The sequence below is a fragment of the Pan troglodytes genome, chromosome 20, assembly GCF_028858775.2.
Source record: "Pan troglodytes isolate AG18354 chromosome 20, NHGRI_mPanTro3-v2.0_pri, whole genome shotgun sequence".
Classification (NCBI taxonomy): Eukaryota; Metazoa; Chordata; class Mammalia; order Primates; family Hominidae; genus Pan; species Pan troglodytes.
The window spans coordinates 36,293,385-36,363,162 of NC_072418.2; the positions used below are offsets into that span (position 1 = coordinate 36,293,385).

Consider the following 69,778-nt stretch of genomic DNA (forward strand, 5'->3'; position numbering starts at 1 on the left):
ACAGCAACCTCTAGGGGGCACTAGACCATCATGAGACAAACGGGAAATGGGGTGTCAGTTATGGGCCGGGGTCTCAATATGGGCGGGGAGTAGGATAGGGCAGTGAGGCACTCACCTTGGGCACAGAATTGAAGGAAGTGCCAAAAAACTCAATAATGAAGATAAATCAACTTTAATGCAATTTTTTTTGTGTGTGTGCAATGGGGACAGTTGTTTCCAATCAGCCCAAGGTTCCTGGGTACCTTGGCCATTTCTTGCCTTATGGGTTTATGAGGGTTCACAATGGGATGTGCATAGATTGGGGAGCATGGATTTAGATATAGTCATATTGTGATTGTAGAGCTTTTCTTAGCCTTTCCACTTGGTTCAAAATATGGGAGGATATTTTGATAAGTGTGTCTAGGGGCTCCCATTTTTCTTTTGCTTCAGGCTCCAACATGATTCCCATATTGGTCATTGGTCTGGACCCTAGATTCCTTACATAAAGTGCAAAACATGCATTGAAGCAGGCAGCATCTTCACCAAAACCGCATATTTTGGCCAGGTGTGGTGGGTCCTGTCTGTAACTCCAGCACTTTGGGAGGTTGAGGCAAGAGGATCCCTTGAGTCCAGGAGTTTGAGGTTGCAGTGAGCCGTGATCACACCACTGCACTCCAGCCTGGGCAACAGAGCAAGACCTTGTCTCTACAAAAAAATGAAAAAATTAGCCTGACATGGTGGTGCACACCTGTCATCCCACCTACTTGGGAGGCTGAGGTGGGAGGATTGCTTGAGCCCAGGAGTTTGAGGGTACAGTGAGCTATGGTTGCAGCTCTGCACTCTAGCCTGGGTGAAAAAGTGAGACTCTGTCTCTAAAAAAACTAAGAAGCAGCAGCAGCAGCAGCAACAACAACAACAACAAACGAACAAACGGCAGATCCACCCAACCATTGCCCCTGCCTCTGTTGAGCATTTTTGCCATGCGTAAATAAATGCCTGCTCTTCCACAGTCAGCAGTCTGAGGAAACTCTGAAACCAAATTACACATAGGCTAGTGCTCTATGCCATCAATCTGTAATGTATCTTGTTATTTGATTTTTACGTCCTTTAATACATTTCCTAAGAAGTCTGCTTTGGAAAAATCACCAAAGGAATTAGAAGAGAGAGAATAAGAAAACCCAGAAAAACTAAAAGGATTTTTCTTCCCCCCATTTTTTATTAAAATCCAATCAACCTGCACAGTGCGAGTGAGTGAGTGACTGTCTACGCTTTCACTAACGGACCATCAGTTTCACTCAACCTTCTCTCCATAAACGGAGAATATCAAATGAGGGTCTGGGGGTGTTAGAAAAGAGTTGGGAGCCTCAGCTCAGGTTGGTGGGCCCGCTGTGCCATGGAGCCTTTGGGGACCTCTGATTTCACATCCGTCTTGGCCCTAAATGGCCTTCTCAAACCTTCCCCCTGTCTCTCCTGGTTCCTGCCTCATTGGACTCAACCTCTTGGTGGGCAGCTCTCCAGAGGGCACCCCCAGCCTAAGAAGCAGGCCTCCTCCCAAGTCCCCAGCCTCACGAGGATAGTGGGTAACAGGGTGGGCTCAGGGGGCCCTGGGAGATCTCCAGAGGCCTCTGGTGTGTTCACCAATGTCCCCTGACAGGTCTTGCTTGGCACAGGGGGTTCCTCTTAGAGACGTGACAGGGCACTTGGACTGTGGCAAATGAAAGAAGCGGAGGGGCAGGAACAGGGACCCTTGTGCCACTCCTATGAGGTCCCTAAGCAGCCCTCTCTCTCCCACCTTTTCCCAATCCTCGCTCCCCGGTCCTCCTCAGCACAGCCGGCTCCAGGAGGGATCAATTCGTGGGCCCGGGAGGAGGCCAGGCGAGCACCGGCTGCCTGGAGCACTGGGCTGGAGCGCGGGGAGCGCGGCGGGGGGCGCGGGCGGGGCGGGGCTGGTGCGCAGAGCTGTCCAGCACCCCGAGGCGGGGCGTGCGCCCCCGGCCCGCCCCAGCCGCCTCCGCCCGCCCAGCGAGCGCCACTGCGGCTCGGCTGGCGCGTCACGTGGCTGGCGCAGCGCGGCCTCCAGGCTCCGGGCGCGGGCGAGGGGCCGGGCGGGAGGACTGACAGACCCACGGACGCTCTACCGGCGGCACCCGGCCGGGCGGGCTGGGCGCAGCGCGGGGCGGCCCGGGGACGCCGGGGCCGGGCGGGCTGCGCGCCGCGGGGCATGGGCGCGCCGGGGGTCCCCGGGCCCAGGCCGGCCGCGGCGGGGCTCCCGGGGCGCGGGGGCAGCGGCGGGCGGGGGTCTTCCCTGGCGGCCGCCGCTGAGCCCCCGCAGGGCCCGTGACGCCGCGGCCGATGTGGCCCCGCGCGCCCTACGGGCCTGCACCGCCACCGCACAAAGACGCCTCGGGAGCCGCCGCCTGCACCCGGGCCGCAGCAGCCACGCCAGCCGGAGCCCGAGCCCTAGCCCGAGCCCGAGCCCGAGCCCGAGCCGCAGCCAGAGCCAGAGCCGGAGCCGGAGCCGCAGCCGGAACCGGAGCCGGAGCCGCGGGGCAGGAGGCGGCGCCCGCGGGCGGTCGGGCCCGGCATGGAGAAGCGCGCGGCCGCGGGGCTGGAGGGCGCGCCGGGCGCCCGGGCGCAGCTGGCCGTCGTCTGTCTGGGTGAGTGGGCCGCGCGGGCCGGGCAGGTCCGGGTCCCCCGCATGGCAGTCCGCGCCGCGCCCTGACCGACCCCCTCTCCGGCCGCGGCATCCCAAGCCCCCCACCGCGGTGGCTCCCGCGCGGAGACCCAGAGAGGGGCCAGCACCGCTTGCCCGCCTGGCCCCGGGCCTGGGAGGGCGACTCTGGTGGCGCAGCCCCGGCTCCCGCCCCGCTCGGAGTAGCGCCCGGAGCCCGGGCTGAGCGCTGGCAGGCGGCCCTTCATGCAGGCGGCAGCCTTCAACCCGGCCCGCCCGCGCTGAGCCTGGAGACGAGGGGGCCCCGGGAGCTGGGGACAAAGGCCAGGCCGGCTGTCCCCTGAAGAAGAAACTGTTTCCGGCCCGGAGTTGGGGTGGGGGCTGGTGTAAGCCGCAGATGGGGACTCGGGGTGCGAGGCAGGGCTGGAGGAGGGTGCCAGTGTGGAGGTGGCTTCCAGGGGACTCCTGTTTTCCCTTTGTGTCTCTCAGCCCCCAGGCAGGCCTGTTCAGTTTAGGAGGGTGCTTGGGTTGGGCCAGGGACCGGTCAAGGCCAGGCATGGGGTGGGAGGGGCTCCCGCCCTGTCCGGGAGTTTTTCTGTCCAGCTTTCCAGCGCTCTGTGTAGGCGAGAGGAGAAGGAGTTAAATCCCCAACCCACATGGCTCCTTTATTTACTGTGATGAAGGAGGGAGGCCATTATAAGAACTGGGGGTCATTAGGGGACACCCTGTGATGTCACCAGTGAGGGCTCTGTAACCTGACAGGTTTGCTGAAGCCACTGAAATGACAAAGTAATCACCCCCAGGCCTCAGGGAGCTCCGAGGCTCTGGCAGGCCCGTGCCCCAGCTGTGTGAGCCTGGCTCAGTGGGAATGTGCCATTGGGGAGCATTGAGGGTGTAACCCCAGCGCGCCCACCCCAACCTCGGTGCGGGGTCATGTGTGCTGGGCTCTGAGCTGCTGGGTGCTGGCATCCCTGCTGAGCAGAGCAGGGGGACAGGCGCTCCATGCTCAGGAGCTTTGGCCTGGCTCTGTCCAGGGGGCCTGGGTGTCCTGGGTGGGGGCAGCGGTTCCTGCTTCCTGGCCAGGCAGGATCTGACCCACATCCTGAACCCCGGGAAGTTGGGTTTCCCCCCACCCCCCGACTCTGGGCCCGTAACCCCCCGGGCCAGAGCAGAAGGTGAAAGTAAGGGCCAAACCCCATGGAGGTGGGTGCTTGAGGGGTGGCTGGGGAGTTCTGCTTTCCTCCTCAAGGTCAGCTTGGCACGGGGGAAGAGGATGGTTCCGTCACTAGCTGGGTGCCCTGTAAATGGGGATTATCAGAACTGCCTCCCCTCCTGCCTCTGCTGCTGCTGGGCGAGCAAAGCCCCTTGGTAGGGGGAAGCCCTTCAAAGTTGTAGGAGCAGGCCAGGGTGCGGTGGCAGGTGCCTGTAATCCCAGCACTTTGGGAGACCAAGGCAAGAGAATTGCTTGAGGCCAGGAGTTTAAGACCAGCCTGAGCAACACAGTGAGACCTCATCTCTACAAAAATAAAAAATAAAAAAATAACCAGGCATAGTGGTGCACACCTGTAGTTCCAGCTACTTGGGACGCTCAGGTGGGAGGATTGCTTGAGCCCAGGAGTTTGAAGCTGCAGTGAGCTATGCACTCCAGCCTGGATAACAGAACATGGAGGCAGGGAGGTGGGGGTGAGGTGGTAGGGGCCCTCTTGATGGGCAGTCTTGGGCTGCGCTCTGGGCCTTGCCCTGTAAGAGGAAGGGGACCAGCGGGCCAGCCTTGGGTTTAGCTGTGGTGTCCCTCATGGGCTGCTGCTGGTCCCCAGCAGGTATGTGGGACCCCTGACCCTTTCTTTGTATCTCCCACAGTGAACATCTTTCTCACCGGGAGACTGAGCAGTGCGGTTCCTGCCTTAGGTAAGTAAGCACTTTCTCTCCTTCCTCCACTCCTTCGGTCCCTTTTGGGTGAGTGGTCCCTGAGGACAGGCCTTCAGGGTCCTGGCACTACCCCGAGTTCCTGTGTGCATCTTTTCTACATCACAAAGGAGCTGTTTGGCTTTGGACAGGCTTCAACTTGTCTGAGCCCCAGTTTCCTCATCTGTAAAGTGGGTGAAATAACAAGGTCTACTCAAAACCTGGCTCTTAGTATTCCATGAGCCAGTGAGGCAAGCTCTTAGTGTGGTGCCTGGCACGTGGTGGCTTTATACCACCGGCAAGCTGCCGAGGGTCCTGTGGAATTGACATCTTGTGCCTCATGCAGGCCATGGGCTTCCTAGGATTTAATTTATAGGGGTATGACTGAGGGGTGACACAGAGAGGCCCATGCCAGGGAAAGAAGGCTTTATTAATTTTCTTGAAAGGAGGGGACATGCCACGCCATGCAGGGCCACCTGGGAATTACTAGATTTGGACAAGCAGGAGCAGGGGTGGAAGAAAGGTGTAAGTTAGAAGCTGCATCACAGCTTCCGTGGGAAAGTCTTGACATCCAGGTGCTGTGGCTCACGCCTGTGATCCCAGCATTTGGGAGGCTGAGGCAAGAGAATGCTTGAGCCCTGGAGTTTGAGACCAGCCTGAGCAACATAGTTGAAACTCCATCTCTACAAAAAAAATCTGAAAATTAGCTGGGCACGGTGGCATGTGCCTGTAGTCTTAGCTACTCGGGAGACTGAGGCAGGATGATTGCTTGAGCCCAGGAGTTTGAGATTGTAGTGGGCTATGACGGCTCCACTGTGCTCCAGCCTGGGTGACAGAGCGAGACCCTGTCTGTAAAACCAAAACCAAAACCTGAGGTCAAGGTGCAGCCTGGGAGAACAATGGGGGCCTCTGACTTGTTCGTTGCCTGCTGCTCTGCTCGGTGGGGCAGGAGGTGCCTGGGTTTCTAGTTCTGTGCAGGGCCCGGCTTGCTGGAGAAAGGACCCGGAGCTGTCAGGCAGCGGGACCCCTGCTGTGGTCGAGGGGGAGGCCCAGGGTGCACAGAAGCTGTGTTCACTGGCTCCTCTGGCAGGCTTGGGCCTCTTTCCCTCTCTCTCTGCCCTGAGCTGTGCTCTCAGGAGCCCGGCCTCCTGTGATGCTTCGGGCTGGCCCAGGGCCGGGCCTTGCTCAGCGCTGACCTAGCCCCAGCCCTGTCTGCTGTCCTGGTCCACACAACTGATGGAGGCCCAGTCTCCCATCCCAATTTCCAGGAAAAGGCTGACTGGCCCAGCCTGGGTCAGATGTCTGTGGCCATGGTAGAGTCAGGGGAAGGGGGAATGAGGGTGTCACAGCTTATGAATGTGAGCCCCAGGACACCCTCCTGCTGGTGGGTGTGTCACCCCAAATGTGCATATACTCCACTTTTAGAAAAGTGCTTCCCCGGGGACTAGGGCCACTCATGGAGCTTGGGCGAGGAGGACACTGTCCAGGTCCTTGCGTTTGGTTGTCCTTAGCTGTCAAGACCTCAGGCCTCAGCAGGGTCCACGTTGCCAAACTCCAGGGGCTGCTGTTCACCCCTGGTGCCCTCTGTGATGGGAGCTGCACGCCCAGCGTGCAAGGCCATGGGTGGTGGTCTGGGACCCTAGCTGTCCTAGAGTCCACTTCTGACACCTCCAGCATTACTGACCACCTGCAGGTGGCCCAAGGTACCCACCTCCCACCACAGCTCCATGACTCTGCATTTCCAGGGCTTTCCCTGGGATTCCTGCTCTGTGGGACCCTGGATTGGGAAACATTCCCCCAGCCCCTTCTCCACCCTCACTAGGCTCAGTTGCTCCAGAGGGTCTAGCAGGGCTACCTGGGGACCTCACAGGTTTTTACCCCTCAGCAAACCCCATCCTAAGCCCAGGTATGTTGGGCCCTGACTGGTCAGAACACCTCCTGCATCCCCCCGGCCTCTGGGCTCAGCCCTGAAGCTACTGTGGCTCCAACGGGGAGGGCCTGGGCAGGGGCTTCATGCAGTTTGCAGGCAGCTGGCAGCTTCCCCGGCACGTCTGGGGTGGGACTCCCAGCTCCCCGTTGTCAGATTACACCAGGCAGGTTGGCGGGGGTATTGATCAACTTTGGAAATTGGATCTGCAAATTGTGCTTTCTCAGGCCTTGCAGTGTCCTCTCAGGAATATTTGATGACTCTTTGGACCAGGAAAGGACACTGGCCCGAAAGTACCTGGTCATTCCTTCCCTACTTGTGTGGGCCACCATGGCTCCGAGGGTCCAGGCCATCTTCTGCCTGAGAGAAGGCAGGTCACCTCCAGCTGAAGCTCAGACAGACCTCTTGACAGCCCCCAACACCTCCGAACCCCTCCCTCTTCCCCATTATCCCGCAAATCATGCAGTCCTCCCATCTGCCCTCACTGCCTGCCAGCTGCTACACAGCCTGTCATGAACCTCACCTCCACGGGGCATTCCTGGAGATCCCCCTCCTCATTGGCAACCCCTGACCCTGTCCCCTACCACATGCACGTCTGCCTCAGGTCAAGCAGGGTTCTTGCCTAGGCTGGGCATGGTGGGGCACACCTGTAGTCTCAGCACTTTGGGAGGCTGAGGTGGGAGGATCACTTGAGCCTGGAAGTTGAGGCTGCAGTGAGCTGTGATCGCACCACTGCACTCCAGCCTGGGAGACAGAGCAAGATCTTGTCTCAGAAAAAAAAAAAAAAAAAAAAAGGAGTCCCTACCTAGAACTTGCAGCTCCCTGCACAGAACCCAGCCTCCCTCCTGCCTCCCATCCCCTCTGCATGAGGCTGGGCTGCTGCTGCACCCACCATGGTCTCTGCCAACCCGCTTTGGAGAAGAGCAAACAGTTTAACCAAGTTTCCCTGATGTGGAAATTTCCGGGGGGCCCCCAGGGGTGAGGCTGTTTGGAGGCACCCGTTGTCGGGGTTTTGCTGAGAGGCAGGGCAGCTGGCAGTTGTCCCTTCCTCTGCTCCTGATGTGGCTGGTGGCCTCCCAACCCCTGATGAAGGGGTCAGACATAGGTCTATGAGGGAGAAGGGTTCTGGCTGAAGTGAGTGGGAAGAGAGAAAGGTGGCAGGTGACACCTGGCTTTTCCCAGAAAGCGTGGGTGAGACACCTGGCCCCCAAGGGCCCCAAGGAGAGGGGCAGGTCTATGTCTGTCCCCTAGGGGAGGCCTCCGGGGCTGAGTAGGAATGGACAGCGCCTTGCCCTGCCCCTGGCCTTGTCCTCCAGGACAGGGGACCTCACAGGTTTTTACCCCTCAGCAAAAAGGTGAACATGGGAGGTTCCCAGCCACGCTGACTCAGAGGCTGACACTTCAGCTTAGCATGTGCTTTAGAGATGCAATGTGGGGGACCATACCACTTCAGCCTCACTGGGCCTTCCCTTCTGTGGAACCTCCTCCAATGGGAAAGATCTCTTCTTTTGGATTTCCTTCTTTTTTTTTAAATTTTTTTGGAGAAAAAGTCTTGCTGTGTCACCCAGGCTGGAGTGCAGTGGTGTGATCTTGGCTCACCGCAACATCTGCCTCCTGGGTTCAAGCGATTCTCCTGCCTCGGCCTCCTGAGTAGCTGGGATCACAGACGCCCAGTACCACGCCTGGCTAATTTTTATACTTTTAGTAGAGACGGGGTTTTGCCATGTTGGTCAGGCTGATCTCAAACTCCTGACCTCAAATGATCCCCCCCACCTTGGCCTCCCAAAGTGCTGAGACTATAGGTGTGAGCCACTGCACCTGGTCTCTTTTGGATTTCTTAACCCTACACCTCCCAAGGAATCCCAGTTCAGGACCTCAGGGCTCTGTGAGGTCCTCATGGCCAGTAGCCTCACCCGGCAAAGGGAACCAGGCTGGGGCCGGGGCCACTTTGCATGTTTGGGTGGCTGCACCCTGAGACTCCTTTCTGATAGTTTATCTCCTGCCCTTCCTGGCTGGGAGCAGGGTGTACAGTGCCCTATTTCTGGGGCAGGATCAGAGGCTCATTGTGGGGGCTGCCTCCCAGGGCCATGCATGAGTTCCAGATGGAGAGGTGCTGGCTTGCACCTCACTGACCTGGGACTGTCAAGGGTCTGATGGTGACGCAGTGGTGGCCAGCCTTGCTTTAGGACCAAGAGTTCTGTTCTTATCCTTGATGCTCTCACGAGCTGTCCATGGGGGTTACTGGCTCCCTATTTGTCACAGTCCCGACTCACCTGGGCCTTCATGGTCCTAGTAGGCCCCCAGGGGAAGGGGCTTCAGCTCTCAGCTCATGGCTCCAGCTGCCCAGCAGGTCCTCAGATGGACCCGTCCACTCAGGGACCCACATCTCTGGAGCACCTGCCATGCGTTAGGCACTGTGCAGGGCCCCGGGACATGGCACGGCCCTGCCTGCCTGTGTGACGTTCATCCATCAGTCCCAACAACGAAAGGGAAATGCTCTGTGGCCGAGGCTAGGGGGAGGGATGGAGGGTTGGAGCTCTGCGGGGGCTAGCCCGGAGGGCTTCCCTGGGAAGGGACCTTGGAGCTAGGGGTGGAAGCTGAGGAGTCCATGAACGGGATAAGAAGGTGGGGATAGCACCCACTAGGGACCACCAGGGCCTCCAGGGCAAAGTCCCCTCCAATGTGAGAGATCGGAGAGGTCCGGGGGGCTAGGGGTTATGGGAGGGATGAGGCAGAGTGTGGGGCAGGGAGGGGGCTGGCGCTGCTGTAGTGAATTGTGGTTTTGTCCTAAGAGTATGGGAGGCAGCCAGAGGGCTCTCCTTCCTTTCCTGCAGCTGGGTGCCAGAGAGTCTTGCTGAGAACCAGAGAGAACTTGGCTTGCAAGGTCACGGTGCCAGGGGCCAGCCATGGGAGAGTGAGGAGAGAGTGTCACTGGGCTCGGGAAAGGGGTCGTCCCTCACCTCAGTTTTTCCATCTGCAAAATGGGCCCTGCCTTCATCTCAGGCTGTTGTGAGAATCAGATGGACCAGCGCGGGGAAGGGTCAGGGTGCTATGGGGTGGGAGGTGTGGTCAAGTGCAGGGGCCAGCCGCCTGGTCCTGGGAGGGTCAGGGCACAGCGGGGCAGGGCAGGCTTACCACACTGCCCTGGATGGTTTAGAAGCAGAGAGCATGGAGAATGGATGGATTAAAGCGAGGCCCATGGGGCTGGGCATGGAGGGCTCCTCCTTTGAGCTGGCGGGCGTGATGCTTTGCTCAACCTGAGCGGTATACAGTTGGCACTCCACGAGTGCATGCTGGCTCAGTGCTGCAGCAAGAAGCTGAGGCCCCCAGAAGCCTACAGTGATTCCTGACTCTGCCCCTCCCTAGCTGTGTGGCCCCAGGCAAGTCGCTGACCCTCTCTGAGCCTGTTTCCTCACCTGGTTCCGAGATCTACCTTTGGCGGCTTTCCACTTGTACTCAGGATAAAACTCAAATTCTGCACAAGGTGTGATCAGATCCAGGTGGCGTTTCCAGCCACAGCTGGACTTTGCCACCTCTCTTCAGGCCTGTTGTAGGATCTTCATTCCACTGAGGGGTTCTGCGTAAAGTTCGTCTGCTCCCACCCCCAGCCTATGAGTTCCATAGAGCAGGCCTTATTCCCACCTTACTCAGTGTGCCTACCATGCATGCTTGGCATGTAGTAGGTGCTCAGTAAATACTTGTTGAGTGAGCAAAGCCTCAGGGAAGGCAGGCAGGGGGCCATCGCAGGATGGGCTATGCCGGCTGGGCAGGCCTAGGGGTGTGGGATTCTCCACTGACCCGAGGCCACGAGGCTACACCTTGGAGGTGCCGGCTGGCAGGAGGGGTTGTTGGTGGGTTTTTTCCCAGCTCTGCCAGAGATGCGGGGGACAGGACCTAGGCTGTAGTCCACTGCATAGGGTTGGGGGCTACAGCTGCCTCAAGTCTAGGGGGCCCTCCTTGGCCTCCCGTACACACCACCTCCATGAAGTCACAAGTTGTGGCCTTGCCCTTGGCCATGGCCACCCTTGGCTGGACTCGATCCCACCATGGGGGAGGCCTGTGCTGAAGCCCCCTTCCCCCCACTGCAACCCGCATCCCAACCAAAGATGGGCCGGCCTTTCTCGGCCTCCTCTCCCGACAGCGGCCTGCAGTGGGAAGCTGGAGCAGCACACGGAGCGGCGTGGGGTCATCTACAGCCCGGCCTGGCCCCTCAACTACCCGCCAGGCACCAACTGCAGCTGGTACATCCAGGGCGACCGTGGTGACATGATTACCATCAGGTAGGGGCACCCGGGGGTGTCGGAAGGAATCAATGTGGGCCCACATGCATGGGGTGGGTGAGAATGTGTGTGTGTGAGCAGGTGTGGAGGGCACACGCCTGAGGGTGTACATGTGTGTGAGCAGGTGTGGGATCATGTGCATGTGTGTGAGCATATGAGTGAGGCGTGTGTGAGCGCTCATGTGTGAACAGGTGTATGGGTGTGTGCATGTGTGTGAGCATTTGTGAGTAGGTGTGTGTGCATGCAGATGTGTGTGTGTGAGGCAGGCGTGTGTAGGTATTTGAGCAGGTGTGTGGTGTGCGCATGCATGTGAGCACATGTAAGTAGGTGTGTGTGCATATGTGAGTGTGTGTGTGCATGTGTGTGAACACATGTGTGCTTGTGCACATGGAAAAGCCCGTGTCGGAGAAGACATAAAGGACACGTGAGAGACTGCATGTGTGAGCACATGTATGTGCACGAGCCATGCCTGCAAAGGCGCAGAGAGCGTGTATGTGCGCATGCATGTAAGATAACAGGTGTAACCATGCGTGAGCCGTAAGCATGTATGTGCACATGTGAATGCATGCACGCAAGTGTGTCCAGTGCTCTGGGTCTCCACGGGCCTCTGTGGCGAGGTGCCCAAGCTGGACCTCTTCCTGGTTTGAGCCTCGTTCATGGGGTGTGGGGGGTCTCAGTCACTCAGCTCTGCCAGGAAGGCAGGGCCAGCACACAGGCCACTGGGAACACAGCCTGGGACTGGTGGGCATGGTCTGATGTCTCTGAGGTGGCAGAGGTGTCCTCTCTGTCCCGCAGGGGTGGCCAGGGGCCAGGCTGGCACTGAGCCCAGAGCATGGTTTCTGGAGGGGGCCTTGGGGAGGGGAGTGAATCAGGCAAAGCCCGGGTGCTCGAGCTGCAGGGACATGCAGAGGGAAAGGGGGCCAGGCAGTGAGCGGTGGTCCTGGCCAGGGGTGGTCACAGGGACATTTGGCTGGGGAGTCACTATAGGTTCCATCTGCCATAGTTTTCCTAAATGCCAGAGCCCAAAAAGCGCAACCCCTGACTTACTCCATAGCTGCAATGCGTGAGGATGTGATGGGCATGGGCAGGGTCTATCCTAGTCTCTGTGCCTCAGTTTCCCCAAGGGCCAGGTGGTTCAGGGCCAGTGTATCTCCTGAGATGACAAGCTGTCAACCTGCTGCAGCCTTGGCCAGCCCCGTGGGCACAGTCTCACCCTCGCTTCCCATGCCTGGGACTTTGTGCTGGGCCCATCCCAGTGGTCCCGAGGTGGAGGGTTCTGGGCCCTTGGGTCACTGCCCTTTTGGGGAGGGTGTCGGGGCAGGGGCTCTTGACTTCCTGCTCCACTTCGGCTTTGGGCTGGGGGTACTGTGTGCACTGATGGAGGGAAGGGGAGCCGCAGCAGAGCTGGAAATGACCTGCGTGGATGTCGCAATTCTTCATGGAGCCTCCCGTGCACACCTGGATGGGGACAGTGTGGGGACAGAGTGGCTGGGAGTGGAGGAACCAGGCAGTCTGGAACATGAGGAGTGGGGGCAGCCGGCCAGGACAGGGCTGGCTGTCCTGGCCGTGGCTCCAGCCTGACCACTCCCTGCTGGTCCTCGGCCATGGAGATCCCACCTACCGCCTCATGTCTGGGTCCTCTCCGCCCCCCCGCAGCTTCCGCAACTTTGACGTGGAGGAGTCCCACCAGTGCTCCCTGGACTGGCTCCTGCTGGGCCCAGCAGCCCCACCCCGCCAGGAGGCCTTCCGCCTCTGTGGCTCCGCCATCCCACCTGCCTTCATCTCTGCCCGCGACCATGTCTGGATTTTCTTCCACTCAGACGCCTCCAGCTCCGGCCAGGCCCAGGGCTTCCGTCTGTCTTACATCCGAGGTGATGGAGGCTGCAGGGCAGGCAGGACACCACGGAGCACACCGTGCATGCCCACAGGCTCCCGGCCCACAGGGGCGGCACCCTCCACAGGGCCCTGGCTCCCTGTGGGATGTCCCCTGACTGCCCTGTCAATCTCAGGACAGTGGCAGGACTGGGCATGCGGATGCCTTGGGCCTCTCAAGGTCACTGGCCCCACTTCCCAGTCTTGGCTAGTCCTGGGAACTCACCCCTAACCCCAGGCTCAGGTCAGGGACAGAGCCCACCCTGGTGTTGGAGGGGTCTCTGCTGCCACAGTGATGGGGAACCACCTGCCCGCTTTTGGCCCCAGGCCCCCTGGCCGAAGGGAGGCTCTTCTGTCTCCTGACTGTCCCCTGCTACGTCTCCACCCCACAGGGAAGCTGGGCCAGGCATCCTGCCAGGCAGATGAGTTCCACTGTGACAACGGCAAGTGCCTGCCCGGCCCGTGGCAGTGCAACACGGTGGACGAGTGTGGAGACGGCTCTGATGAGGGCAACTGCTCGGCGCCCGCCTCTGAGCCTCCCGGCAGCCTGTGCCCCGGGGGGACCTTCCCATGCAGCGGGGCGCGCTCCACGCGCTGCCTGCCTGTGGAGCGGCGCTGTGACGGCTTGCAGGACTGCGGCGACGGCTCCGATGAGGCGGGCTGCCCCGACCTGGCGTGCGGCCGGCGGCTGGGCAGCTTCTACGGCTCCTTTGCCTCCCCAGACCTGTTCGGCGCCGCTCGCGGGCCCTCAGACCTTCACTGCACGTGGCTGGTGGACACACAGGACTCCCGGCGGGTGCTGCTGCAGCTGGAACTGCGGCTGGGCTACGACGACTACGTGCAGGTATACGAGGGCCTGGGCGAGCGCGGGGACCGCCTGCTGCAGACGCTGTCCTACCGCAGCAACCACCGGCCCGTGAGCCTGGAGGCCGCCCAGGGCCGCCTCACTGTGGCCTACCACGCGCGCGCCCGCAGCGCCGGCCACGGCTTCAATGCCACCTACCAGGTGAAGGGCTATTGCCTCCCCTGGGAGCAGCCGTGCGGGAGCAGTAGTGACAGTGACGGGGGCAGCCCGGGCGACCAGGGCTGCTTCTCGGAGCCACAGCGCTGTGATGGCTGGTGGCATTGTGCCAGCGGCCGAGACGAGCAGGGCTGCCCTGCCTGCCCGCCCGACCAGTACCCCTGCGAGGGTGGCAGTGGTCTGTGCTACACGCCTGCCGACCGCTGCAACAACCAGAAAAGCTGTCCCGACGGCGCCGATGAGAAGAACTGCTTCTCCTGCCAGCCCGGCACCTTCCACTGCGGTACCAACCTGTGCATCTTCGAGACGTGGCGCTGTGATGGCCAGGAAGACTGCCAGGACGGCAGCGATGAGCATGGGTGCCTGGCCGCCGTGCCCCGCAAGGTCATCACGGCGGCGCTCATCGGCAGCCTGGTGTGCGGCCTGCTGCTGGTCATCGCGCTGGGCTGCGCCTTCAAGCTCTACTCACTGCGCACGCAGGAGTACAGGTGGGCGCTGTGCCCGCAGCCAGGGGACCGGGCTTCTTCATCGCCCAGGCTTGCTGTCCCCGCAGCTGTGGGTTTGCAGACGGGGGCCTGGACTAGCTACATGGAGGCTGCCCTGGTGCACACTGGGGTCCCTACATCTTGGGGTGTCTGGGTGGAGGGTAGTCCCGGAATCCTGTTGTTGTTGCTGCTGCAGGTCCCGGGCAGCCCAGTCATGTCGCCCTCCGCCCACTGCTTCTAGGGCCTTCGAGACCCAGATGACGCGCCTGGAGGCTGAGTTCGTGCGGCGGGAGGCACCCCCATCCTATGGTCAGCTCATCGCCCAGGGCCTCATTCCACCCGTGGAGGACTTTCCTGTCTACAGTGCGTCCCAGGTGAGCCCCCGGAGGGCGTGAGGCCCCTCCGGGGCCACCTGGGACAGTGTGCGGAGGAGGCTGGTCCAGGGGTCACAGGAGCGGGAGGCAAGGCCTGCGCAGGGTGACCTGAGGGCCCATGGCCAGGTAGGGGGGTGGACAAGGTGGTCTCTCGGGTCTCAGGTCCCTTGGGGGTGTGCTGTCTCCTGCCCCTGAGCAGCCTGTCTGCCCCCTCAGCCGCATCCCCCCGCCCCCACCCCGCTCCACCCCACAGGCCTCTGTGCTGCAGAATCTTCGCACAGCCATGCGGAGACAGATGCGTCGGCACGCCTCCCGCCGGGGGCCCTCCCGCCGCCGCCTCGGCCGCCTCTGGAACCGGCTCTTTCACCGGCCGCGGGTGCCCCGAGGCCAGATCCCACTGCTGACCGCAGCACGCCCCTCACAGACCGTGCTGGGCGATGGGTTCCTCCAGCCTGCTCCAGGGGCTGCCCCCGACCCCCCAGCACCGCTCATGGACACAGGCAGCACCAGGGCGGCCGGAGACAGGCCCCCCAGTGCCCCCGGCCGTGCACCGGAGGTGGGACCTTCAGGGCCACCCTTGCCCTCGGGCCTGCGAGACCCAGAGTGCAGGCCCGTGGACAAGGACAGAAAGGTCCGCAGGGAGCCACTGGCAGACGGCCCAGCTCCTGCGGATGCACCTCGGGAGCCCTGCTCAGCCCAGGACCCGCACCCCCAGGCCTCCACTGCCAGCAGCACCCTGGGCCCCCACTCGCCAGAGCCCCTGGGGGTCTGCAGGAACCCCCCGCCCCCCTGCTCCCCAATGCTGGAGGCCAGCGATGATGAGGCCCTGTTGGTCTGTTGACCGCTGGGCTCGCTGGGGACCGCCACAGCCCCGCTTTGTAACCAGGGAATACACAGTCATTTCTACCCTGCCTCTGCGTCCTTTCTTATGGAGAGGCCCTCCGGGGACCCCAGCGGAGGGGCTGGGCGCTCAGCCAGCTGGCTGCACTGGTGGGCGGGAGCTGTGGGACTGAACGGGGGGGAGAAGAGTGGAGCGGTGAGCCCGTCTGCAGGGTCCCAGTGTACACAAGCACCCTGGGGTCTCACTTCTCTCCCCCCACTCCATTCTGGGAACCCATTTCCAGAGAAGCAGGGGACCAGAGCCTTTTTGCTTCATCTGCCCTGCAGTGGCAACAGCCACCCCTAGAGCTGGGAGTTGTCATGAGGATGGGGCCGGGCCATGGGGACGCTGGGTCTCATCCGTGGTGACTATTTTGCTCACGCCTCACCCTCTTCCTGTCCAGCAAAGCCTCTGGAGGACCTGGGTTGGGTGGCTCCTGCCAAACCCTCATGCCCCTGTCCAGGCAGGCGCCCTTTGCCCTCCCTGAGGGTCCAATCTCCTGGGCACTGTGGAAGGGCTGGGGTGTGTGCCTGCTGTACAGGAAGCCCCTGGAGTTCCCTGCAGGCCTCAAAGCCCTCAGGACATGCTGCTCTGTGCTTTCTGGGGACAGAGAGGCCGAGGCACCAACAGCAGTGGCCACGTCTGTTCCATCCTATCTCAGGGCCTCGGTTTCCCCACCTGTAAGCCAGGGTGAGACTGTGGGCTCTGAAGTCCTGACCTTCACTCTGTGGTGATTTACGGGAAGAAAGACAATCCCAGCCGGGAGCCCCTGAGCTCTCCTGGGTGGCCGAGCTCAGACTGGCATCGAGGGGCCTGGGGTAGGGGCGGACTGAGCTGCTCCCCTGTCCTCGACATCCCTTTAGGGCAGGGGGACTCTGGGTGCCATGGTAGGGAGCGCCTGTGTCAAGCAGCAAAGCCCCCTAATGTCAAGAGCCTCCTCCAGGGCCTGCCACGGCATCTTCCTGGCCAGCAACATGTGTGCACCCACCGAGGTACGCCCCAGCCACTCCCGTCTGTGCCCATCAGGGACTCCCCGTAGCACGAGCGAACAGCCAGCCCTGTTTATTTATAGGCCTTTTCAGGAAAAGCTAGCAGGGCAGTGCTAAGACAGGAAACCCAGTCCACATTTTAGGGCTTCCTTAAAACAGGCTTCTAAGAGTCGTATCTTTTTTCTTTTTTTTCCAGAAAAAAACAAAACAAAACTTTTTTGCCAAAACACCTCCTCAATAAACAACATGTAAACAGAAACAGCTGCTTCAGTCTCTACAAACATCTCATTGTGGCTTCGAGGGCTTGTCTGTGGCAGGCAGCAGGGAGGGTGGGCAGGGGCCATTCTCCTCCTCTTCGGGGGCGTCCTGGGGGTAGACCACGAAACACAGCTCCTGGCCCCAGTGTGTCATGGACTCTGAGGACAGACAGATGGACCTTGGGGCCTGACCTCTCGGGATAGGGGTGACCCCCAGCTCCGGACACCTCCCCTTGGGCAGGGGTCTTCAGGGAGCTGCTCCGTCGGTACCCGTGGTTCTGGAAACTTTGGGTACATCTTGGGAAGAGACATTTGGTGGCGGCTGGCCCCTGTGTTCCCACCTCAGCTGCTAGGACACCCTGCTCTGGGGTGAACCTCTAAGAGGGAGGGCTGGTCTCCAGGCCCTGGTCCCCTGTGCTGGGTGACCTGCAGCTGCCCGGCTCACCTGTGAGTCTGTGCACACACTTTGGTTTGCTTCTCCAGAGCACTCCCAGAAAGAAAATGGGCACCCCCGTAAGGATGATGATGACGCCGACCCCACAGACCATAGGCTCTGAGATGAAGCTGAAGACCAGCAGGAAGGCCCAGAAGACCAAGTACGCCACGGGGATGAGAGGGTTCACCTGGGGAAGGGGGAGCAGAAACACCGATGGTGCAGGGCCTCCAGCTGTCTGTACCCCCGACCCCTGGGGGTCTGGGGAATTTTCCTCCCTTCCCTGGGAGCTGAGGCCTGAAAGGCAATTGCACCCACTACACCCCCTCTTGGCGACAGCCGAGTGTGTTGGAGGCCAATTCATGGGTCAGGCCGTTGGCCAGTTTTGCTGAGGATTTTTCAAAGTCTCAGCGGCACCGAGCTCCACACAGCGGTTGCGTGTGGACTTGAGGCTTGCACTTGGCTGGAGGTCAGTGATTTTTTGGTGTTTCACATTTCAGGCACTGAGCACTTCTCCACTTAAGGATTTATACACACATGGAGGGCTTTGCTTTTAGCTCAGGCTATGGTCTTCTGTTTTTGTGTGGGCTCATGGAATCCTGGCAGCCTTTGTGACCTTGAACAGTTCCTGACTCTCATTTTCTTTAATTTTTTAATTTTTTTTTTGAGACAGGGTCTCCCTCTGTCACCCAGGTTGGAGTACAGTGGCCCTAGCACCGCTCACTGCAGCCTCAACCTCCTGGGCTCAAGCGATCCTCCCATTTCAGCCTCCCAAGTAGCTGGGACCACAGGTGCACACCACCACACCAGGATAACCCTTTTATTTTTAACTTTTTGCAGAGAGGAAGTCTCATTATGTTGCCCAGGCTGGTCTCAAACTCCTGGGCTCCAGCAATCCTCCCACCTCGGCCTCCCAAAGTGCTGGAATAGGCATGAGCCCCTGTGCCCAGTCCTGAGCCTCATTTTCCCCATCTGTACACTGGGAGCATTCAAAGCTCTGTCCTCATGGGGCTGCTATGAGGAATGGCTGCCTCAGTGCACAGAGAGCCCTGAGCAGGGCCCAACACTCCACAAAAGCTGGCACCTCCCATCCCACCTGCCCCTGGTGCCCACTGTGGATGCAGGGGTGGCTCTGGCAGCACCCGGCACAAGGCCAGCCATCCCAGGGCCTCACCTTGATGGGCCTGTGGAGCGCAGGCCGCCTCCAGCGCAGCAGCAGCAGGCCCAGGATGGTGACGCCGTAGCAGAGGTAGTTGATGAAGGACACATAGTTGATGAGCGTGTACGTGTCGCCCACGAGCATGATGATGGCTGTGGCCCCGCACTGGGAGAGGACCTGGGGCTGACGGCTGGCCCCTAGCCTGCCTCCTGACGCCCCTGCAGGATGAGCCCTGGCCCCACCCCCAACCCCCGCCCTGGAATGGCTCACCCCTGCCATTACCCGGAAGGTCCTGCATTGCCGGGTAGCCCTGCCTCCACGCCCTGCCTGGCCCAGGTACCCCAACTTACACAGACGAGGAGGGCGGGGATGGGGGTGCAGTGTCTGACGTGGATCATGGCCAGCAGGCTGGGCAGGTGCCCCTCGCGGGCTCCAGAGAAGCACAGCCTAGCATTGGGGACAGAGATGGGCACTGGCCACATCCTGGGTCTCAGCTTTGGACCTGATGTCCCTCTTAAGCTGTCGCCTCTGACCTCCTGCTCCGGGCCCAGCAGCCCCACTGGACAGTTCTCCCCCTCATCCAGCCTGCCTCCCTCTTGCTTTCTTTGCCTCCCAGTTGTGATCAGACATTTGTTACCGTGTGGGATCATCATCCCAGCTTCAGGCAGACCCCTCCCCCTGGCAGGTGTCCCTTCCTCTGGCCCACGGCATGACTGGCGCACACCTGCACCCCAGCCTTCCCTCCCCATGCCCACGTCTCCCCAGTGCAGTCACCTGGAGTAGGTGAACAGGTAGCCATTGATCCCTCCGAAGGTTGACAGAGCCACGGAGACGGGCATGACCCAAGAAAAGTAGCCCAGCAGCTTCTCCCCGAAGGTCTGGGTGGGCACAGTAGAGAGGCCGTGTGTAAGGCCGGGGCAGGGACCTGGGCAGGAGCCAGGGACCGAGCAAGGGCCCACTCACCACAGCCACCGCATTGGAGGAGAGCAGCTCCTGGGGGGACATGGCCGTGAAGTAGGCAATGTTGGTGAACGTGTACACGAAGGTCACCAGTGGGATGGAGATGAAGATGGCGCGAGGTAGGTTCCTGGGGATAGGCAGTGGAGTGCGTCAGCATCAGCTCCTGAGGGTGCAGGAACCCCGAGACCCAGCCACGAGAGCAGCTCATAGTCTCCATCTCTTGTGTCTGCTGGGGATGTTGGGGCAGGAAAGGGGGCAGCATTGCTGCCCGAGACACAGGGACCCTGTTGTCTGCCCTGCCCCACCCCCACCTGGACACAGGCTGGTAGGATGGGAGATGGGGGAGGGGCCCCATCACATCCTGAGGACAGGATCTGATGTCTGTGCAGAAAGATAAAATCGCATACAGCCAAAATCAGCCTGGAAAATTCCCCAAAATGGCCCCAGAGCCCAGTCCACAGACCCAGAGTCTTCCTGGAACTTTCCAGTCCCAGCTCGCTCAGCTGCAAAGGTTCACTGTCGAGATCCCTGGCTGAGCATCAGACGCAGTCATTGGCTTCATTTGTAGGGACCATATTGTGTGCATATGCATAATTTTAGGCCAAATGCAAATCTCTGGATCTATTTACAGCAGGATGATGATATTCAGCCTTTCTGAGGCCCTGCAAGGGGCTGTGACGTGTCCATAGCCAGAGAGAACAGGGCCAGGCTAGAATGCAAGCCCCCCGGCTTTCTTCCCAGGGCCATTTTTGCAGGGCAACAGGCGTGGGCCACCGAGGACCAGCCTGAGCCTTGGGTGGCAGTGGGGCTGGGCGGAGAGGCTGCCTGTCCCACCAGAGGGCCTGGCTGCTTCCCAGGGCCTAGTCAGGGGCCCCACTCACTTTCGGGCGTCAACCATCTCCTCGGTGACATAGTTGAGGAAGTTCCAGCCACTGAAGGCGAAGGAGCCCTGGAGGAAGGCCAGGGCCAGGTGTCCCACGGAGGGCGTCATCCAGAAAGCAAAGGCATTGCTGGGCCTCAGCTCCTTGAAGTGTCCTGGAGGCCCAGAAGTCGGGGGTCAGCACCATCTCCCCAGCCCGGCCCTTACCCCGACTCGGCCCTACCTTGGAAGATCTGGAGAAGGCCCACGCCGATGATGAGGGACAAGGCCAGCAGCTTCCCGCCTGTGAACATGTCCTGGATGCGCGTGGCCCAGCGCACACTGGAGCTGTTCACCCATGTCAGGAGCACTGCAGAGGGAAGGTGGGGGTGGGCGCCGAGGCCGGGACCTTTCACAGTGGACCATGGCCAAGTCCAGCCCAGGCGGCCCGAGAATGGCATCCCCTATAGCAGCTGGAATTTTCTGAAGGGAAATCTCACCCCTCTGTCCTCCCGCTCAGGGCAGGATGGGGCCCGGGCAGGCGGCTGATCTGGGGACAGTGGGCCAAAGGGGATGCTTACTCAGGCAGGCCATGGACAGCACCCGGGAGGCTGCGGTCGGGGGGATGCAGTTGGGGAACACGGGCTGCAGCACGTAGTTGGAGAAGGTCATGGAGATGACAGCAAGGCTGGTGGGGTACATGATGAGGACGGCGCTCCAGAGCAGCAGAAAGCTGGAAGGAGCAGGGGTGGGAGTGGCTCAAGCTGCCCAGAGCCCTTCCCGGCCAACCTGGCCCTGATGTGTGCAGCAGGGCTGCCCTGGGCCTGGCACCCGGGGGCTGGCGAGGCTGCCAGAGGCCAGCACCGGTCCAGGGAGGCAGGGTTGACCTTGTTGAGGTCTTGCGGCTGCATTGGTAGAGTGTTTTAACAGAGAAGGTGTTACACGTACTTAAACATTGACAAGGCTGCTGTGGGGCAGGCGCTGGGAACAACATAGGCACCAAACGCTTTTCTTTTCTTTTTTCTTTTTTTTTTTGAGACGGAGTCTTGCTCTGTCACCCAGGCTGGAGTGCAGTGGCATGATCTCGGCTCACTGCAACCTCCACCTCTCGGGTTCACGCCATTCTTCTGCCTCAGTCTCCCAAGTGGCTGGGACTACAGGCGCCTGCCACCATGCCTGGCAAATTTTTTGTATTTTTAGTAGAGACGGAGTTTCACCGTGTTAGCCAGGATGGTCTCGATCTCCTGACCTCGTGATCCACCCGCCTCGGCCTCCCAAAGTGTTGGGATTACAGGCGTGAGCCACTGCGCCCAGCCACCAAACGCTTTTCTAATAACAACTAGGCCCCCCATTGGATGGAGGCTGTCTCCTGAGCCAGGGTCCCTGTCCCCAGACCTCTCGGCTTCAGCCCTGGCTCTCGCAGAGTACTGTGGCTGAAGATGGGTGACTCTGAGCTGTGTTCCCCCTGAGGGAGACCTATGGGGTGCAGAGACTAGACCTTACCAAGAGCCCTAGCTGGGGGTGGAGAGTGATGGATGCCCCTTCTACCTAAATCTTGCCTCTGCAGGGCACCCAGACTGTGAGTCTGACCTGTTCTCAGGGGCTTTCCTGCACCCAGGGGCGGGTCTGCCCTTGGGGGTGGTCCTAGCCCCTGGCCAGCCCTCCAGGGAGAGGACTGCCTCATCGGGGACATCAGCCATCTCTGGATCACCTGCCCCTTGCTCTGCACAACCATCCCTGCTGGGCTTCTGGGACATTCTAGCTCCATGGCCCTCCTCCCCTGCCAGGCATCCCCTCTGCCCATCCCCGCATGTTCCGTGCCCAGGGATGAGGTCCTGGCCCTCTTCTCCCTCCCGAACGTCCTCTCCAGGCCCGAAGCATGATTATTCTGCTTTCTTGGGTCCCAGCCCCTTTGAGGACCCTCTCCCCAGAGGAGACTGCCACAGATGCACCCACAGCAGCGTGCAAGCCCTGGCAGGTCTCCCCATCCAAGGCTGCCCAGTTAAGGGTCCCTGGCCCATATCCCTCAGAACCAAACTTTGTAAATTTCAGCCCAGACTTTTCCTCTGAGCCCCAGACCATCTAGGAGCCTCTCAGTAGGGAAGTGGGTGCCACCTCCGCTGCACCCACCTCTCCCTCTGCTATGCTGGCTGCCCTATCCTCTCGAATCAGGCTGCTAAATGATTTTAGAATCTGCCTGTACCTTTGCAGCTCTTGGCACAATGCAGCTGGACAAATACAACAGCTTCAATCCCCTGATGCTCTCCAAGCCCCGGCGCCTGCCGTAAACCCAACCTGACCTCACCTCTAGCTACAGCAGACTCCCTGCGCTCACCTGGGCCACCACACCCTCTGTTCACACTTCCCCCATCCTGGGATGCTTTCCTCACTGGTCAGCTAGGCCAGGTGGGGAAAATCTTCTTCCTCCCAGCCTCAGGGCAAGCATTGCTTTCCTGGGAGTCCTCCCTAGATGGCGCACACCGTTCTCTTTGCTGTGTAGCTGCTGCCTCTTGTACACACTCTCAAAGCAAGGCTCATCCAGGCCTTAATCCCATTTAAGGGGCTGCTTCCTCTCTGTTCTGTGAGCAGCTTGAGTACAGGGACAGACCTTTCTATCACTGCCTCCCCACCCCCAGGCTCACAGTAGGTGCTCAGCAAATATTCCCTGGTGAACGAAGGAAGGATAGCAGGGTGCTATGGAAAGGAGACCTCTGGCTGGGTGCAGTGCCTCACTCCTGTAATCCTAGCACTTGGGAGGCTGAGGCGGGTGGATCACCTGAGGTCAGGAGTTCAAGACCAGCCTGGCCAACATGGTGAAACCCCGTCTCTACTAAAAATACAAAAAAATTAGCCAGGTGTGGTGGCGGGCGCCTATAATCCCAGCTACTCGGGAGGCTGAGGCAGGAGAATCACTTGAACCTGGGAGGCAGAGGTTGCAGTGAGCTGAGATCACGCCATTGCACTCCAGCCTGGGCAACAGAGCGAGAATCTGTCTCCAAAAAAAAAAAAAAAGGACCTTATGCAGGGTATATGGTAAGAATATCACACTTCCTTCCTTGCTCCTCATGCAACATATGGGTTTACCAAAATTGAGGCCCCTCCTCGCCTGGGCACTCACATTACCTAGGGTTTTCAGACAGTAAGAATCCCCCCTCCTTAAGTACAAGGCAGGGGGTGGGGTTCAGAGGGACCTGTATTTAAAAGGAGATCCAGAGAGGCCCAGGGGCCTGCAGGAGTGCCCAGCACACATCAGTGGGGTGGAGTGGGCCTCAGTTCCACCTGCCCTGTCCTCAGAAGGCTGTCCAGCACCCCCACGCCTTCTCTCCATCCAGCCCCCACACCTTCTCTCCATCCACCCCTACGACCTCCCTAGGAAGCCGGAAGCAGGAGTGGAAACTGACGCCAAGGCTCATTTGGCCATCCCATTCCCAAGAGGGTGTCCCCCTGCCCGCCGGTGCCCCACACTCACCCAGCCAGGCCCCCGAAGATCTCTGTGACGTAGGCGTAGTCCCCGCCAGACTTGGGGATGGCGACTCCCAGCTCTGCATAGCAGAGGGAGCCCAGAGCCGTCACGCCCCCACCCAGGACCCAGACGAACAGGGCCAGACCCACGGAGCCTGAGTGCTCCAGGACCCCCTTGGGCGAGATGAAGATGCCCGAGCCGATGATGTTCCCTGCGGGGGGAGAGATGGGGAGGCATCAGGCCTGGGGTCCCCTTCGCAGCCCGGCCTTCTGTGTGGGGATCTGCCTGCGGCCAGGAGGAAGACAGCCCGGGGTGCTTCCTGGAGGAGGAGGAGGCAGGAGGTGGGCTGGAGGTGTTGAATGCCACTGGCCCCCAAGCCCAGCAAATGCCATTCTGGGCTCATCATCTGCCCCTTCCTCAGTCCCTCACATAGGAAATGGCACCTCGTTCAGCTGGCCAGGCCCCTCTGCCAGAGACAGGCCCTGTTTGACTTTCTCAGCCCTCCATTGCCCCCATGAGGCGGGGCCAGCAAAGTGAGGAGGCTGAACCACCTGAGCGACGGCAGACGGTGGCTCCCCAGGCACCCCACAAGGCCCATGCTCAGCCCTCCCGTCTACCTCAGAGCCCCCGGCGTATCAGCCTGCAGCCACTTGTCCTGCCTCCATCCAGCCCGCTGGCCAGAGCTGGCCCCTAACACAGGACTTCAACCACTCTCCTGCCACTTTCCCACCGGCCAAAGTCCAGACTCATGGAGTGGCTCAGGAAGTAGCATCTCCTCCATGAAGCCCTCCTTGACCACATCAGGTTTGGGCTTCTCTTCCTACTTCAATTTCCTTTCCTTTCTCCTTTCCTTTCCTTTCTCTTTTCCCCTTCCCTTCCCTTTCCTTCCCTCCACTTCCTGAATTCAAGCAATTCTCCTGCCTCAGCCTTCCAAGTAGTTAGAATTACAGGCATGAGCCACCACGCCTGGCTAATATTTTTTGTATTTTTTTAGTAGAGATGGGGTTTCACCCTATGGATCAGGCTGGTCTCGAACTCCTGACTGCAAGTGATCCACCCGCCTCGGCCTCCCAAAGTGCTGGGATTACAGGCATGAGTCACTGTGCCCGGTTTCTTTCTTTCATTTAGACAGGGTCTCGCTCTGCCACCCTGGCTGGAGTGCAGTGGTGCGATCATAGCTTACTGCAGCCTGGGACTCCTGGGCTCAAGAGATTCTCCCACGTCAGTCTCCCTAGTAGCTGGGACTCCAGGTATATTACCACACCCAGGTTTTTTTTTTTTTACTTTTTGTAGAGACAGGGTCTCACTATATTGCCTAGGCTGGTCTCCAATTCCTGGGCTCAAGTGACCCTCCCTGCTTGGCTTCCCAAAGTGCTAGGATTACAGGTGAGTGCCACCACACCTGGCTAATCAAAAAAAAGTTGTAGAGTTGAGGGGTCCCACTATGTTGCTGAGGCTGGTCTCGAACTCCTGGGCTCAATTGACCACCCACTTCGGCCTCCCGAAGTGCTGGGATTACAGGCCAGAGCCACTGTGCCCAGCCCCTCTGCTTTCTGACATGATGGGAAACATTCAGAGGGGCCAATTATGGTCTGCAGAGTAGGTTCCCAGGATGAGCAAGACTCTGAGTGCCTGCTGAGCCCTGAGCTCCGCAAAGAGGGACAATGTTCTGGGTTATATGGGTCTCACCATCTGTGCACATGAATCCGGTAACTTCACCAGAGATCTGCACTAGGGCCTGTCCAAGAAGAAATAAACCCAGAACCTCAGACCATATGAACAAACAGCCCTGGTAGAACCTGTAGGTCCTGGTAGGACCAACATCGTTCTCTATGCAATGGCCACACCAGACCGGGTCCTGAGAGGACGGGTCCATCTCCCTCAGAGCGGGAGCCCGCCTCCTCCACCTGCCGGGCCCGCAGGGGGCTGGATAAGGACACGGTTGTAGCCGCCAATTTGTATTCACTCCTTGTCCACGGTGCTCCCCCACTGCCCCCACCCCCAGCCGACACAGATTTCCAGTCTGGACAGCTACGACGCCCCACTCAGTTTTCCAGTCACATCCCAGGAGCCCTAAATACATCCAGATAAGGACGAACTAATTCCTGTGCCCCAGCCCCCAGAGGTAAGCTGTACCCTTAGTCTACTTCTCGGGGGAGAGAGAGAAGCGCCTCTCTCATCTAGCAGAGGGGCCCAGGCCTGGGTGGGCTGTAAGGTTTCTAAAGAGCCTTTGAGTTCCCTCCATCCGGTAGCAGGGCCTCTGTTCTCAGGACCTGGCGGACTGGGATTTGCCGAAAGCCAGGGAGGTTGGAAGCCAGCGGGGGCTGGGTGGCCTTGGAAGGAGCTGAGCATGTTCACGCTGGGAGCATCCCAGGCCCTGAGCCACCCACCCTGCAGAGAGCCCACCATGCTTCTGCTTGGCGGGGCCTCCTGGGTGGAGCTCTGGGGTAAGCCACATCTGGCACCCTATCTTCCAGGGCTGTATCACTAGCCTTGTGCCCAGTGGCTGAAGACTCAGATACTGGGCTTGCCAGGGGTGGGGAGGCCACTATTGTTTGGAACACGTGGCCTCAGGCCACGGTTCAGGACTTTCTCCCTTGTGGCTCAAAGGACCACAGGCGTTAGCCAGTGTCTCTGAGGTCCTCAGGGGTTTCTCCCTCTGGGCCTGGACCACTCGCAGCATCTCCCTCAGGATCATGTTTGAAGGTGGCAGAAAATCGCATCACACACTCCGCACACTGGCTGCTCCCGGCACCATGAAGGGTGGGTGGGGCACTGCATGGAGCAGCCGGGGCTGCGGGCTTGGGCACGGAGGAGGGAGGGGGCTGTGGACAGGGATGGGGGCCTCCAATGCTCCAATGATTATAGGAGGGGTATGGGAGGGACCGGTGGATTTCTTTCTTTCTTTCTTTTTTTTTTTTTTTTAGTAGAGATGGGGTTTCACCATGTTGGCCAGGCTGGTCTCGAACTCCTGACCTCAGGTGATCCACCCACCTCAGCCTCCTAAAGTGCTGGGATTACAGGCATGAGCCACCACACCTGGCCAGATTAGTGGAGCTGGAAGCGGGCTGCCCTGGGTTCCTCCCAGTGGTGTGGGAAGGTCGGAGGGTCTCCCTTCCCAGACTCTGTATTTCAGCCAAGCAGATCTACCTGATTCGGGAAGCAGCAATAAAGAAGCCCAGCTGTTGGGGGAACCTGGTGTAGAGGGGCAGGAACTCAGAGTGGAACAGGATGAGGGGGCACGGGATGGGCCTGGAGATACCACTGAGCCCCTGTTGGGTGTCTGACCCATGGCTGACCAGAGAGATGTAGGTTCTGAGGCCTCCACGTTCCTGTCCACCTGGTGGGATGACAGCTCAGTGGTCCCTGCAGGTCCTCCGTGGGCCAGAGCTCCGGGCAGGTAGGCGAGGAAGTGACTGCCCCCCAAGTCGGCCTTCCCAGAGTCTCCACCACCCGCCCCTCTTCCCTGAGCCTTCGCTGGGTAGCTTTTATCACATTAAGATGTTTGGCCTGATGGGGCTTACTCAGCTTCTTGGAGGAACGAAGAAAGGGCCATTGTTCCCCGTGGCTGCTGCGGTGCGTGATGACCTATTTCTGGAGGCAGCGGCAGACCACTGAGGTCACAGGGGCGGCCCATGGAGGTCGAGTCGCAGAGTGAGCCACCTCCTGTGGTGTGTGTGGGGAATGTGCAGTCTGATTTGGGGAGGGGGCAGGGAGGGCCTGTCAGGCCAGGACACTGGCACCAGTCCTCATGCCTTGAAGCACATTCTGGACCCGACTGTGTGACTCAGGCCAGTGCTGCCCTTCTGAGCCCCAGTTTCCCCATCTGCCAGGTGGGGCCACTGGGCTAGGGGGCAGCAGAGGGCTAGTCCAACTGTGACTTCAGCAGAGGGGATGCACCCTGCGTATCTGTTCTGGGCCAAGGAAACAGTCTGCTCAGGGAACCTGTCCCTCACTGTGGTAGGCCTCTGCCCAGCTCACTGGTCTCCCTGAAGCAGCGCCACCTCCAGGAAGCTCTCCCTGACCAGCCACCTTGGCCCCTGCAATCTGGACATCGCCCCACGGCCACGGCACCTGGATGATGGCTGGGAAGGGATTCTTTTATTTGATGCAGGCATTCTCTTGATCCCGTCTGGCACATCAGAGGCCATGGGAAGTGCTTTTGGATCTCCCTACGCACTGCCATCTGCCTTGGAGACCCCCTAGGCAGCCCCATCTTTCCTCTGAGACCTGAGCCACCCGGGACCCCAACACCCCGGGGTGATCGGCTACGGCCTGGGTGAAGCCTACCCACCCCAAGCGCACGGGTGTCCTCACATCCTCACAGTAAGCCTGTGTCAGATACCTCTCCGGGATGCTAACTGTGACTACTGAGGTCTGGGCAGCACCCCAAGGAGGTAAGTGGGGACATCCAGGATGTGCCTGGAACTGCCACTTGGCCGGCACCCGACTCCAGCCTAACCCAATTTCCTTTGGAGACAGGAGATGAGCGGAAGTGTGCAGCCCTCTCCGGCTCGTTCGGCTCAGCCAGCCCAGCCAAGCAAACCTCGCCCAGGGCCCTGTCTCCTGGCTGAGGCTTCTCATGGTCACCGGTGAGTTCCATGTTGCCAAACGCAACAGTCGAGCCCTAGGCCACGTTATTGACGCATCAGCAACATGTGGCAAGTGGATTGCTTCCTCCTCACTCAGCCTCCTGGCCTCCCCTCGGCCTTACCGGCTTCTCCTTTTCAGAATCCCTTATCTTGCTTGACTTCCAGACACTGGGTGCCCAGGGCTCAGTCCTGGGGCTTCTTCTCTTTTCTTTCTATGCTTTCTTGATAGATGGATAGACCTCATCTATTACCTTGACTTCTGCTGGCAACTCCTAAATTCATATCCCTAGCATAGATCGCTCTGCTAAATGAACTCTGTATATGCAACGAACCACTCAGCCGCAGACATCACAGACTTTCCATGTTCTAAACGGAATTCCCGACTTTTACCTCCTTGCCCCCAAAATGCTCCTCTCGGTCTTCCCTGATGAATAAATGGCAAAACGTCCTCCCAATTGCTTGGGCCACAACCTTGAGTCACCCATGATTCCTCTCTTTCTCCCCCAGGACCTCCATTCCATCACAAATCCTTCGGCTCTCATCTTCCAAACTCATCCGGAATGGAACCTCCTCTGACACCACCATGGCCACCGCCCTGCCCTGAGCCACCGTGGTCTCTTGCCCGGGGAGACCCAGGTAGCCTCCTGACCGGCCTTCCTCCTCCCACTTCTTCCCCCACTGCCTCTTCTCCATAGTGGGCCCTGTAAGCCCCATCCCATCATCCCTCTGCTCAAAGCCCAGGGCTCCTGCTTCCCAGAGAGCAAAAGGCAATGCCCTTAACATAGCTTGCAATGCCTTGCTCACACTGAACCCCACCCCAGATCTCAGCTCATTTCCAAGCTGAAATCCTCCACCCTGGCTCTCTCCATCCTCCTTCCTGGCTTGACTGTCTGGTCTTAGCACTTAACAATACATGCATTCAGCTTGTTCTTCTTGTTGCGGGACTCCCACACCAGAAGATGGATTTTGTCTGTCTTGACCCCCCCATGGTGTCTCTGGCATGTAAGCCAGTGCTTGACACCGTTCATTATGTAGTGGTTGAATAAATGGATGAGTGTGCCCAGGACTGGCAGGCCCCCGAAATTATAGTTGGGTCTTCCCTTGGGGTCCTGGAGCATACTGAGGGCATCTGACCCCAGGGTAGGTTGCCTCAGTTTCCTCACCTGTAAATGGAACTGTAGTGGGGAACAGCTAAGCCCCTGCACAGTTGTATGGCTCCTCAGGGCCCCGGTGAGGAGGGGCTGGAGTTCTGCAGAGGTCCACCCCTCTGGGAAGCCCAGCCACCTGCAGCCCTGGAGACCAGGGAGGGTCCTGGCTGAGGCTGGGTGAGCAGGGATTGGTTCCTGAGGAGTTGAGGTTCATGATGTCAACTCCTGAGTCACTGAACACACATCTGGCCCACAAACCCCTGCAGGAGCTTGACTCTCAAGTCAAAGAGAGAGCAGAGGAAGGGCCTGGTCAGCAGACCCAGGGGGGACTCCCACTTTGGAGGACGTGGGTGTGTTTCTTGGGTTGTGGATCCGGCAAGGGAGCTGGCCGAGGTTCCTGGGTCAGTATGAGAGGCCCTGTGAGTCCAGCCGCTGATGGGGAGGCAGACTTCCCTGGCCGTCTGTCTGTTTGTCCACCCATAGTGGAGCAGGAGCTCAGTGAAGCCTAGTTGGACAAGCTCCCAGCTTGGTCCCCAACCCTCCCCCGTCAGGGCTCTGACTCTGGCCCCAATTTGCCCAGCATCAGAACAGTATAAAGGGCACTGGGACCAGGCACGATGGCTCCCGCCTGTAACCCTAACATTCTGGGAAGCTGAGGTGGGAGGATCACTTGAGCCTAGGAATTTGAGATCAGCCTGGGCAACATGGCAAAACCCAGTCTCTACAAAAAATACAAAAATTAGCCAGGCGTGGTGGCGGGCACCTGTGGTTCCAGGTGTTTGGAAGGCTGAGGTGGGAGGATTGCTTGAGCCTGGGAGGTCGAGGCTGCAGTGAGCTATGATCATGCCACTGCACTATAGTTTGTGCTATGGAGCAAGAGTTTGTTTCAATAAAATAAAATAAAATAAAATAAATAATAAAGGGCACTGGACTGGGAACAGAGCTCAAATCTGGTTCCGAATCCTGAGCCTACCCCTTGGAGCAGTATCATTTCACTTCCAACCTTAGTTTCCACTCTGTAAAATGGGTATAAGAATTCCTACCTTGCAAGGTGGGCATGAGATTCAAATGAGATAAAGGAAGAACACGTTTTCATAAGGCAGTAAGAGGTGTTTTTCTGAACAGATATTGGATGTGATGATGTCCTGCAGAGCCCCTGCCCCAGCCAGTTCTATTTTCTCCAGCCTGGCCGATTCCCTTCCATCTGCGCTTGCAGTGGCCGGCGGGCACTGCCCTAAACACACTATACGTGAGTCTCACGCCAGCCCATAGCCCGCCCTTCCAGGTCTTCCCATTCTCGAAAGCCTCAATTCCCAGTCTGAGCTGGAGCAGGGGGTATACACGAGGGAGAGAGTGATAGGATCTCCTAGGAGGGTCGCTGTGGAAGTTTTGGAAATAACATGTTCAATAACAATAACAAACCAAGGTAGATTATGAAGCAGGACGTTGGCTGGGCAGGGTGGCTCACACCTGTAATCCCAGCACTTTGGGAGGCCAAGGCAGGCAGATCACTTGAGGTTAGGAGTTCGAGACCAGCCTGGCCAACATGGTGAAACTCTGTCTCTACTGAAAATACAAACATTAGCTGGACATGGTGGTGTGTGCCTGTAATCCTAGCTACTTGGGAGGCTGACGCAGAAGAATTACTTGAACCCCGGAGGTGGAGGTTGCAATGAGCTGAGATTGTGCCACTGCACTCCAGCCTAGGGGACACAGCCAGACTCTGTCTCAGAAAAAAAAAAAAAAAAAAAGAAAGAAAGAAAAAGAAAGGAAAGGAAAGGAAGCAGGACGTCAAGTTCTTGACTTTTAGAGCTAAAATATGACACTTTGCAGACATTTTTGATTCTGACCAGGCTCCCCAGGGTATTGGTGGAGAGAGAGTGAGCCCACCTGGGGCAGAAAGGTGGGGTGGGCTGGGGAGGGGAGACCCTTAGTACATCAGGTGGGGAAGGCAGTGCAGACCCCAGCTCAGTCCTCACCTGCCCAGTCCCCACCTCCTATCACCTTCTGGTTGAGGTTGATCTCTCCTTGTTTTTTCCTGCCTCGTCTAGCCTCCTGCCTGCTGTAATCCTCAAAGGCTCCCCAGGCCAAGCCAAGATCAAGGCTCCCCAAGACCACCACTGAGTGCCCCGGGCTTGGGTTCTGTAGCTGAATCCAGCATCCTTGGTTAGCCAAGTGGCCCTTCACCCTGGCTCAGTGTTCAAGGTTTGGAGGCCAAGGTAGTGGACCTGGCACAGCAGGAAGGAAGTGAAGGGTAGGGGAGCTGTCAGGGCAGACCTGGCCTGCATGGGAAACTTACAGAGTCTGTCCTGGTAAAGGAGGGTGATGGTGGAGTTGGCCTTCTCCACTCCCACCACCACCACCTCTACCATCACCACCACCACCGCCACCACCACCACCACCAGAGCCCCCTTCTGGGGAGAAAGGAGACAGGCAGCCTCCCTGTGGCCTGGGGAGGATGGGATGTGGGGAGGGGATAGAGTAGGAAGACAGGTCAAGGATGCTGGGCTTAGCTGAGGAGCCCAGGCAGAGCTGTGTCTTTCTGCACCTGCCTGGCACTGTAGCTGGTTCTAGGCATGGTCTCAATCCTATGACCCACTCATGGTGTGAGCTTCCCCTTCCCTGGAGGACAGTTCCTGGAGAGGGTGTGGGCCAAGAAAAAGCTCTAACCAGCACCCTGGCCAAATCCCTGGAACCAGCCCTTCCTTCCAGCAGACCGTCCGTCAGGCAGGGGCATCCTAGGCCAAGAAGCTCCCAGGGCCAGGTCAGGACCAGGCTCTGGGAGACAGCATTCTAAGGGGAGGGGGTGAGATGGTGGAGTGACCTGGCCAGGGGCTGTGTTCAGGGGCAACTCTGGATGTGAAGAGCTGCTAATGTGGGGGTGGGAGAGGACGAGGTGAAGACCCTGGGTCTGCCCTACTGAGCCCCCAAACTTTCTCCATCTCCAGGGGTCTGAGGGTGGGAAGGCAGTGAAGACACAAGTGGCTCTCACTGGCAGGGGACCGGGAAGACTGGCTGGCGGTAAGGTGAGAACAGTCGAGGCCCCAGTCACTCATCCCCCCAAACCACTTCTCCTGTCCCTCCCTGGAGGGGCTCAGAGGCACCCTGTGTAGACAAAGAAACAAGTCAGTATCCATGACTTGGGACAGAGAGTGGAAAAATACCACTGCCATTCCCATGACCTCTGAGCTCTCTGCCTACCCAGAAACCCCTATGTGGGGGCAGGACATGGACCCATTCTCAGGTGGGGACTTTGGAGTCCAAGGCCTCCAGACTAGGCGAGTGTCCACTGCCCACCAGGATCCCAGCTCAGGGAGCAGCTGGCCTTCTGCAGGCTGGGTCTGCCCACTGCTGCCCCCAATTGCTGGCTAACCCGCCCCCTCTCCTGGGTCCTGCTGCCAAACCCTGCAGTCATTGCCTGCTCTGAACCTCCGTCCCTTCTGCGCAGGCTGCGCTTGTTCACTCTACTCATAGGCCCTCCTGCTTTCCAAGAATAAAGTCACTGCACTGCGTGGCACCTGGACCCTGCACACAGTAGGTACTCAGACTGACCCACAGTACAGAACTTGGGGAGCTCAGCCTGCCGCAGCCTGACCAGCCCCTACACTGGTCAAGTTCCTGCGCTAATCGCAGGACTGCAGTCATGGCCATTTCACAGATGAGGAAACTGAGGGTAACTGCCTTGCAAAAGCCCCGCAGCAAAATCGAGTCAGGAGGAAGAGTCCAGCGGTGGAGGGGACCCAAAACTCCCCCAGGTGCAGGCGGCCGGGAGGTGGGAACACGGAGCTTTGGCACCCTGGGCCAGCAGCCCCTGCCCTCCCCGCGGTCATAGCGCTCTCTGAGGCCAGACCGCAGGTTCCCCAGGCAGACCCGTCTGAGCGCCCGGAGAGGGGACGCCCCTCGTTCGGAGCGGCTGCGCCCCTCATTCGGCCTCCGCCCGGCGCCCGCCCGCCTGGGTCCCGCTCACCGATGATGATGGTGCAGGCGCTCAGCAGCCCGATCTCCTTCTTGAGCGCCACCCGCTCCGAGGCTCCGGGGACGGGGCCTGGGACTGGGGAGGGCGAGGGCGCAGGCTTGGGGTTCCTGCGCCCGCTCGGCTGCTGCGTGTGGCCGGCCATGTCGCTGTCCCGCCGCGTCCCCGCTCCCTGCGCTGCCCCGTCTGTCCGGCCGGCCGCCCGTCGGTCCGTCGGTCCGTGAGCTCACGGCCCTCGCAGCCGGGACAGCGCCCACAGGCGGGCGCATGCGCTGGCGCCGGGCCCGGGACTGGGGGCCCCGGGCGGCGGGGGCCCGGGAGGAGCGGAAGGAGGGCCGGCCCACAGCCCCCTCCCCCACCTCCCTTAAAGGGAACGCCCCCTCCCCCAGTCCCGGCCTGGGAAGGAAGGAGAGGACTTGGGGCAGATCTAGGAAGGACTTCCCAGTTGGGCGAAGGAAGGGACCCTCCAGTTGCCTCAGTTACATCCATTCTTGGGGCCGGGTTGGGGAGCAGAGCTCCGAGACAAGACAATCCCTGCTCTCAGGGAGGCCGAGGGGGACGGCAAGAATAACAGCTGGCCGCGTGTGGGGATGCAGTGTGTGCTCCCTTTAGTACTCTATGCCTGCACGATGTGTGTGTGTGTGTGTGTGTGTGTGTGTGTAGGAGACAGCTCCCAGGGTGAGTCCATTCTACAGGTGGAAGTTGAAGCCCAGAGATCAGTAGCGATCGCCGAGCAAGTGCAAGGCTGAGACCAAACCCTTTCTCGTGCCCCCTGAGGCTCCCAGGCGACAACCTCAGGAGGGGTGGGGGTTGAGGTCTGGAACTCCTCTGAGGGGTCTGGGTGTCCTATGCACCCTGGATCAAAGGCCTGAGGGTCGAGGTGAAGATCCCGGGGGCTCTCATCCTCATCACGGGGACCCAAGACCTGTGACGAGTCCTGGACACGGCTCGCCCACCCTACCAGGCTCTGGGCCACCTCTGGCCTGAGATCTTCACCACAGGCTCCTCGTCCCAGGTCAGAGTGAGGGCTCAGCGGACTAGAACTCGGGTCTCTGGTGCAGGTCCCGCGCGATCCAGCCCGGCTCAAGAAGGCCAGGCGACCTGGAATGCGCGGGAGACACGGAGAAGGAGGCTGTGGTCGCGGGAGAGGGTCGGGAGTGCGGGGATCCGAGGGAGGCTGCCTCCTCCCGGAAGCCGTCCGGACTGTGCAGCCGAGGCCGGCGGAACAGATCCAGGGGGGCCGCGTCGGGGCCACCGGGGCGGCGGGCGGGGCGAGCCTGGCACTGTGCGGCCGGTGGCGGAACAGCCTTTGTTTCTTCCTGGCGGCCGCCGCGACGCGCCGTCCCCTGCATGTGGATGAGGCCTCGCCGGGCGCCCCGTCCTTCCCCCCAGTGGCGGCCTCCGGGTTTGCTAGGGCCCTGCCAGGGGTCCGACGGCTGCAGGGTGGACCGGGGTGTGGGACGGGGCGGGGGCGGGTCCCTGGCAGGGGCGGGTCCCTGGCAGCGGCAGGGCGTGGAGGTGGGAGCGGGGCGGGGCCGGCGTTTGCAGGCACACAGGAGCTTCGAAGTTGGGGGCGGGGACTTGGGGTAGGAGTAGGAGCGGGAGGATCCAGGGTGGACGTGCTGGTGGGACGCCGAGGGGGAGGCCACCCGGCGAAGCTGCATCCCTCTCGCTTCTGTCGTCGGAGACCGGCATTCTTGGCGCCCTCCACCTCCAGCCCCAGAGACCATTCAGAGGCCGACTCTCTTAAAGGAGCCTCGCGCAGGGTAGGGGCAGCCCTGGCTCCGGAGACCCCTGATTGTCGCGGGTGTTAGGGGCCAGAGGCCTCGACCTTCTGGTTTGACTCTCCCCAGCCCCCCAGTTGCCCTTGCAATTCTAGGGTCTGCTGGGAGAGGGTCTAGCCAGGGCTGGTGCAATCAGGGGCAGCTTGCCAAGGGGCAGGGGCTGGCGCAAGCCTCGCAGCTCTGAAGCCTGTGGTTTTCAAGGGTGTCTCTCTGGGACCTGGAATGTGGAGTATGCGTTTGTGGGGGAAAGGTCGGCCTAGGGCTTTGCACAGGATGGAGTTTGTATGTTGTCAGCCAGGCCCCATACCTCAGGAGGTCCTTTTCGTGGAATTGAACTAGAACCTGCAAATTTCAATGGGAACAAAAGGTTAGTAGGATTGGTTTACCATCCAAAAACCAATCAGCATGATTCTCCACATTAATAGAAAAAAGGAAAACCTCAACAGATGCAAAAAACAGTCATCCATGATGTAAACAAACAACTCTTAGCAAATAGAAACAGAAGAGAACCTCCTTAATCTGATAAAAGTATCTACCTAAAAACAAATCTCCAAGAAACCAAGAAACAAACAAAAACCCTACAGCTGACATCATGTTTAGTGGTGAAAATGTGAATGCTTTTCTACTGAGATTGAAAATGAGAAGGGATGTTGGCACTCATCAATATTCTATACAATAGTGTACTGGAGGTCCTAGCCAGAGCAATAAGACAAGAAAAATAAGTAAAAAGGTATGAAGATAGTAAAGGGAAAGATAAAGCTGCCATTCACATATGATGTGATTCAGTATGTAGAAAAAAAATTACAGGTTAATTTAAGGAAGATAAGTTCATTTACCAAAATCGCTAGACGGAAGTTTAATATACAGAAACTAATTGTATTCTACATACTAGAAATAATTAGAAAATGAAATTAATAATAGCATAAAATCAAATACCTAAAAATAATTCTAGTGAATGATGTGTATAATTTTTATGCAAGAAACTACAAAACATTTCTGAGAGAAATTGTTAAAGATATAAGCTAATGGAGGGATACATCATGTTCATGGATTGGAATTTAAAATGTTGGTCTCCACATTGATTTATAGAATTGATAAATACATCCAATGTAATTTTGATCAAAGCACCAGACAACTTTGTTGTTGATTACAAGGCTTTTTTGGAGGGATGAAACTCAACAAGCTGATTCTAAAGAGTATGTGAAGAAGAACAAATCTGGAGGACTTATACTACAGTAAGGAAGACAGTGTGGCATTGATGCAAAGATAAACAAATCTACTGGTGGAAGAAAACAGAAATCCAGAAACAGACACATCCTGGTTTATTATGACAAAGTTGATATTGCAGAACAGTGGAGAAAGGACGGGCTTTTCAATAAGTGGTGGTGGATCTATATATTGAAGAAAAAAACCAAAACCCTTTTAATGTCACCCTTCCATTATACCCTAAAACCAGTCCCAGGTGATGTACATGTGAAATGTACGTGTGAAAGGTGAAACATCAAAGCTGCTAGAAGAAAACTCAGGGGAGAGAATAGATACATTTTCTTAAACAGACACAAGAAACACAGTAAGAAAGTGACAGATTGGACTACATTAAGATTAGAAACTTCTGTCAGTCAAAAGACATGATTAAAGAGGAAAGAGTAAGCCACATATAAGAGAAGTTATTTCCGTACATATGGCTGATAAAGGACTTCTATCTAAAAATATAAGCATATGAGTTGTATTGAAAAATATGTATCAAATCAATAGGAAAAAGTTTTAAAATAGGCCGGGCATGGTGGTTCATGCCTGTAACCCCAGCACTTTGGAAGGGCAAGGCAGGTGAATCACTTGAGGTCAGGAGTTCGAGATCAGCCTGGCCGACATGGTGAAACCCTGTCTCTACTAAAAATGCAGAGATTGGCCGGGGGTGGTGGTGAGTGCCTGTGGTCCCAGCTAGTCAGGAGGCTGAGGCAGGAGAATCGCTTGAACCTGCGAGGCGGAGGTTGAAGTGAGCTGAGATCATGCCACTGCACTCTAGCCTGGGCAACAGAGCAAGACTCCATCTCAAAAAAAAAAAAAAGGATTTTAAATAGGTGCTTCCCAAAAGAGGATGTCCAATGACTGTTAAACTCCTGAACAGGCACTCAAACCTCATGGGTCATCAGGGAAATGCAAATTAAAATGAGAATAAGATACCACTGAGTAGCCACCAAAATGGTGAAAATTACACACCCAATGTTGGCAAGGATGTGGAGTTGGTACCACCAGTTTGGAAAACCATCTGGCAGTACCTCCAAATCCAGCATCTCCACTCTGTATTAGATGCCTCTTGGATATCACGCCACCTCCCCAGCCCCTAGCCTCACCTTGGTGTCAAGGCTTTGCCACCTTTCCTCCCACTTCAGGTGCAGGTACAACCTGCCAGCACCCCCCATCACCCTCAGGGCTTCTCTGATGCCCCTGAGGAATGAGATAATAAGGGACCAATCTGGCACCCACAAACTTGCAATCAGAAATGCAGGAGAGTTAGCACACTCGGGCCTATCCTTGTGTTACTGAATGGTGCCACACAGTTCCAGGATCTGGGCGACTTGAACAAAGAATTGGAAGAGACATATACAGATAGCAAAAAGTGTATTAAGTGCAGTATTCCACTCTTGGAGAGGAAGAGTGGACTGATCTTTGTGAGATGAGATTGGCATTAGTTTGGTGTACTTTGGGTCTTTCTGTATGTTGTTTTTTCCCCCCCTCTTCCCAAGGCTGCCTAATCTCTAGCCAGTGTCTATCTTTTTGATTGACAGGTATGTTGCTTAGTTACTTTGGCCCCCGTGCGCTTGCACCTTGCCTCCATCCCATAATCCTAAGTACATACATGATATGCAGCTCATATGCATGAACCTTAAGTAGCTGATTATCATAACGGGGTTATGTTAAGGATACCTTTTCTCTCCAATGTGCATGCCCATCTCTGAAGAGCGGCCCCTTACTGATTTGGTCAGGATCCTGCCGGCCATGGGATACTGCTCGCTTTTTTTTTTTTTTGAGACGGAGTCTCACTCTTGTCATCCAGGCTGGAGTGCAGTGGCGCAATCTCGGTGGCTCACTGCAACCTCTGCCTCCTGGTTCAAGCAATTTTCCTGCCTCAGCCTCCTGAGTAGCTGGTAATTAGAGGCGCCCACCACCACGCCCGGCTAATTTTTGTATTTTTAGTAGAGAGTGGGTTTCACCATGTTGGCCAGGCTGGTCTTGAACCCCTGACCTCAGGTAATCCTCCCGCTTCAGCCTCCCAAAGTGCTGGGATTACAGGCGTGAGCCACGGCACCCGGCCCTGCTCACTTTTTTATCTTACTTTTGTTTTGGCTGCTGAACCTCTGCTTTTTGTCTGGCTTCTTGCTCACCTGCCCCTTCGCCTTGCTTTTTCTGCTCTCTGCTTTTACTTATTCTGCCCTTTATCCAACTTTCAATTCCCTTTGCTATTTTCCTGCCTCATTTTCCCTGTTCTCCTATCTCACTTGGACAATGGCAGATGGATAAATGGCAGATGGGAGTCAGTGGATAAATTCTTCCCTCTACCTCATCCCAGATGGACCCTTATGAATCATATTCCTTATAAAAACCTCTTGGAAGATGTTACTACAAGATTCAGCATCAGCTTCCTTTGGCACCAAGTGGTGGCCTGCTCTGAAACTCACCCTCATATTGGCTCTCATGCCATCCCTGTTCACTTCCTTTCCCCCTTACTCTTGCTTCCCTGCAATTGCATCCCCCAATTAAGTTCTACCTAAGGCCAGGCACCCTGGCTCATGCCTGTAATCCCAGTACCTTGGGAGGTTGATGGGGGAGAATCGTTTGAGGCCAGGAGTTTGAGACCAGCCTGGGGAACATAGTGAGACCCCATCTCTGCAAAGAATTTAAAAATTAGCTGGGCGTGGTAGTGCATGCTTGTAGTCCCAGCTGCTCAGGAGGCTGAGGTGGGAGGATCCTTTGAGCCCAGAAGTTTGAGGCTGCAGTGATGATCTATGATGGTACCACTGCAGTCCAGCCTGGATGACAGAGCCAGATCCTATCTCTAAAAACACAAAATGAAACAGAAGTACCTTCTAAGCTTTTGCCCCAGGCACTGCTTTCTGGAGAGGACGAACTAAGATACACCCCTAGGTATGTGTCCAACAGAAATAAATATATAAATGTACTAAAAGGCATTTACGATATCATTCATAGCAGTCTTCCTAGTAGCCCCAAACTGGAAACAACACAGATAGCCATTAACAGTAGAATGGATGAACATGTTTAGAGTACATGTAAATTCCGGAGTTCTGTGCTACAAAGGAAATGAACAAATTACTACTATGTTGCAACATGGTGAATCTCATAAACAATGTTGAGCAACAGAAGCTGGACACAAGATTACATTTTGGGATGATTCCATTAATTTTTTTTAAGAGACGGAGACTCTGTCGCCCAGGCTGGAGTGCAATGGCACCATCATAGTTTACTGCAGCCTCCAACATCTGGGCTCAAGTGATCCTCCCATCTCAGCCTCCCGAGCAGCTACAGCTACAGGCATGCACCCCCACGCATGACTAATTTTTAAAATTTTTTTGTAGAGACAGGGTCTGGTTCTGTTGCCCAGGCTGGTCTTGAATTCTTGGGCTCAAGAGATCCAGTTCTGGGATGATTCCATTTATAGTTCTAGAATAGGCAAAATGAATGCTGATGTTAGAAGTCAAGATAGAGGTTTATCCTTACATTCTTGGGGGTAGGAACTGGGCAGGAACTTGGGGGTAGGAACTGAGGAGGGGCCCTGGAGTGCAGATCATGCCTGACTTATTGATCGGGGTGCTGGTTTCACGAGTATGTTCAGTTTATGAAAATTCATTAAGGGGAACACTAGATGATTGGTGCATGTTTGTGTGTGTGTAGTTACACTCTGACAAACATGGGACATTACACATGGCCTGGGCAGGGTCCTGGGAGGGTCAGGATCTGCATGCTGGGAGGGGGTCTGCGGCCTGCTCTGACTCCCTCGTGGGTGTTAAACTCACTCAGCACTCTTAGGCCACTTCCATTCTCTTTGACACTCCTTTGACACTCCCACGTCCAGCCCAGGTATCTCCTCAGGCAGCCCCAGTCTTTCCTTGGTTTCTACCATCCTGACCCCAAACCACTCCCTCTCCAAGCTGCAAGCACCTGCTAGTTTATGGCCTCCTTTCTGCTTCTGTCTCATGGATTCTCAGCCCTGGACATTGTTTCTGTCGTGCTTGCCTCCTTCTCTCTCCCCACCTTCTCTGGCCTTGCCCTGCATTTCCTGCCTCCTCTCTGCACCCTCCCTGGACCTCCCCAACAACAACCATGTTCAACCCTTGCACTGGTGGGCCAAGGGCGCAGATACACACGCAAGCCCCTCACCCAGGAGGCCTACATATTTCCAAGTTAGAGATGAAACTGCACCCACGATGCAGCCCTCATTCACACCCGGCCCTGCAGCCCGCCCCTGGGGCGTGGTCTCCCCTGGTTCTCATGGCCGTCATCCACTGGGGTGGGAGCTAAGACAGTGCCTGAGAACCCTGGGTGTGAGCACGCTCCTGAGTGGGGGCTGGCCTGGGCACCCTTTCCCCACCTCGCTTTTCCAACCTGGCATTTCCAGGGCATTCTAATCTCCTCCCCAAAATCTCACCAAGGAACAGGACAGGGAAGGAGCACAGACAGGTACCAGGACACCAGGCTGCCCAGACACACACACACACAACCACACACAACTACGTACAACCACACACAACCACACACACACATGCACAGCCATACACTCACACACCCACATGCATGACCACATACACACACACTCACATGCACCCAACCATACACTCATATCTCACACTGCCTTACACACACACGAACAACCACACACTCGCTCTCACACACTCACATGCACGACCACACACTCTCACATACATGCACACAACCACACACTATCACACACACGCACAACCGCATACTCTCACACACTCACACGTACACAACCACACACACGCACAACCACGCACTCGTATCTCACACACTGTCTTACACACGGACAACCACACACTCGTTCTCACACACTCACATGCACGATCACACACTCACATACATGCACACAACCACACACTGTCACACACTCACACGCACAACTGCATACTCTTACACGTACACACACACAACCACACACTCACACACACGCACAACCACACACTCATTCTCACTGACATGCACACACCCACACACTCATACCTCACACACTCTCACACGCTGACATGCACAACCACACACACATAATAGACACATTCAGTCTCACACACATGCACACAACTGCATACAACCACACACACAGCCACACACACACACATGCATAACCACATTCACTCACATACCCAGGTGCATGACCACATACACACTCACTGTCACACACATCCACACAACCACACACTACATACAACCACACACAACCCCACACACTCCTAAACACTCATGCTCACAACCACACACTCAACCACACACATAACCTCATGCACTCAGCCACACAGAACCACCTACACAGCCACTCATATTCACTCCCACACAGTGACATACACACAACTACACACTCACAACCACACACACAACTGCATACTCACACTCTCACACATACACACAACCACACACACAACCGCACATTCACAACTACACACAACCATACAGAACCTCTCACACCACCACACATTTGCAATCACACACAACCACTCACACACTCATCCACACACACACTCAACACTCAGCCCCACATCTTTGGGCCTGTGGGGTCTTTTTTTCGCATCTGTCCTCTCCGACAACTCACTGTTGTTCAGTTATCAACCTTTAAAACACTCTTACGAGACTGAAATTAAAAAAAAAATTCTTTGCATTTGCTGCTGGTGATGTCCTGGCTCTCTAGGGCACGGGGTCCACAGCAGGGACCCCCTTGCCCAGGTCTAAGGTTGGCCTGGCCTGCATAGCTGGTGGGGCTTCTAGAATGACCACAGGGTGTTGTTCCCTGTAATTTTCAGGCTGTGACATCCCAACCAGCCCCAACCCATCCCTCCTGTAAGTGGGGTCGGGATCCCAGTTGCCACGCCCAGAGCTCCGACCACCCCACCTGGGCCTTTCACCACCTCCCCACCCCACCATGCACTGCACCCCCACCCCATCCTGGGGGCTGAAACAGCTCCTCCCCAACCCAGGGCTGCTGCTCCGAGGTACAAATGGAACCCGCCCTGTCTCGGATCCTCTTCTTTCAGCGCAGCCACAGGCTGTGAATGACCCCACAGGCAGGTGTCAGGAGGGAGATTATTTAATTCATGGTCCAAACTGAGACAGGCTTGCAAGTGAAAGGAGGCACTATGTATAATCACAGCAGGGTACAACTGACAGATATAAACCAGGACGTCCCAGCAAACTGGATGGATGGTCACTCTCTTTCAAGCCAGTAACTCTGACTCTGCGTGCCCAAATACAGCAGGCGTTGGTCACACTTTGCCTGCTCCTGCTGCCTCCTTGGCCGTACTTTGTCACACCTTCATGCTTGTCCCTCATGAGTCAGGCCAGGCATCACCTTGGCCAGGAAGCCTCCTGGTCCCCAGAATGGAAGACGTGCCCATTCTGTGTCCACATTGCCACCTCCCCAGGCTCAAAGGCAGAGACCTGGTCTTGCCCCCAGCACGTCACAGGTTCTCCATGGAGGCTCCAAGTGTCTGCCTCAGGAGCTGCGAGATGCAGGTTCTGGTCCCAGCTCTGCCATTGACTTACAGACTGGACATGGAGCGTCTCAGTTTTTCCCTGTGAGGTGGAGAGGAAAAGGGCAGCATGTGATCCCTTGGTGCCCACAGCTGTTGGACGGGCAGTTTGCCTGAACTCGCCTTTCTTGCTCCCCAGGTCCTGGGGTCCTAAGAGGGCCATGGAGGAGGGGGTGACCTGTCAGGGAGGCCAGGTTTCTTGTATCTTCCTGTCATCCCATGTCCTCCCCTGAAGCCACTGCATTCACGGCCCTGTGCAGCCCAGTAGGGAACACGAGAAGGTAGGGCTTGGACTTCTGATCTGGAACGGGATCTCCTCTCCTTCCAGGGGTTCCCAGCCCTGCATCCTGTGGGGCCAGCCTCCGGGACCAGGGTACCCTCTCCGTGGGACCTTTACCCATATCCTTCCATTTAAGGACGCCCGCCATTCCAAAACGTGCCACCAGAGGGCAGCCTCCGCGTCGGTCCTTGAGACCAGGTGCCTGAGCTGGACCTAGTGGCCTGACTCTCCCGATGTCAGAGTCCGGGCCTCTGCTGGATCCTGTATTAGAGGGCTGGAGAGAACAGGCTAGGATTCCTGGGCTTCTCCTGGGACCACTAGAGTCAGCTGGGAGCCAGGGAAGTCCTTCCTGAGAGCGGCTCAGGCTCCCTTCTGCTGTAGCCCGAGAGAAGAGATGCAGGGGAGGCCCCAGGGACTGTGGGTGCTGGCCTGGGTCAGGACATTCATAGTGAAACCAGAGAGATCTTGCAGTGAGATTCATTTCGTGCAGCGCACCTGCCTCGGGGCAGGGCTGGGAGGCACGGGGAGGCGATAGAGCCCATGTGGTGGCGGTGGCTGCGGGAGGGCCCGGTGCTTATCTGATGGGCCTGGCCTTTCTCACAGCTCGGTGGAGCCGCCCTGCCAGGCCCATCTTGGCCGGTGGGTCGGGGCTCCGCAGGCCCTGTGGGCTCAGCCTCCCCACCTGCCTGGTGGGCAGGGAGGCCTTGAGCCTGGGAAAGGCGCGGGCGGCCACTGCTGGAGGGGAGCGGGCACCGTGGGGCTGCGCGCTGCGGCGGGCTCCCCCCACAGGCTCCAAGACACGTCAAAACCGGGTACAAAAAATTGGGGCAATCTACGTGTTTACTTCTAACAAATGAATGCTTGTAACGTAAAAACAAGACTTTGCACACCACCAGGGGCTGTTCGGATCCGAGAACGCATGGGTTCACGGGACCCTGTGGGTGGAGGCCCAGCTGGATGTGGCCCCTGGGTGGCGGCATCCTCGGCTCTGCCGGTGGCTGGGGGACTGTGCGTGGAAGGTCGGTGAGGGACCCCAGAAAAAAGTCTAACAGCCAAAGGCGGAGGTTGCAGTGAGCTGAGATTGTACCACTGCAGTGTAGCCCTGACGACAGAGGGAGACTCCATCTCAAAAGAAAAACAACATTTTTGGTTTTTTTTTTTTTTTTTTTTTTTTTGCTCATTAGCTATCGTTAGTGTTAGTGTATTTTATGTGTGGCCCAAGACAATTCTTCTTCCAATGTGGTCCAGGGAAGCCAGAAGATTAGACCCCCTTGGTCTAAGGCAAAGCAGTCTCAGAGTCAGAAGACTTCCACCCCAGCTCGGGCCTGGGTGACCCTCCCTGCAGAGTGCCTCTCTGAGAGCAGGGTACCAGCCACTTGCAGGGGACTGAGCTATCTGCTGGAGGAGGGTTCAAAACTGGCCCCCCGTCCTGTGCTTATGCGAGTCACCAGTGGGCTACCCAGCGCCACCACTCAGGCCCTGCAGATGGATGTCTGTGGAAGCACTTTCACAGCGACATGTCACAGGGATGGAGAACTGCGGATGAGGACTCTCCAGGCTGACCAGCCAGCTCTGCCCTGACCATGGGTTGGGACCCCAATCAACCTAGCTGGGGCTGGGCCCTGCCAGAAGGGGCGCACTAGCCTGGCCTGACCATGGGATGGAAATGGGACATTGTCTGGGGGAGAGGGGAGTGGGGCCAGCCCTATGTTATCTCCCCATTTCAAAGAAGGAAAAACCCGGCACAGAGAGAGGGAATCATCGGCCCAAGCCCTCACATCTGGTAAGCGGGGAGCTGGAGTAACCAGACCCTGAATCCTGGGGGTCTGGTAACCGTGACCCTGGGAGGCTTGGCCACATGGTCCTGGGGCTTCCTGGCCCCCTCCTGGCCTGAGGCACTCATCCCAGCCCCGTTGATTTGATGGGCAGAGACCCAGGCCTGCCAATGGCTGGGTGTGGCCAGCCTCATGAACTGAGCGGGGCCCGGTGGCTTCTGCCCAGAGTTGCCTCTGATCTCAAAAGTAGGCTACCCCCATAGGTGAGACGCGACGTGGGTGCTGCTGTGCTAACCCCATGCCCCAGGACCACTCAAACCTCTCTTGAGCCTCCCTGGACCAAACTACCTGGTTGCTCTCAGTCCCTTCCATAGCCCCTTGTCCTCCACCTGCCCCTGCAGTGCCCTGGGGCTCCCTCCAGCGCTCCCATCTCCTCACTTTTTTTTTTTTTTGAGACAGAGTCTCACTGTCTTGCCCAGGCGGGAGTGCAGTGGTGGGATTTTGGCTCACTGCAACCTCCGCCTCCCGGGTTCAAGCGATTCTCCTGCCTCAGCCCCCTGAGTAGCTGGGATTACAGGCATGCAGAACCATGCCTGGCTAATTTTTGTATTTTTAGTACAGATGGGGTTTCACCATGTTGGCCAGGCTGGTCTCGAACCACTGACCTCAAATGATCCTCCCCGCCTCGGCCTCCCAAAGTGCTGGGATTATAGGCATGAGCCACTGTGCCTGGCCTCCCTCACTCTTGACACTTTATGGGCCTGCCATCTTCACTCCTTGCTGCCCACACCCAGATGTTCCTCCTGGCCTCAGACCTTTGCACCCGGCCTCACTCAAGCTGAGGGTCCAGACATTGATCTTCCTTCACTCCCAAGTGTCACCTCCCTTCCCTTAGCCATGGGACATCCTCCTTCTGCAGACAAGAACCCTGGGGTGGTCCTCCCTATCCCCTGCCCCCCGTGAGCATCTAAACCTGGTTCATCTAACCAGACTCCTTCTCCTGCTGTAAAGAATCTTATTGTATCTCCTTACCACCCCAAAGTAAAATTCATAGATCATAGAATCCCAGCCAGACTTTCAAAATCCATCTAATGTCGTAGCTTTAAAATAAGGGAGAAATAGGCCAGGCACAGTGGCTCATGCTGTAGTCCCAGCACTTTGGGAGGCTGAGGAGGATCACACGAGGCCAGGAGTTCAAGGCTGCAGTGAGCCACGACTGCGCCACTGCACTCCAGCTGGGGTGACAGAGCAAGACCCTGTCTCTAAAAACAATAAATAAATAAAATAAGGAAGAAATAAAAGGAAGGTAATTTATAATTTCATTATGTATATTCAACTGGAAAGTGGCCTGGGTGTGACCTACAGTGGACTCAGATGTGGGTTGCACAGAATGGCAGAGGCTGTCGCTGCTGCAGACACAGACGGGAGGAGGGTTACCCTCAGGGCTCAGGTGCCTGCTGGGGCCACCCTGTGATCTTGGGGATGTGTTTCTCCAAAATGGCAAATGCTTCTTGGTAAATTTCCAAACAAAACAAAGCTCCATCTCCCCTCAGCTTTCAAGCTCTTTGCATCCCTAGAAATTGTGCATCTGGAAAAGATGCCGAACAGAAGTAGTCATTCCCGATAGGGTCATTACCGATAGGGTTTATTAGCAATCCTACACCAGAGTTCCTCATGCCCCGCGCTGTGGATATGTTGAGCAGAATAACTGCTGTGCAGTGGGGTATGCTCGGCAGCAGCCCTGGCCTCTACCCTCTAAATGCCAGCAGTACCCCTAGGTCATGACAATCAGAAGTGGCTCCAGACACTGAGAAATGTCCCCTGAGGGGCAAAATTGTTCCCAGTTGGCGCCCCATCCCCACCTCCTGACCACACAGACCTCCCTCCTCTCTTGTGTGGGGTGCGGGGCAACTTGCCACCAGGTGGGATGCCCCTCACACAGCAGGTCTCTGCCACCCCATGACTACAGCACCCCATTACTGCAGCCAGTGAACCCCCTCACATTTCTAAACTACCCCAGGGGAGAAGCAAAACCACTGTTGTGGGCCTCTGACCTCCCTGATTCTCTAATCTGGGTGGGTGTGGGGGCAGTGATGCCAAGAAACTCCTTCCCTTCCCAGCACACACTGCAAGATCTGCGGTCCTCATTTCTCCCAGGCCTGGCTACTCTGTAACAGCTGCATCCTCACTGGCCCTGTGGGGACATGGGACGTGTCCCTGCCGTAGCTCCCAGCGGCCCTGGTGTGCTGGCCTTTCTGCCTCCCTTAATTCCACCTTCCCTGTTCCAGCTGCTTGGAATGTCGAATGTCCTCAGTGCTTTTCTTCTGCAGTTACCCTGGAATTCCAGGGGAGTGCTTGGGTTGGTGGAGCCTTCTTAGCCCAGGTATCCTCCTCCTCCAGGGAGCCCTCCAGAAATGTCCCTCCCTTGATAGGCTGGGGCCAGCACTCCCTCCCCGGCTTCTTTAGCCCATGGGAGGCAGCATCCACTCATTGCGTTCCTCCTTCCCTGCCTCCTGCTCCCCCATACCATCCCTTAACCCAGCCAGAGTCATTCCTCTTTGTAGCATCCCAGTCCTGGCCCAGAGTCTGGCTCCTAAAAGGCACTATAAATATTGGTGGCAAAGTTGAGGCTGTGACACTCAGTTCAATTTTTTTTTTTTTTTAAAGAGACAAGGTCTTACTCTGTCACCCAGGCTGGAGTGCAGTGGTGCAGTCATAGCTCACTGCAGCCTCAAACCTCTGGGCTCTAGCAATCTTCCGGCTCAGCATCCTGAGTAGCTGGGGTTACAGGTGTGAACCACCATGCCTAGCTAATTAAAAAGAAAAAAAATTTTTTTGTAGAGACAGGGTCTCACCATGTTGCCCAGGCTGGTCTTGAACTTCTGGCCTCAAGCAACTGTCCCGCCTCAGCCTCCCAAAGTGTTGGGATTACAAGTGTGAACTTCAATTCAATTCAATTGGCCCTTCAATTCTGTGTTCATTCACTGAAGATTCCAATGCCCCTCCCCCATCTAAAGTGGGGCAGACCAGAGGGAGGAGCAGTGGAGGCGGGGTGGACAGGGTCCCAGCGCTGGAGGAGACCATCTGTGAGCCACCTGGAATCTCATCTGCCTGCCCAAGGCTTCTGCCCCTTCTACAGGAATGGGAGTCCCTTCAGGTGGACATAGGAGTTTCTCCATCTGAAAGTGCCCACCAGGGAAGAACTGCGCCAATCCCGATGGGCACTGGGGCTGAGGGAGGGCACTGGGGACGCAAGGGCCCTCTAACTCCACCCATAGAACCCTTTTAGGGGCCCAGGCCTCCAGGCCAGCTCCCTGGCACACACCACTTGTGGAGTATGAACTTCCAGCCCCTAAGCCTCTGGGCTTTGAGCACAGCCTGGGCAGCAGCTGCAGGCACACTGGGGTGCCCACTCACTCTTCATCCTGCCCATGCCTGCCCATCTCTAGCCAAGGTCCATACCACGCACACAGGTGAGTGCTGTGGGGAAGAGCACACAGAGGCTGCAGCTGGCCCCCCCCAAGCAGGTCCTCAGCCCACTAGGCCCCTAGCCCAACCCTGGCTGAGACCCCAGCCTGCCCTGTGGGTGCCCGGCTTCTGTGACACCTCCGTTGCATAAGCGGGGACTAGAGGTCAGGTGAAGGCTGCAGGGGAGGGGGCTCTCTAGTGGATGAGGCCACCTCCCAGCTGGCAGGGCTGAGTGCATGGCAGTGAGGGACGCCTGGGTCCTGGGAAGGCACAGGAGGTAGAGACCCCGAGGCCCTGCCAGCTTCCCCCTGCAAGCCTGGGAAGCAAAGTGCCCACATCTTCTGTTTCTGTCAGTTCCTGCCAAGTCCCAGTGCCTACAACTGGGAAATGGGGCAAGTGACCTTCTCCTTCCTCTCTTGGTGGCTCTGGAAGGAAAAAGCCAGTGGTGTCACCTGAAGGCAGCCCCTTTAGGCAGGCTGGGTCTGGGGTCTCAGATGCCTGGTGCCGCCCCGTGCTGCTGGCCACGTGTGCCCCCGTGCCTTGGTTGGCAGGGTTCTGGGCAGCCCCGCCTACAGGCCTTTCCCCCCGTTCTTCGGGCTCCCCTGTGTGATGCAGGCGGCCTGGCCCTGGCCCGGAAGGGAGACCGCTCTTGGCTGATGCTCACATGCCCACTCCTGGGCCTGGCCTGGCTCCTGGGCCCTCTCCCATGCCCATGTCCTCGAGGGCCACCAGGAGACGGGCCCTGGTTGGGGCAGACGTCACCTTGGGGCTGGTCCCTTCTGGGCTTCTGGCTGGGTTGGTGACCTCCTTCCCCACTGGGTTCTGGCTGGGTGTTCACCTGGGGCTCCTGGCTGTGTCCCAGGTTGGCTTTCACAGCAGCAACCGTGAGGCCTGGCTGGGAGGAGGTGGGTGGAAAGTCCAAGGCTCCTCCTCTAGGCCTCCCTCCCCGGGGGGACTAGCTGGTCACGGGGGGTGCTCCTGGGCAGGCACTCCTGGGGGTGAGGGGTGGTTTGGGGGTGCATGTGGTCCGGTAGGGCACTGGAGAAGACCCTCTGCCTAGAGGGCCCCAGGACACCCCTTCCCATGGGCCCACACGGCTCTGTGGCCGTGTGTGTGGGAGGGAGGGAGGGATGAGTGTCACAGCGGGTGTGAGTGCGCCTGTGGGTGCGGCCCGGAGAGCCGGCACGGGGGCGGGGGACCGTGAGAACCAGCCTGTGGGTGGAGACCTAGGGCAGGGGTGCCCTTCCTTTCTGGGATGTCCCAGGCCAAGGAGTTTGGGGGCTTGGGGGCCCACAGTGCAAGAGGAAATCCTGGCCACTAGGTGTCACCCGGAGCCCATGGGACAGAAGCAGGCCCCCCCCACCGCCCCCGGGGAGGGGTCGGAGCCCCTTACCTCCCAGGTATGCCCACTCCCACAGCTGGGGGGCAGTCCCTGGTCTGTCACGGTGTCTGAGGGTCCACTCGCAGTGGGGAGCTGGTGGCATGGCGTTGCCCTGTGCAGGAGGCCATATGCTCTATGGAAGCACCCCGTCCCCACCTCCTGCCCATACAGACCCGGACTGAGGACGGAGCCAGTGACAGGTGGGGATGCAGCATCCCTCCCAGCCCACCCAGCCCCTCTGATGCCCGGGTGCCTGCGGCAGGGGCCCCCTCGTGCCAGCCCCTCCAAGGGAGCAGCTTGGACCTGCGCCTGCCGTGCTTGCCGGCCTCAGGATGGAGGAGGGAAGGGTCCTCGTTCACAACCACCCCCCATCCCCCTTAGGTCCAGCTCAGCAAATTAGGGGCCCAAAGCCCTGCCCAGACCACTGGGGGCCTTTTGCAGCCTTTCAGAGCTGGTGCCCACCCTCCTGCTGTGCATCCACTCATCCAAAGCACAGCAAGGACCTACTGTGTGCTGGGAGGGCCCTGCCCGGCGGAGCTCACGTGTGATGGGATGTCAGCCGCCAAATATAGAAACCAGAACATTTGTTTTTATTCATTTATTTATGAGACAGAGTCTTGCTCTGTTGCCCAGGCTGGAGCGCAGTGGCACTATCTGGGCTCAGTGCAGCCTCCGCCTCCTGGGTTCAAGTGATTCTCCTGCCTCAGCCTCTTGAGTAGCTGAGACTACAGGCATGTGCCACCATGCCCTGCTAATTTTTGTAGTTTTAGTAGAGACAGGGTTTCACCATGTTGGTCAGGCTGGTCTCAGACTCTGACCTCGAGTGATCCATCTGCCTCAGCCTCCCAATATAGGCATGAGCCACCGTGCCCGGCTAACATTTATATTTTTTGTACAGGGTTTCACCATACTGGCCAGGATGGTCTCAAACTCCAGACCTCAGGTGATCGCCCGCCTTGGCCTCCCAAAGTGCTGGGATTACAGGTGTGAGCCACTGTGCCTGGCCTAAACCAGAGAATTTGTAATGGAGACAGTGACACACAGGAAAACATCATGGAGGAACTGGAAGGGCCGTGGGTGAGGTGGCAGCTTTGGTGGGGTTTGGGGGAGGGGAGCACCCCCAGGGAGGGCCTTGTGAGCAGGTGAGGAAGAGCATCAGTGAGGTGAGCACCCCAGGGAAAGGCATTAGGGCAGCTGGAACAGTCCGTGCTAAGGCCCCAAGGCAGGAACGAGCCAAACCTGTCAGTGAAACACCAGGACCTGTGTGGACTGGGGCGGTGATGCAGGTGGGAGGTGGGAGGAAACAGAGGGCCTTGGACCATGTTGCCTTCTCCCCAGGCCCTCAGGGACCGTCCCTGCCACAGGGCAGTGGGGCCTTTTGGCTGGCACATGAGGCTGTCCTAGCCGAGGCTGGTCCTGGCTGGTGAGGAGAAGATGCCATGGCTCAGGGGGTCAAACGGGACCCAACCCTCACATCCCTGTAGGCTGAGGAGCAGATACAATCCCAAGAGAGGCTGGGTAAGGTAGCTCTCGCCTGTAATCCCAGCACGTGGGGAAGCCAGTGTGGGAGGATTGCTTGAGTCCAGCCTGGGCAACATAACACGACCCTGTCTCAACGGGTGGAAAGAAAAACAAGAAAACCCCCCCAAATACTTAGCTAGGCATGGTGGTGTGTGCCTGTAGTCCCAGTTACTCAGGAGGCTGAGGTGGGAGGATCGCTTGAGCGCAGGAGTTTGAGGCTGCAGTGAGCTGTGATCATACCACTGCACGCTAGTGGCAGAGTGAGACCCTGCTTAAAAAAAAAATCATGGAGGGGCCCTTTCCTCACTGGCTGAGCAGTCCCCAAGGCAGGGCATGGCTGGTCTGTCCCAGCTGCCAGGCTCCTAGACAGGGTCTTCTTGGCTGGGGGGCAAGGTTGGCTAGGGTAGGGCAGAGGGAAGGGCAGCAGAGGTCCTGTCCCAGCACCCCTCTGCTGCTCAGCTCTTTGCAGTATCTGCACACCCCAGAGTAAAACCAAAGACCTTGCCACAGCAGTGACCCTACACGCAGCCCCAGAAGCTTGTTCACCTCATCAACTCTCCCTGTCACCCAGTTGGCACCACCACACTACTCCTTAAGTAGGGACGCTCCTGCCCCAGGGCTTTTGTGCTGGTGGCACCTCTGCCTGGAATGCCCTTTCCCCAAAACCCTCAGAGCTCCTCACCCCTTCACCCCACTGCAGGACTCTGCCAAATGCCACCTTCCCAGGAAGCTTTCTCTGCCCGTTCCATTGAAAAGCACATTCCCCACCTCAGCACTTTCTTTCCTTTCCTTTTCTTTTCTTTTTTCCTCCCTCCCTCCTTCCCTCTTTCTTTCTCTCTCTTTCTTTCTTTTTCTTTCTTTCTTTCTCTCTCTCTCCTTCCTTCCTTCCCTCCTTCTCTTTCTTTCTTTCTCTCTCTCTCCTTCCTTCCTTCCCTCCTTCTCTTTCTTTCTTTTCTCTATTTCTCTCTTTCTGTCTTTCTCTCTTTCTTTCTTTTTTATTTTTTAGAGAAAGTCTCACTCTCTCATCCAGGCTGGAGTGCAGTGGTGCCATCAGAGCTCACTGCAGTCTCAAACTCCTGGGCTCAAGCAATCTTCCCGCCTCAGCCTCCTGAGTAGCTAGGATCACAGGTGAGCACCACCATGGCCGACTAACATTTCTTAAGATTTTTTTTTTTGTAGAGACAGGGTCTCACTATGTTGCCCAGGCTGGACTCGGACTCCTGGCCTCAAAGGATCCTCCCACCTTGGCCTCCAATAGTGCTGGGATTACAGGTGTGAGTCACTGCGCCCGGCCAACCACCTTCGTATTTTCTATCCTCTTTGCCCTGCTTCTCCCCTGACCACCATGTGAACTTCTAGATCTTTTACTTGTTTATTTTTATGGCCCATCTCTCCCACTACCCACACTAGGCTGCAAGCTGAATGGTCTGTTTTGTTTACCGAGGCATCCACACCACCTAGCACAGTGCCCGCAAACACAGCAACAAATACTTGAATGAATGAATGGGATTGAATAGGACAAGGCTCCCCCATCCTTCCTGACCTCATCTGGCCACAGTAGGACCAGGATTTGGGCCTTAGCATCCACCCATCTCCAGCAGAGGCCAAGGCCTAAGCAAGGTGTCGTGTGCCTCAAGACGGCCGAGCCACTGACCACAGCACATCTGCTCCTGCTTGATGGTCCTGGGAACTGCGTTTTACCTGCAGCAAATCACATTCAGTCACCTCAGGCAAACACTGCAAGGCGTGAAACGTGGGCAATGTGCTGTGCCACACATGTTACCTGGAGGCACTGGGGACATGTAGGAGGATGAAGGAAGCTGCATTCCAGGGAAGAGGTGATGCCTTGGGGAGAGTCAGGCCTCAACTGTCCTGCCTCCCCTGGGGGAGGTGTCAGTGGACTATTGAGTGAAGATGTCCTGCTATCAGGGTCCCCTCGTGCCAAGTTTCTAGTGGCAAGGCAGGGCCTCCCCCGGGAGCCTCTCACATACCTGCGCCTTCACTAGAGGGCATGAAATCTACTCCAGCCCAAGGCTGCGCAGCTCTGAGATGGACCCTGTCTCTCTGAATTGCCTCTTCTGATTCTCAAGAGGTATTTAAAGCGGAACTCTACTTGCTTTTTATTTATTTTTGAGACAAGTTCTCACTCTGTCACCCAGGCTGGAGGGCAGTGGCATGATCACAGCTGGCTGCAGCCTCGAACTCCTGGGCTCAAGCTATCCTCCTGCCTCAGCCTCCCAAAGTGCTGGGATTACAGGTGTAAGCCACCAGGACCAGCCTCCTCTTGCTTTTGGCTTATCCAGTTTCCCTAAATTAATTTTGTGTGCCTTTTAGGAGAAGATGGTGTCAGTAATGCATTAGAGCCCAATTAATCATTCTAAAAAAAGATCTGATTGAGACATACAGCGACTCTTAGAGCTGAAAGGTCAAAATCTAGCCTAGATATTTAAAAACATTTTTAGAGAAATGTATTCGAAAAGCTCAATGCTCTTTTTAAGGTGAGAGGTGGGGAGCCTCAAATTTTGGGAGCTCTTGAAGGGACCTGAAGGAACCCCAGGGATTTCTTGGAGCATAATTTGAAAACCACAGATTACTCAAGCTATCCTCATTGCAGGGAGGAACCACATTCTGAGGCCTATTTTTATGACAATGGCTAGTAGAGCCAGTCTGCAGTACCTGATGTCCCCAGTAGGGGTCACTTCTAGGAGGAAGCCTCTGACAGGCCCTGGTGTAATCAAGGAGGGCTCCAGGCCCAAGTGGGCCCATGTGCCTGTGTCTGTGCCTCAGTGCCAGTGACTTCAAGCTTGAGTCTGCTCTGAGCCAGGCGCCACTACATGCCCCCCCAGTGGACAGAGCTGCCCTCTGGCCATGCCGCCAGCTGGCTAGGGCTGATCAGAAGCCTTCAGTTTCAGGACAGCTGCCAGGGTGTGGACCATGGGGACTGGTAAGAGTTTCTGGCTAAGTCCTGGCCAAGCCATTCCAAGGGACAGCTGCAGTGTCTCTCCAGTCAGCACCTGGAAGGGGGCCAGCCCAGCCTCAGACCTGGGGCCAAACACATGTGAGTATGTGCAAACGCACACACACGTGTCCACAGGCACACACAAATACACATGTGCATGAACACATGTTCACACATGTACTCCATGCACAAAGGAACACACACACAAATAACACGTGCACATGCAAGCACATGCACTAACAAGCGCATGAACGCACACACGTGCAAATGCACAGGGATGTGTGCACAAATCACATATGTGCACACACTCACACAGACAAACACTCCCCACTCTGCCTCCCCAGGCAGGCTCCAGGAATGGAGAAACACCTTTGCATCCAGTGTGTTTGGGGTGAGATCAGCTGGGGGAGGGGCCTCTTCCCTGCCTCTCCAGTCCGGGCAGCTCTTCCCTTCCGGGCCAGGCTTCTCCCCTGTCTGGACTGGTTGGCATATGTGTATGGGAGGAGGAAGGGGCAGCAGGAATGTCCTACCACCCCCAGGAGCTGCTGTGGGCAGAGGCAGGGGATGGCGCCTTTGCTGGACTCCCTGGCTGCATCTTTCTGGGTGGGGGGCACTGGGATGGTTCCTGCACCCCATAGAAGCAAACTGGGCAGAGGGCCGAGGTGGGTGCTGTGGTCACTGTCAGGCATTGAAGGGACCCGGGGTCATCCCTGAAGCAGGTCAGCCTGGGAGAGGCCTTCCAGGCTTGCTGCAGTCGGCACCCCCTCCCCCAGGAAGCCAGCCCAGCCATAGCCTCCTGCCCTTTTGAAGATGCTCCCTCCTGGCTTCTGTCCCTGCTGGCAGGCTGGGGTTTCTGAACCCCTCATTCCTCAGTCATCTCGACCCTGTGAGAGCCTCAGAGGCCTCCTGATCCCTGTTGTCCCCTGGCCAACCTGGCGTGTCAGCCCGGGGCTGGCCCTGAGCTCATTTTCAGCATGACAACTGGTCCTCTGCTGACACCCCCATCCCCTCAGCCCAGGAGGCCAGCTGTGGTGGGTTCTGCTGAATCCAGCTTGCTAACCACCAGCCCATGCCCACAGTCCCTGGCAGGGGACACAATTCTGCCCCCTCCCCCACCAGATCAATACCTCCAAGGCTGCTGTCAGCAAATCTTTGACCTCTGACCTGGCCACACACAGTGACCCCTGAACCTGTTGGTCTTTCCACCAACCCTTGCTCTAGTCTCTGGGGTGGGTGAGGGGCTGACCCCCTGGCTCTGGCCTGGGCTGTTAGGGGCAGGGAGAGGGTGAGGCCATCAGTCCCCACCAGCCCGGCCTCTTCCCTTCACTCCACACTCAGGGCCACAGTGGTTGGTGTTGCTGGGGGGGGATGGATGCAGTGGGGGATGTGCCACCTATGCCAAGCAGGCTGTGATGAAGGATTCGGGGATTCCTTCTGGAGCCCAGGGGCCCTGGGAGCTCCAGCCATGAGTGAAGAGCCAGCAGCGAAGAGGATGGCTTCCCATCCTCTCTCCAAGGCCCACAAAGGTGCCCACCCCTTTCTGCACTGGGCCCTCCGGATCGATCTGGGACCCAGCAGCCTTGCAGCCCTGAACTGAGAATGCAAAGGGGCCTGTACAGATTGCTTCCTGAGCCCTGTTCCTTGCAGCTCAGCTGGGAGGGTCCCTGTCCTGCCCACCCATCCTGCCCCAGATAAGGGTCTAGTCCACTGTCTCGCAGAAACCGTGGTGGACCCCAGTGGTGCTGCTGGGAGCCCCACATCCCGAACCACCCTGGGATACAGCCTCGGGAGTCCTGCGCTCTCTGGCAGACACCACTGACCAGGGACCCTGCCTTCAGGAAATCTGGCCAGGACAACAGGACTTGCCCCTCTGGTGTCCAGGTCAGCTCACCATGTGGCCCTTTTCTGTCCAGCCTTCCCTTGCTCCTGCTCCTAGGAAGAGATGCCTCCACCTCCACTCCCCCATGGGGCATTCTGAAGGCCATGGGTTCCAGCAGTTCTGTGCTGGCACCAGCTGGGTCTGCGGTAGGACAAGGGGCAGTGGCTCAGAGACTCCAGCAGTGAGACACTTCCCTGTCCCAGGAGGAGGGGAAGAAGAGGAGCAGGAGGAGGAAGGAGAGGGAGAGGAGGGAGGATGGTCAGGGCCCCCCACTAAAATGGGACAGGCAGGTGAGGGGTGCTTGGAGTGGAGACTATGCTGGAAACTGAGGCTGAGAGAAGGTAGTCAGAGGCAGAGCCACGCATGTGTGCTCCAGTGCGCCTGACTCCAGGGTCCTGGCTTCTCCTGACTGCATCAGCCTCGACCTTGACCTCTGGGTATGCTGGGTCAGGGCAGAGTGCTGACGCACTGCAGAGCCCCTCGGGGCCCGCCTCTCTGCTTACGGGGGCCTTCTCAGGAGCCAGGAGGGACCAACCCAGGCAGGGGACTGTTTGGATGAGTCCAGGCCAGGTGGAGGTGTGGGCAGCCGGCCCTGAGGTCACTGGGTGTGTGTCAGGGGTGGGGATTGTCCAGGAGGCCCCTACAGAGCAACACGTCATTCTAAGGCTACATTTCACACTGGCCTCGGGTATGACCTTGGCCGTCCCTTCTCCCCTAAGCAGTCCTCTGGGCTTTCTGGGAGCCTTGGTTTCTTCTCCACTTGAGACCTGGGCCAGTCAGGTGGGAAAAGCCAGCAGCCACGGGGGGCCTGGTGCAGAGGAGGAGGTGGGAGAAGCAGCAGGCGGGGGGCGCCCAAGGAGCCTCTCTGCCTACCTTGGGCTCAGCCTTGCACTTGATGACCCCACCCGGGCCTGTGTGACAACCATGCCACTGACGGGGAACTGAGCCTCGGAAAGGGGAGGTGACTCACAGAGGTGACCCAGGAGATGGAACCGCATTGGGAGCTGGGGCTGGACATTCCAGCCGCTGCCAGGAAAATCCTGCCGGAAGGGTGCACTGTGCGGGTGCCCAGGAGGCTGCGGGTCTGCACCCAGCTCCTCCGACCCGGTGCCCAGGACCCCTGCCTGGCTGGCCAGAGAGGGGAAGTGCGCCCCGGGCGGCCAGCCCACAGCTGTTGGGCAACATCTGGAGGGAAGGAGGAGGTGAGGAGCAGAGGGCGTGGAGCTGGGTCCTGACGTGTGCCCGCCCTGCCCGGCACCCACGAGGGCTGGGGCCCGGTGCCACCCGGGGGTCTCAGCCTCCTTCTAGTCCCACGAGCCCTAGAGGACTTCCTAGTCCCCCTCGCTGTGCCCTGGGGGGTCTGGGCTCTGTCCTAGGGGGTCTGGGCTGTGCACAACACACCACACCCCCGCCCCAGATGGGGGCTCCTGAAGACCCATGCTCCAACACACAGGCACACACAGACACGCACAGACAGATACACACAGATACACACCACACACAGACACACAGATACACACCTCACACACACACCACACACACACATAGATACACACCACACGCACACACCACACACAGACACACAGATATACACCTCACACACACATCACACACACACACAGATACACACCACACGCACACACCACACACAGACACACAGATACACACCTCACACACATCTCACACACACATAGATACACACCACACGCACACACCACACACAGACACACAGATACACACCTCACACACACATCACACACACACAGATACACACCACACGCACACACCACACACAGACACACAGATACACACCTCACACACACACACCACACACACACAGATACACACCACACGCACACACCACACACAGACACACAGATACACACCTGACACATACACCACACACACACATAGATACACACCACATGCACACACCACACACAGACACACAGATACACACCTCACACATACACCACATACACATACACACCACATGCACACACCACACACAGACACACACCTCACACACATATCACACAGACACACAGATGAACAACACACACACCAAACACCACACAAACCACACAAATACACACCACACACACACCAGACATAGACACATAGATACGTACCTCACACACATATCACCCAGACACACAGATACATAACACACACACCACACACCACACACACACAGATACACACCACATACATACCACACACACACAACACACACAGACATAGACACACACACCACACAGAGGCACACACAGACATGCATAGACAGATACACACCACACACAGACACACAGATACACACCTCACACACACACCACACACATAGATACACACCACACACAGACACACAGATACACACCTCACACACATATCACACAGACACACAGATGCACAACACACACACCAAACACCACACACACCACACACACACACATACACACCACATACATACCACACATGCACAATACACACAGACATAGACACACACAGACATAGACACACACACCACACACAGAGGCACACACAGACACGCGTAGACAGGTACACACAGATACACACCACACACGGATACACAGATACACACCTCACATACGCACCACACACATACACAGATACACACCACACACACACCACACACAGACACACAGATACACACCTCACACACATATCACACAGACACACAGATACACAACACACACACCATGCACCACACACACACAGATACACACCACATACATACCACACACAGACAGACACACACACAACACACACAGTTATGGACACACACACCACACACACAGAGACACACACCACACACACATAGGCACACACAGACATGCATAGACAGATACACACCACACACAGACACACACCTCACACCCACACCACACACAGACACACAGATACACACACCACACACACACACCACACAGACACACAGATACACACCTCACACACAGACACACAGATACACACCACATACATACCACACACAGACACACACACCACACACCACACACAGACACACAGATACCACATACATACCACACACAGACACACACACAGACACAGACACATAGCACACACACACAGAGGCACACACAGACACATGTAGATACAGTCACACACCACACGCAGACACACAGATATACAGCACACATGTATCACACAGACACACAGATACACACACACACGCAGATATACACCACACACACACCATACACAGACATATGTGGACAAATACAGACACACACACACACACACCACCCACCACACACAGACACATGTAGACAGATACACACAGACACAGATGAACACACCACACACATACAGAGGCACACACAGACACATTTAGACAGATACACATAGACACACATGCATACATCACACACCACACACACAGATACACAGATACACACCACATACATACCATACACAGACACAGACACACACACCACACACACAGACACAGATACACACACCACACATACCACACACAGAGGCACACACAGACAGATGTAGACAGATACACATAGACATAGACACACACAGACACACAGATACACATCAGACACACACACAGCATACAGACACCAAACACACAAACACACCACACATACACACAACACACACATATAAACACACACTACACTCACAGACACACACCACACACAGACACCACACAGATACAGATAGACACATGCCACACACAGACTGATACACACCACACACCCACACCCCACACACAGATAGACACACCACACTCACACCACACACACAGATACAGACACACACACTACACTCACAGACAAACACACACACCACACTCAATAGACACACCAAGCAAATACACACCACACACACAGACACACACAGGCAGACACACACGCCACCCTGACCCTGTCCACCTATACTCACGGACCACGCCTCCTTGTTGGCTGCACAAGCCCACATAGACTCACAGTCAGCCACCCTGCAAGGGTCCTCAGCCATGCGTCCCCTCCCCCACCCCTCAGCCCCGTCAGCCCCCGCTGGCCAAGGCTGGAGCTCCAGGCAGGCCTCCTGGGCTGAGTGCCCCTCCCTTTGCCCTAGGAGACGTGCAGGGCAAACGGGCACTTCCAGGGGTCTCCTGGGGGGCAGGGCTGGGGTGGCTTCATGGAGGGGGAGCTGGATGCTGGCCCCCTGAAGCCTCCAGCATGGGGCTTGTCACCTCCTTGGGGCTGCCCTGAGGAACCTCCTGCCCCCTCTAGAGCCAAGTCCCCCTCTGCACCCTCTGGGGTCTGGGTGGGCACCAAGGGGGCCCTCGTCTTTGACTCTCCATATTCCCCTCACGCTGGCCTAGGGTGGCCTGCGGGCCCCACCTCACTGACGTCCTGGATTGGAATGAGGGAGTTCAGATGAAGGGGCCCCCACACCGTGTGGGGCCTGGCCCATGGGGGCTGCCCTGGCCTGGGCCAAGACCCACCCTCTGCTCCAGGCCATGGAGACGCCTTCCCCAGGCTCTTCGTCCAGGCCAGACCCAGTTCTCTGACTCTGAGCTGGTCAGGGCAGAAGCCCCATCTTGGCCATCAGGGCGCCGGGGACCTCTGACCTGCTGCCTCCGTATGACATTCCACCACTCCAGCCGGATTCTTCCTCTGCAAAGTGCCCAAGGCGCCATGAAGACGTGAAGATATGAATACTCCTGGGCTACTTGTGATGGGATTGGAGGGAGTGGGGCACGGTCCTGGAATGAGCCGCTTCTCCCTAGTCCGGTGGGGCTCTTCCCTGAGGCTGCAGAGATTAGGCAGTGGGGTTCTGAAGCCCCAGTGCTGTCCTCCCTCCCGGGAGGTGGCCCAGAACGGCAGGAACAGGCTTGCAAATGCGCAGGTGCTGGGCTCCATCTCCTGAGGCATTTTTAGGGTGGATGCCCTGCCCTCCTGGGCAGAGCAGGGCAGTCGCTGCCTAGGGGCGTCCCTGCTCACCAAGGTCACCACTGTCATTCACCATCACTCTTTGTTAATTATTATTATTATTTTAGACAGAGTCTCGCTCTGTCACCCAGGCTGGAGTGCAGTGGCACGATCTCGGCTCACTGCAACCTCCCCTCCCAGGTTCAAGCAATTCTCCTGCCTCAGCCTCCTGAGTAGCTTGGGACTACAGGCGCCTGCCACCATGCCCAGCTAAGTTTTGTATTTTTAGTGGAGACGGAGTTTCGCCATGTTGGCCAGGCTGGTCTTGAACTCCTGACCTCAGGTGATCTACCTACCTCGGCCTCCCAAAGTGCTGGGATTACAGGCGTGAGCCACCGCACCTGGCCAACTCTTTGTTAATTATTATTATTACTTTTTAGAGATAGGAGTCTCACTCTGTCACACAGCCTGGAGAGCAGTGGTGCCACCACAGCTCACTGCAGACTCAAACTCCTGGGCTCAAGTGCCTCCCCAGTAGCTGGGGTTACAGGCACGTGCCACCATGTCCCCAGCTAATTTTTTATTTTTTGTAGAGATGGGGTCTTGCTATGTTGCCCAGGTTGGTCTCGAACTCCTGGCCTCCAGTGATCCTCCCACCTCGGCCTCCCAAGGCAGCGGGATTACAGGCATGAGCCACCACACCTGGCCTAGTGGCCAGCACTCCTGACTGGGCATCACTGCCCATTCAGACTCACAACTGCCAGTGCCAATCATTGCCTACTGGGCTTTACTGGCAGAAGAAGGTTGGCATTGGCAGTGGTAGTGGCCACTAGGTCTTTAGAGTAATGACCTGGATAAAGACAGCAAAGGCGCCCAGATTCCTGAGAGGCTTCCCCTGCCCAGCACAGGGTCTAGGGGAGGATGCAGCCTTGGCAGGTATTGAGGGTGAGGGCACAGTGCCCATAGTTGGTTCCTGTTGAACCCTGGCCCTCCTTCTGGTCAGCTGCAGGCCACAGTCCCCAACCCTGGGCTCTGATCCTTCTAAAGGACAGTGGGCTGGGCTGTCTGGGCAGGAGTCACACTCATGGCCAGGATGGGTTGAAAATGGGAAGTGGCCCCCAGTGCCTGGTGGGTGCCAGCCATTCTTCTTGGCTGTGGGGGCGGCTGCCTCTGGGAAGGGCCTTAGTCACCCAGCAGCGGCTTCCGGGAACCCGGTGCCCAGTCTCTGGGAAACATCACAGGTTTTTCCAGCGGGACCCCCCGACCCTGCCCTGGGGTGGACCCCAAGGACCACGGTGCAGACACCTGCTTGGAACGGGCCAGGCTGGCTCTCCAGGGTCCCTGCTGCCCCCAGGCTGATTGCCAAGCTACCCACCGCCTCTGCCTACCCTTCGTGTGGGGCACAGAGCTTTGACCTGCACTTGCCTGGCTCCAGAGCCCTTCTTGGCTCCCAAGAACCCAGGATAAGGCCTGACACTCTGGGTTTTTGCCACCTCCATGCTGCCGACTTCTGTCACCACCCCCCTCCGTTCCTGGCCCCTGCCTCAGCCAAGCGGTCCTGGATATTCCTCCCTCTGTCCTACCCCTGAGACATCAACAGAGTCAGCCCCACCCACCCCTCCCTAGCCTGCAGGTCCCATGGCTGTCTTGTCTCTCTAGGGTGCCCCAAACATCTGGGTGAGGGGTGGCCATCCCACCAGCGCATAGCACACTCCCTGGAAGACTGGAAGATTGTAGATCTCCTGTCTAGTCCTGTTCATCCACTGAGAACTGGGGGCTCACTGAAGCCCAGGCTGGCAGGAGTCCCTCCCCGCAGCTCTGAAGCCCGCCATCCCTCTTCAGGCACTCCCTGGCCGCTGCGCCTCCCTGTGGGGTGGGTAGGGGGCTGGCCCTGGAGGCCGATGACCTGACTTTGATTCCCAGCTCATCTGGTCCCAGCAGCCCTGAGAGCCCGCCTGTGTCCCCCTTTCATTGTCTGCACCAAATGGGGATCGTGTTTGTGCACACACTACAGCAGTGACATCGGTTCGTATGCAAGGGGCCTGGAACAGTGTTGGGTAGATAGCAGGTGCTCCATCTGTGCCAGCTACTGTCATGGCTACTATTGCAGTCTAGCCCAATGCTTTCCTTGTCTTCTCACTCCTCCCTGGCCAGCAGCGGTGGCTGGGAGAGGGGTCCAGGAGCGCCAGCTTCCCCATGTGGGAAGAGGAATCAGGCCGGGGCTGGGCACCCTCCGTGAGAGGCACTTCTAGCCAAGGGTGCCGTGCAGCCTGTGGCCCTGTCCCCTCTCCCCACGCGGCTCTCTCACCTGGATACATCTACAGCCAGAAGCACGTGTGTCTGACTCCAGAGCCCCACTCTCCCTTGCACAAGGTCTCCACCTCTGTTCCCTGACCTCGGCCCCCACGAGAACCCTGCAGACCCCCACTGTGGAGGATCTGCGCAGCAAGCCTGGTAAAGGGAGACTCAGGAGGCCAAGCTCCCACAGGCAGCGGGGTGGGGGCCGTGGGGAGCAGCAGGAGCCGTTGGTGTGAGGGAGTGGCCAGGCCCCAAAACAGTTAGTCTGTGCTGGTAGAGAGAGGCTGGGCTCAGGGTTGGGCCGAGCCAAATTCTGCAGGTCACGTGCAGCTCAGCCCAGCCCCTTCTTTTGCAGTCAGCCCCTTCTTCTGCAGTTGCAATGCTGAAGACAGGGCACCAAGGCTCAGCCCAGTCAGTACCCACAGTCCTTGGTGTGAGGACAAGGCCAGACCAGGGCCTGGAGTCCTCCCCATTCCTAGCTTGGGGCTGTGGCTCCCAGCTCCCCAGCACAAGGGACTCCTTCTCTAACCCCATAAGGGGATGTAGATAGCAGCCCCTTTATACTGACTGCTCACACCTCCCCAGACACCGCAGGATGCAGCCACCAGGCCAAACAGGTGTTGAGTGCTCCATTTCACAGATGGGGAAACTGAGGCCCTAAGAGGGAAAGGGCAGAGGCATGGGGGCCAGGCTCTGGGTTTCCATCCCTGTCATTGCCCCCAGACTCTGCTGAATGTCCCCACCCTCAAACACAGCTTGCTGGGCTGGAGAAGACCTTGACTGCCCGAGGTCGCAGGTCTGTCCACTGCAGCCCCGGCCCTCAGCCCTGCTGGGGCACCTGCTAGAAGCCAGCACGTTCTGAAAGCGTGAGTTCATTATTCCAGCTCATCTTCCCAGGACCTCTGCAAGGCAAGCCTGTGTTGCAGAAGAGGAAGGCAAGGCCCAGGGAGAAGAGGTGACCTGCCCAGGGTCCATGGCCAGGAATGAGTGGTATTGAGACTTGAACTTGGGTCTATCTGAGCCCAGGATCAAAGTGTGAGGAGAGTGAGGCCCAGCCATCCAAGGTCTGGTGCAGGGAGAAGCGGGAAAATGAGGCCAGGGAGCTCTGTGGGGAGGGGTCACCAGAGTGGGGCAGGGCTTGGCATCAGGGGCACCGGAGGCTGGCGTTAGCTCTGGTATCTATTGCAGCTTTTTTTGGTTACAGGGTCTCACTTTGTCACCCAGGCTGGAGTGCAGTGGTACAATCACAGTTCACTGCAGCCTCAACCTCCTGGGCTCAAACGAGCCTCCTGCCTCAGCCTCCCAAGTAGCTGGGACTACAGGTGTGCACCCTATATCCAGCTACTATTTTATTTTACTTTTTTTTTTTTAGAGACAGTGTCTTGCTGTGTTGCCTAGGCTGGTTTTGAACTCCTGGCCTCAAGTGATTCTCCCACCCAGGCCTCCCAAAGCATTGCAATTATAAGCATGAGCTTCTACATCTGGCCAGTTTAGCTTTTAATAAAGGCCACAAGAGACATAAATCAGCGTGATGAGTGAGTGAGTGACTGTAAGGGTGAAGACTGTAGCTAAGGAGGTCAGGAAAAGGATCCCTGGTGGAGGTGGGGTGGGGTGATACTTCAGCAAAGATGTAAAGGACAAGAAGGAGCTGACCAAGAGTCTAGAAGGGGAAGAGTGTACCAGGCAGAGGGAGCCGCCAGTGCCAAGGCCCTGTGGCGGGAATGGGTTTGGTGTATTTCAGGAACAGACAGGGACCAGATGATGTGGTTCTCAGATGCAGCCACCCCCACCATGCAGATGACCTGAATCTTGCCCCGGATCTGAGTGGGGTTGGGTTCTGTCTAGCTCTGGTCAACGGAGGATGCCCTGGATCTTGAAGTGTGTGGAGGGTTCCTGCTGCCACAGACCAATAGATGGAGGCCTGTGACTTTTCCTGGGAGGATGGGCCGGGGGAATACAGGCACTGATGGCAGCTTGACACGACCGTAGCAGATGGCTCACTCATTCCCCGCTGTGCCCCAGGCCGACCCACAGGGCCTTCTGACCGTCTGTGTGAGGCATGGAGGGTGGTCCTGGGGCAGTGGGAGGCACGCCAGCTCTCAGGACCCAGTGCAGCCTGCCCTGACTGGATGCAGCCAAGCCTGTTAACAGCCTCTGAGGACTGAGAAATCCACCCTTCCTGGCACTCTCCCCAGGGAAAGTGAGCCATGGGAGGCTTGGGTGGAAAGCACTGACGAGTTTCCACTGAGCCAGGAGTGGGTGTCTCAGAGGGGAAGGGAATATAGAGGCCCAGAGGAAAACAATCTGAGCTGGCATAGAGGAGAGAAGTTGCAGTGGGTGAGGAGGCCGGGGAAGCCCTGGAAAGAAGCCCTGAGGGCAGGCGACGGCCCAGGCAGAGATGCAGGGACAGCGTGGCTGTGTCAAGCCAGAGCGGGTCCAAGGCTAAAGGGGTCCCTCGCAGCCTCTGACGCACTCTCACCACCTTGCCTGAGCAGACACAGGGCTGGCTGGCTGGGACTCTCTTGCCACTTTATCTCATTCTTCTCAGGAACGTAGCTCAGAGTCTGACCTTGGCCTTCAGCACTTTCCTATCTGAAGTGTCCATCCAAAGCGAAGCCATCCTCCAAAAGCCCAGATGAACACACCTTGCCATCTGTCTCACCACTCATGACTTTTTGTAAAGACCCCAGTCTTCTCACTGCACACTCTGCTTCAAGCACATGTCTTTGTATCCCAATTCTTTTTTTTTTTTAAACATGTTTTTGTAGAGGCAGGGTCTCCCTATGTTGCCCAGGTTGGTCTCGAACTCCTGACCTCAAGTGATCCTCCCACCTCAGCTTTCCAACTTGCTGGGATTATAGGCATGAGCCACCTTGCCCAGCCTCAATTCATTATTTCTGTATAAACTGTGTAGTTTAGGTACAGATAGGATTCTTTTTGGTTTTTTCCAAAAGAAAGCATCTGTAAGCATTGCAAAGGATTCTTTTTTTTTTTTGAGACGAAGTCTCGCTCTGTCGCCCAGGCTGGAGTGCAATGGTATGATCTCGGCTCACTGCAACCTCCATCCCCCAGGTTCAAGAGATTCTCCTGCCTCAGCCTCCCCAGTAACTGGGATTATAGGCATCTACCACCACGCCCAGCTAATTTTTGTATTTTTAGTAGAGATAAGGTTTCACCATGTTGGTCAGGCTGGTCTGGAACTCCTGACCTCAGGTGATCCACCTGCCTTGGCCTTTCAAAGTGCTGGGATTATAGGCATGAGCCACAGTGCCTGGCTACATAGGATTCTTGGTGGAAATTTTTCCTTTGCACCTAGAAGGTGTTACCCACTAGTCTTCTGACCAGTTGCTGAGCTGATACGTCTATTGTGAGGCAAATTCCTTTGTAGTACGCATTCCTTTGTAGTATGCATTTCTTTCTGGTACTTTCAAGATAGTATTTTTGTCTTTAATGCTTTTTAAAAATTACTTATTTATTTATTTGTTTGCTTATTTATGTATTGACAAGGTCTTGCTCTGTCACCCAGGCTGGAGTGCAGTGGCACAATCATAGCTCACTGCAGCCTCCACCTCCTGGGCTCAAGAGATCCTTCCGCCTCAGCCTCCAAAGTAGCTGGGACAACAGGTGTGCGCCACCACGCCTGGCTAATTGTCAGTGGTCTTTAGTTTTACTGTGGTGTGTTTGTTCTTAATTTATCCTTCTTAGGACTCAGTGTGCACCTTCAATGTGAGGACTTCATTCCCTAGTTCTGGAAATTTCTCAACTATTAATTAGGTTTTGAGGTTTTCCAGTTTTCACCTTCTGCAATTCCTATTATATGTGTGTTAGCCCTTCTTGGCCCTTCTCATTCATATCTCCAAGAATCTTAGACTCTCATATATTCCTTGTTTTCATATCTGTGTGCTGCATTTCATGAAATTTCCTCAGATATGCTTTATATTTTTCTTATTCCCCTTTGAGCTGCAACTAATTTGCTATATAACCCATTCACTGAGCTTCTATTTTATATGGCAATGAGTATTTTTTGAAGGACTCTTTGATTTCTTTTGAAATCTACTTGTTATTTTAAAATAATATTTTTATTATGTCTTCCACTCCCTTTTCTATCTTAATTATTTTAAGTATACTTATTATTATGTAGTCTTCTACAAATTGTTCTAATATCTCTAGATCTAAGATCTCCCACTGACATAGTTGCTTGCTTTTTTGCGTCATTCATGATTACTTTTTATTGTGAGCTCATCTTCATCGGAGTTAATTTTCCTGATCTGTGTCTGGGCTGTGAAAGTGTCCATGCAAAGTAGCTTGGAAGTAAGTTTCTTTCATGGCTGTATATACATTTTTTTTTTTTTTGAGATGGAGTCTCTCTCTGTCCCCCAGGGTGGAGTGCAGTGGTGCCATCTCTGCTCACTGCAACCTCCACCTCCTGTGTTCAAGCGATTCTCCTGCCTCAGCCTCCCAAGTAGCTGGGACCACAGGTGTGTGCCACCATGCATGGCTAATTTTTGTATTTTCAGTAAAGACACGGTTTCACCACATTGACCAGGCTGGCCTTGAACTCCTGACGTCATGATCTGCCTACCACGGCCTCCTAAAGTGCTGGGATTATGGGTGTGAGCTACTACACCCAGCCATGGCTGTATATACATTTTTATGTTAATTTCTGGATTTGGAGTTTTAGAACTATTGGACTGTGTACATTTGAATCCACACTTAACTTTTTCCTGCCATTGCCTCAGGAGGATAGAAAGCTTCACTAGCACTTCTTTTTATTTATTTATTTTTATTTTTTTTGAGATTGAGTGTTGCTGTGTTGTCCAGGCTGGAGTGCAGTGATGTGATCTTGGCTCATGGCAACCTCCACCTCCCAAGCTCAAGCAAGATCCTTCCACCTCTGTCTCCTGAGTAGCTGGGACTACAGGTATATGCCACCACTTCCAGCTAATTTTTGTATTTTTTGTAGAGATGGGGTTTTGCCATGTTGCCCAGGCTGGTCTTGAACTCCTGACCTCAAATGATCCGCCTGCCTCAGCCTCCCAGAGTGCTGGGATTACAGGCATGAGCCACTACGTTGGCCTTGCTACTACTTTTTTCGGATCAGCTTTACACATCCCTTTTGTACAGAGCAGCCCTTCCAGCCCTGCAGTTTATTGAAGGGGGTCGGTTCCAGCTCACCACCTCGGGGAGTCCAGGACTCATATCCTGGCCCTGTGTTTTGCCCTGATTCTGAAGTTTTTCCCGTTCTTTCTAGCCTAAGCCCCTAACCCTGGGCCTTGTGGCCCCAAGGTGCCTCACTTACGTTCCATGATACAGCTCCTGGATCTGCTCTTGAATAAAACCTCCCAGTTTCACCATCTCCCTTCCGGTCACAAGGGTGCTCTTTCCGGCTCCAGGCTCTGCAAGGCAGTTGTGCTCAGAGCCCCAGAGCAGGCCCTACAGCACAGATCCTGCAGACAGGCACAGCCTCCACCTCCCAAGAACTCCAGGCTCTGGCTCATTAGTCAACTTAGTCCATAGCTTTCTAGCAAAAAAAAAATTGTGAAGCAGGCCAACTGAGACCTATAACTTTTTAGTCATGGAAGCCAGGGTCTTTTGGTGCACCTGGATCACTGATTCTTGACCTAGGATAGTCTTGTACTCTCAGGAGACATTTGACATGTCTGCAGACATTTCTTTTAAGAGAAGGGGTCTCAGTATGTCACCCACACTGGAGTGCAGTGGTATGATCCTAGCTCACTGCAGCCTGAACCTCCTAGGCTTAAGCGATCCTCCTGCCTCAGCCTCTTGAGTAGCTGGAACTCCAGGTGTGCACCGCCATACCTGGCTAATACTTATATTTTTTGAAGAGAGAGGGGTCTTGCTATGTTGCCCAGGCTGGTCTCGAACTCCTGGGCTCAAGAGATCCTCCCGTCTCTGCCTCCCAAAGTGCTAAGATTACAAACATGAACCACCGTGCCCTGGAGACATTTTTGATCATTGCAATTGGTGGTGGTGATGGGAAAATTGTTCCTGGTATCTACTGGATATAGGCCAGAGATGCAGCTAAATATCTTATAATGCACGGAATGGCCCTAACAACACAGAAGTATCCAACCCCAAACACCCACAGTGAGTCCTGAATCCTGAGGGGGTGAGCCCTCTGTCCGCTCTGGGTAGAGGGATAGAGAAGCTGGCTAAGGCCCTATCCCAGGGTATTCTCTGTGGGGAAGCTTGGAGCTGAGGCTGGGACTGGAGGAAGGATGTCTTTCATCAGATCTGGAGGACGCCAGATATCCTGACTGCTCCCGGCTGGCACAGGGAGCCTCATCTGAGCCCACGAGCCAGGGTGCATCCCACATCCCACCCTATCTGCCCACGAGGCCTCCCACCCGGCCCCTCCCTGGTGCAGCCCTGCACACACGTGCCGGCCACACGCACGCCTGTGTGATGTGGTGAGCAGGCCCCGTATGATGTGGGGAACGGGCGTGTGGTCGTTGGAGCAGGCCAGGCCCTCCTGGGGGCGGTGAGGACATATCTCTGGTGCC

The 69,778-nt window shown here is 56.8% G+C and overlaps 2 protein-coding genes and 1 long non-coding RNA gene across 3 annotated transcripts; 2 read left to right on the forward strand and 1 right to left on the reverse strand.

Moving 5' to 3' along the window:
• The first annotated feature begins 2,095 nt into the window (after positions 1-2,095).
• On the forward strand, positions 2,096-15,420 carry LRP3 (LDL receptor related protein 3). The gene is made up of 7 exons (XM_001153279.6): positions 2,096-2,636; positions 4,511-4,558; positions 10,624-10,762; positions 12,419-12,633; positions 13,027-14,143; positions 14,382-14,514; positions 14,768-15,420. The coding sequence occupies exons 1-7, from the start codon at positions 2,564-2,566 to the stop codon at positions 15,353-15,355; spliced, it is 2,313 nt and encodes a 770-aa protein (XP_001153279.1). The 5' UTR covers positions 2,096-2,563; the 3' UTR covers positions 15,356-15,420.
• Positions 15,421-16,440: 1,020 nt separating this feature from the next.
• Positions 16,441-33,519, reverse strand: SLC7A10 (solute carrier family 7 member 10). The gene is made up of 11 exons (XM_524204.5): positions 33,222-33,519; positions 23,521-23,725; positions 20,633-20,784; positions 20,296-20,421; positions 20,074-20,227; positions 19,196-19,319; positions 19,007-19,110; positions 18,583-18,679; positions 18,248-18,397; positions 17,086-17,263; positions 16,441-16,799 (listed from the first exon to the last, which is right to left on the reverse strand). The coding sequence occupies exons 1-11, from the start codon at positions 33,370-33,372 to the stop codon at positions 16,669-16,671; spliced, it is 1,572 nt and encodes a 523-aa protein (XP_524204.2). The 5' UTR covers positions 33,373-33,519; the 3' UTR covers positions 16,441-16,668.
• LOC104003341 (uncharacterized) lies at positions 25,240-29,172 on the forward strand. Its single transcript, XR_675906.3, has 4 exons — positions 25,240-25,639; positions 27,629-27,911; positions 27,997-28,106; positions 28,614-29,172. It is a non-coding gene; the product is annotated as an uncharacterized LOC104003341 (long non-coding RNA).
• Positions 33,520-69,778: the final 36,259 nt, after the last annotated feature.

Bases quoted from the DNA above. Each gene is read 5' to 3' on its own strand.
- SLC7A10 (XM_524204.5), bottom strand. From the start codon at position 33,372: ATGGCCGGCCACACGCAGCAGCCGAGCGGGCGCAGGAACCCCAAGCCT. The intron at 19,111-19,195 runs GTGAGTGGGCCC...GTGCCCACCCAG, and splicing joins CCTCCAATGCGGTGGCTGTG to ACCTTCGGGGAGAAGCTGCT. The intron at 18,680-19,006 runs GTGACTGCACTG...CCCCAATGCTAG, and splicing joins TACCTGTTCACCTACTCCAG to GCTGTGCTTCTCTGGAGCCC.
- LRP3 (XM_001153279.6), top strand. From the start codon at position 2,564: ATGGAGAAGCGCGCGGCCGCGGGGCTGGAGGGCGCGCCGGGCGCCCGG. The intron at 2,637-4,510 runs GTGAGTGGGCCG...TATCTCCCACAG, and splicing joins GCTGGCCGTCGTCTGTCTGG to TGAACATCTTTCTCACCGGG. The intron at 4,559-10,623 runs GTAAGTAAGCAC...CTCTCCCGACAG, and splicing joins CAGTGCGGTTCCTGCCTTAG to CGGCCTGCAGTGGGAAGCTG.